Source organism: Chanodichthys erythropterus, chromosome 21, assembly GCF_024489055.1.
Source record: "Chanodichthys erythropterus isolate Z2021 chromosome 21, ASM2448905v1, whole genome shotgun sequence".
Classification (NCBI taxonomy): Eukaryota; Metazoa; Chordata; class Actinopteri; order Cypriniformes; family Xenocyprididae; genus Chanodichthys; species Chanodichthys erythropterus.
Window position 1 is genome coordinate 20,604,978 of NC_090241.1, and position 72,089 is coordinate 20,677,066.

The following is a 72,089-nucleotide window of genomic DNA, read 5'->3' on the forward strand; positions in this document are numbered from 1 at the left end:
AGAGGAAGAATTCATCCTTACCTAGCTGAAGGGGACAAACCAGCTTCATGTATTATTCAGTGAACATGATTCACTGTTTTCATGCTCTTTTAAAATATTAAAGTGACAAGATTAATACAAAACCGCATATCAAGCTATCACACACATAGGGGTATATGCACCAGTGACTGGATAACTGAAGAGGTTATGGGAACACAACGGTACGCAAACCATTCTCAAAAACTCTCATCATCATCAACTCTGATCATCACTATTAAAGGTAACCATAGGCATCATTCACTATATCAACAAACTTGAATTTCCATTGCTTTCATTATGGCCGATGGAGACAGTGATCGCTTTTGGTCTTTTACTTAAACAAAGTAATCATTTAGCTTTGGAAGTCTTGGAAAATGTGTTGTTTTGAATAAATTATAACACATCCTGTGTTTTTTATTGTTTTATATTGACAAATGGTTAGGGTTAGGTGCTCAAAAAAAGTCTAAATGTTGTAATATATATAATTTTTTTTTTTTTTTTTTGTGGCTGTTTAAATTGAAAAACATTTAATTCTAAAAAAATATATATATACACCCATTGTATAATTTCATGACAATAAAATTCCCATGCTTTTCGCGTTTGTGTATTGATGACAAAGGTTTCTCATTAAAAGCAATGGAGTAGTGATGCTATAGGTGCTTAACCATGTTTTTGACACCTTGGAAGAAAGAACAGATAACGGTATCATGGGAAACATTTGTGAGTTTTTGCTTTTATATGGCATTTATTTTTCATGTCCTATGTAAACGTGAATGCTCTATAAGTGACTGTCTTTCTGCCCTTCAATTACTGTAAGCTGAGGACTAACATATTTCTATATGTCAAGTTATGTAACATGTTTTCCAGCCCCCAGAAAAATAACCTTGACTGATCAGTCAACCTTCTGTTTTTGCCTTGCTTTTTCTTCCTTCTGTTTCTATTTCACTACTTTCAAATCATCCATCTGTTCCTTGAACACTTCCCTGTACAGAAAGCAGCTCTTATATAGATACACACAAACAAAAATCAACATTATGTTTTTTTTTTTCTCTTTCCTATCACACTCTCCCGTATCTATTAGGATACAGTGTTTATATTTCAGAAGATAATGGTTTCTTCTGCCTACAATACTGATGATGACCTTAGAATCACTGCGTTGCATCAGAGGCTCTCAATATGAAAGCATTAAAGTTCCTCTGCAGTCTAAGTGAGGTCCATCAAATGTAACCTAATGGAATATCTCATATGAAATGCTGATTCCTGCAGAAGTCAAATTTTTGGACTGTTCACTGGATGAAAGAGCCACTTAGTGCCACTTACTGGTACCTGTACAAGAACAGCACAATCTGACTCCATTTCAACCCATTTAGTCCTCTCTACTCGGCAAAGATTTTCCACTGAGCTGTTTAGTGTCTCATATTTGATCTAGCTTTGTGAAAGCTTTAGAGTAAATGCCCATATAGATTGAGCTGAGGATTATTCCCAAGTCACAGAGGAACATTAAGGCCTACCGGTAATGAGAAAAGGTGATCACAGGGTTATCAACAGAGGTAACTTTTTGCCTTATTTTTTGTTGTTGTTGTTGTTTCTGCTGTCTTCCAACTATCAGGGAGGACTGAAATAGATATGACATAAATCTCTAAGATTATTACGCCATTTTCTGGTTGTACATTGCCTCGAGGAACACAATCATCTTATGTAATAAAATCTTCCCAATAGTTTAATTGGGCAGTAAGAAGCATGTATTCCTACCAAATCTTGAGACATAAGGTTGTTTTTAGGGTCCAAGGACCATATTTGTTAGTTTTCTTTTTATTATATGTGTTCTGACTGGAATCTGTGGCAGCTGTGAAAATGCTTTGGCAGAGTAGTGTGGATTGCAATATCCCTGGTCACGGTGCCAATTCCACAAATCCATCTAGCGTCTTTAGACAAAATATATTTTATCTAATTGCTTCTGAACAAAAGGCCTATATAGAAACTAAATGTAATATCTCCTCTCAGATGATGTGACCATACAACTGCAGCTTTTCCTTCACATATTAAGATTAAACTTGCTATGTACTAGTTACAGACACTGGTTAATGTTTTGTAAAACACTTTACAGATTAGAACACTAACAGTTTAATCACAGATTAAGGTCAACATTAACTGTTATTTAATTAATCAGTCAATGAATGTTGGTTCTTTTTCTCAGTTCAAATTATTTTTTACCACAAAAATTAAAAAATGATAATAATCATAATAATTAGTTTGTTAAAGAGTTTTGTTGCCTGGCCATCACCAGCCCCCTCGACGACGAGGCCCTGAAGACCTTGTTCCGGATCGGGGCTACCTTCAACCACCCTATCTAACTCCCAGACACCACAGGACTGGACTGTAGGGAAATCATCATTAGGTATCTGGAGAGTGTCGCATCCTGATTTGGAGCACAGCCAGACCCAGAGCCCGTTTCATCCTGTACGACCACGGAGAAGTCACATGAGCCCCCCACAGATTGAGTAGCACCACCCACCACGACGAATGAGCCACAGCCCATGGACAAGAGGACAGAGCTTGCCATCTCCCCGGAAGTGGAGCCCCAGTGTGGATCTGACCAGGGGAGTGAGCCTGCGACACCAGCGCCCGAGGGAACGAAGACTAAGGACTGACTGAAGGACTGTAATGAGAACTTGTCGACTCGCACCCTATCCCACCTGGTATCTGAATGTTTATTGCACAATGAGAACTGTTTGGACTATGATCTATCAGTTTGTTCAGAATTACTGCTGTTTATGGACTGGGATTTATTCTTTTCATTGACCTGCATTGACTGTGTCATTCTGACTGTGATCTTGTCAAGCTTCGTGTCATCATCACCACAGAGCTCAGCCAGTTCTCCAGCCCCATCGCTACTGGATGCTTGCAGCCCTGCGCCATCTCAGAGGAAGCCCTGCTATGACGTCGGGCCGGGTCCTGCTACCACCAACAGCGCCTATGCAAGCAGATCCTGCTGAGATGGAGTGAAGGGATCAGAGGCCGGAGACAGAGCCGTCTCCGGCCTCTGATCCCTTCACTCCATCTCAGCCTGTCGGCTCCGTTTTGGCTCCTCCAACCTTCAGCTTCGCCAGAGACCCTTGGCCTTGCGGCTCCACTAGGTTCCCTCGTCCCACCGGCTCCCCCTTGGTCAGTCGTCACATCACTTCCACCACAGACTTACGGGCCATCCGCTGCACTCAGACCCTCCACCCCTTTGGCTCCAGTGGGTTCCTTCTTCCCTTCGGCTTCGCCTCTGTCATACCAGCATCCTCTGGCACTCTGGCTGCGCCTTCAATGCTCGTCACCACAGCATTGCCTGGGTCTCCTGCACCGGCGATGTCGCTCAGCTCCATCTAATCCTCAGTCTGCGCCATTGGATCCACAGGCTCTGTCTCTATCGGTCATCACCCAGATATCGGCAGCCAAGCAACATCTTGGCTCCTCCATCCTTCGACTCCGCCGTGGGCTTTTGGCACTGGAAAGCTCTGGGTCTGTGCCATCAGACACTTTACATCTTCACAGGCGGGGTTTCGGCATTGTTTCTGCTGACCACCATCCCTTAGCTGTCCCTGTTACTATCCCTGCGCCACTCCTTTACCCACCTCCTAAACCCCCTCCATCCCTTCTCTATTTTTTCTCAGTTACGGCACAATGTCGCACCTTGCCGAAGGGAGGCGTTCTGTCACCATTATGTTTAGTTTAGTTCATGGACATTTAGTTTGTGTTTCTTCAGTTCCTGTGTTCCTTTGTTTGATTTTTCTGCCACTCATCTGTTACTATGGACACTATGGACACTAACTCAATCATCATAGCTGTTTGTCTTTTAGTTCATCACTATTCATCACTATTCATCACTATTGTGTATTAAAGTTCCTCTTCCTCTTGTTCACTTAGTGTTTGTCCGGTCATGTTCATGTTAAGTGTGTTTCTCTGCCCTGTTTTGGATTAAACTTCACATTGGAATTTTATCATTCTAAGTCTTCGTCTGTCTGTCTGCCCGCAACGCACACCTGGCATTGTGATATGTGTGTGTGTGTGTATTTTATATATATATATATATATATATATATATATATATATATATATATATATACACACACACTATTATTCATCAAGGATGCAATAACTTGTACAAAGACTTTTATATTGTTACAAAAAAGAAAATTCTAAAATTCTCCTTTTCTTTTTTAACTTTCTATTCATCAGAGAATCCTGATAAACGTAACATGGTTTCAACAAAAATATTAATAAGAGGAAGAAATTATTCTTGAGCACCAAATCAGAATGATTTCTGAAGGATCATGAGGCAATAAAGACTTAAGAGGCAATAAAGCATTTTAAAAATATACATTAAAACAAAAAACAGTTATTTTAAATTGTAAAAGTCTTGCACAATACTATTGTTTTTACTCTCTTTTTGATCAAATAAATGCAGCCTTGGCAAGCATAAGACACTTCTTTCAAAGGATCGGATTTAATGCTGAACTGCCGAGGGATTCTTTAAAGCACAGATGTGTCCATTAGTTGAGCAGGATGAGCAGGATATAAGAATGAGTGAGCGCATGACCAATTGACCTGTCTCTAATGAGATCGTTAAAGCCGTCTTAAGTAGATTACGGAGCGGTGTCGAAGTATCAGAGATGAGGAGTGCACTCAGACCTGTTGATTAAACCATTATTGGATTGCATCAGGTTTCGGTCTCAAATATATAATTGGGAAATGGGCCCTCTTAATTTTTGCTTTTTTTTTTTTTCATTTTCATTTTAGCTTTGGAAGCTAAAAACATTACAATTAATTATATGAATTGTTGCATAAATGTATGGTGAAGCATACGTAAGCACCTTTGTGGTCCAGAAATTTCTTTAAAACTAAATAAATAAATAAACCTATTCAACATGTTTTGAAATAGCTAATGCAATGTATACTGTTTATATTTTTTTCACCCTGTAATATTGTACCATCTTAGGTGGGGGTCCCTTGGTCAGAATAGGTTGCTGCTCTAATGTAGTTAGAATATAGTTCAAATACCTAAAACATATTGCATTGTGTATGTATGTATGTATGTATATTTATATACACACACACACACACACACACACACACACACACACACACACACACACACACACACACACACACACACACACACACACAATGCAATACATATAATACAATACAAGAATTACTCATTTGCATAAGTATACTGCGCTGGAAAGGTGTGTGTTGGCATTTAACAGTGTTACAGTGCCATCTGTTGGTCACCTAGAAGCAGTGAAATTTCTCTCTATTCATAGGAGAACCAACACAGCCAAATCACGTGCTTACAGCTGTGCAATGTGGTTTGTCCTGCATCCTGCAGATACAAGCCTATGAAAGTTTTGCTTCGGTTTTTGGGAAGTACTCTCTCTATCATGACCAATCTTTAATTGATTTTAAAAAGATAATTTTTTTAACCTAGAAAAAAATATTTTAAGTGATTAAATAAATTACACATGGACAACAAAACACGAATTAACACTTAAAAGTTACAATTAAAACACACAAATTTCTGCAGCGACTTACAGCATGTTTCCTATAACAACATCTGATGTTTCTGTTTTGCATGGCATGAAAAATTCACATAAACCATGCAAAAAAAGAACAGAGTGACTAACAGATTTCCTGAAATGTGATTTGAATAGGATTTCAAACCACATATGAATTTATTTATTTTTTTTTTGCTGTTCACACTTGCTAAGTCTGATTGGATTTCATTCAGATATGCAGAAAAATTGGATTTGGACTGAACTTAGCATAAATGAATCTGCAGTGGTCAGGTAATACAGTGAACAGATCAACATTAAAACTAAATAAAAACTTAAAACAGAACTAAGTAACCTTTTTTACCTTCATAAATAGTTTTCTAAGTCCTTACGATGGTTAATTGACTTGTAGTGGTGTGTTTGAGGCGAGCACTAACCCCCTCTGGCATGTCTATGCCAGAAAACAGCACTTGCAAGTTGAGCTTCGCTGACCCAACACAATCTCGCCTCATGTTCACGTTCACGCGAGAGTGACAAAATGCTTTACGGTAATTCAAAAACATTGTATATATTATGACTTTATAAAACATTTTCGAAAATTACCCACCTCCATCAAGATTTCTTGCACTTTATTTGCAAAACTACTGTGCTTGGAGTATTTACGACAGTGTGATTCACTGAAGGAACCTGTAGGGGGAGCTTCTTACTGAGTTCCGCTTTAAGTGAAAAAAAAAAAAATCTAATTATTATGCGATGCGATAAAATAGCTATTCCCTGCAAAAGATACCATTAAAACGTTAAGAATGTTCCACTAAAAGGCAGAAACAAAACAAAAGGTAAGCAAGTAGAGGGTGATCCTGTCTGTATGGCGGATAAACAAAGAAGTTACCCAGAACTCAATGCGGTGTGATGTCAGAAACGGTAGGCCTAATGGTGGGTTCAAGTGATGTCGGAAAGATCGTATTTACGAGCAGAACCGACATGAACGCCACCACAATGTCGTAAATACCAGTGGGAAGCTCGTAATTTTCTTTAAGCTCCGATCTGTACGAGTTGGCGGCGTGTCAGTCAGAAACATAGCGAAATACCACAATACTTACAGGGATTTAGCAGTGACATTGTCAGGCTTTCTATTACAACTAAGTAAGCTGATTACCAGCAAAAAATACGATAGCATCACAATATAAAAATGTAATATGTAACAATAAAGTTTACAATGGCTTCATAAATTAATTAAAAAACATAAAAAAGCAACATACAACTAATGCACATTCTTTGCTCTACATTTACTAGAAGCAGAAGTGTTATTTTGTGTAATTAAATTAGAGAAGGCACACCGCCATCATACTCCGATGAAAGTGACTTGAACTCACCTACCGTCGTACACACGACTTCCCACCTCGTAAATATGAACTTCCCAGGAGGACTTGAACGCACCATAACTTAATAGAGGATGGGATGACGCGGTTTTGTAGGCAAAACCCGGAAGCGAGTTAGCATTTTAGGACTTCCGGTTCCAACGCCGTAAAGTCTATGGGTTTTTTTAATGGGTTTTTGCGCCTGAAATAAGGTCTGTGGTTAACAAAGCCTCTAAATATTTGACATAAAACACACCAGTTATAACCCACTTGTGATTTTTTGAACTTTTATTGTGTCTTAAAATCGGCAGTTGCTAACAAGTTGCTAAAAGGGACTACTTCCTTTGGCGGGGACTTTAGACGTCATCATTAAAAACGGGACATTTGGACAGCATTTCTCATGAAGAAGTGGAAAAGTATTCATAACAGCACAGATCATAATCAGCGAGCATGTTTTTAAATAAAGATGTTTTTTAAATACAGTTTGAGGAAGCTTGGTAGTGACGACGTTGATCCGCGACCATGGTGTGCTGTAGTCCGTTTATAGCCTACTGTTAGCTTTTTATATCTGACGACTTTATTTAGGCTTCAAAATGGATAAATGTTGTGTTAACTTGTAAAGATTATCTTGATAGGGTTATAACACTTACACGTTTTGTCTTTGTTAAACACAGAGCTTATTTTCTGCGATTTTCCAAAAGTCTATGGAAAAACTGCATAGGCTTTCAACCGAGGGAACCCGTGTGCCGCTAACTTCCGGGTTGGCCTACAAAAGCGTGTCATCCCTGAGGCACTCTATTATGTATGACATGGCGTGAATGCAGCAAAAGATGTTAGCTGTGTTCGAAATCTCCCCCTAATATCCTCATTCACTATTCCCTACATTACTATTCACTAATATAGTAAACTTGGAGGAGTGAATGAAAACAAGAGTGAATTCGGTCAGAGAGTGTGTCGGAAAGGCTGCCGCTTTGCATAGTTCGTGCTTGCTGTTTAATAGAAAACTAGCAGCTCCTGCATTAATGAAAAGGTTTATCTTGAAATCTATCGTAGAAATGTATAAACCTTAATTGGACAATTTAATAATCAATTACAAATGAGTTCCTAACTGTATACTGTAGTAGCCTACTCCACAGTCCACACTGGACCAGCGGTTTGGAAGATGGATGGATGATTGAGGTGCGGGCGCCATCTTCTGGCGAGACCCTGACAGTGCTTTGTGGATAGTGGATAGCCTGTCCAAATACGCACACTTGCGGTCTTGGTCACTTGAGAGCACGTGCACACGACAGGAGGAAGTAAGTGCGCAGTAAATTACGTATTTAGACAAGTGGTCAAGTGCAAAGACCACAAGTGTGGCTATGGTCAGGCCCACGCCCCATTCTATGGGATGTCCTATGGTTTCAACTTTCAGACACAAACGGCTGTCCCTTCATATTTAAGGGTATAGGGGGCGATTTTAGACACAGCCGTTAAACGATTTTGATTAAAGATTAGGAGGCCACCTTTAAAAAATACAATGATGTGCACGTATTAATTATTTATAGGCTAATACTGCAGTATTTCATAAGAAAAACACCAAGAACGGTCAATTTGATTCTTGGTTCCTTTAAGTGAATTAAAGTAATTTAGTTAAAATCTCGCCACATTTATGAGCGTAACTCGGAACTTGCATAGAAATACAATAATCCTCTTTTTATTTATTTTCTTAAATATTTATTTCTCAGTCATCTAATCTAATGGTATTCTCAAGGCAAACACATATTCACTATTATATGCGCCAGGCATAGTTATTGTAAACGGATAGATGGATAAAAGCTTTATTTCTTAACACAATATGTAGCAATGTTGTAACTAATGAAACAGAAGTAAACAAATAACATGTGACCATAGCTGCAATAAATAGTTTATTCTGACCAGAAAAATAGACAAGAAATACGTGTATACTGTACACACATTCTTACTGATTGACATATATTTAACCAGTTTTATTGAGTTACATTCAACCCTCATTTCATCAAAAACGACCATACACTTTAATTAGATGACATTTTGTAGACTCAAAATATTTGAGTTTCCAAAGAACACAGACCTCACTAACAAAATATACATTCATATTGAATGAATAAGCCCAATGTAAATGCAGACATGAGAAGCTAATTCTTCACAAAGCTGATATTTAGATGGACGGCTCTTAAAAAGTCTCTTCACTTATAAGCTGGACTTAATGAAGCACCTGAAATGCACAAACAGCCACTAAAGCGTGACTGTGACCACCACACTGAGAGAGTAAATTAAGTCCCTTCTTCGGTCTCTTCCTTCTAAAGCACTTCATTCCAGTTAATGTGGTCTTTATATGATTTTACTTCAGCCTTCAAACACTTAACGAAATGTTTGGTGTGATGAAGGTGGAAAGCAGCGAGTTCCTGCAATGACAGGCCGATCATCAACCCATCAGAGACATTCAGAGAATAAACTGTGCTTGGATGCCCTTATCAACTGAGCTTGGGAAATCTGGCTGTAATCCGTAAAATGTATATTAGAGGTGAATCATCTGAAACACTCAGCTGGTAGGAGGTGAAAACTGATAATGTTTTGGTTGTTTTACTCAAGATAGATGAAAATAGGGCATATTGGTGGAAAGTAGGGCTGCACGATTAATGGGAAAAAAAACAAAATCGCAATACGCCTTAGTACGATTATCAAATCTGAGAGGCTGTGATTTAATGAAATAAATATATGCACTGCATGTTTCAGAGTGAAGCGCCAGACTGTGTTCTTTTACACACAAGCAGCTCATGATTTGATGGTTTCATTGTGTTTCAGTAAATGCTGCGCCATACAATCTCTGCATTTGCTCTGTGTTTGGTTTTCTTCTTAACATGTGTTGTGTAAAAACGCAGCATGCCAACCATCTTCCCAAACTTGTAATGAAAAGCCAACTGTTGTCAACAAAAGAGAAGCTTCAAGGGCTCTGTGCAGTTTTCCCAGTAGCTGATGATTTCATTTTTGAAAATGAAGAAATTAAGACAGCCATTAATAATATTAGAAATGTAATTTGACAGTTGTACTGTAAAATATTACTATTATATTTATTCTTTCTTTATTTTACAGTGAAATATTACAATAATTCTTATTTTTTCTTTAATATTTTTCATTTATAATAATCTTAATAAAAATGTTAATAAGAAGTATAATTTTATAGTAATATTGTATTTTTTAGTCATACTGTATAATCACATTTTTAGCCAAAAAAACTTCAAGCTTTAATTTTATCAGAAAAATCGCAAATAGATTCCCCCCCACCTCCAAATCGTGCAGCCTGGAGCTTTTAAAAAAATAATAATAATTTTTCCCCCGGTTTCACAGACAAGGCTGAAGTCTAGTCCTAGACTAAAATGCATGTTTGAGCTGTTTTAACTGAAAGCAACTTGCAATGACACATCTTAAAATACGTCAGTGTCATTGTTTTCTCTCAAGATGTGCACCAGTCACGTTTTTAAAAGCTACTTAAATGTCCTAATTGAACTAAGCCCTACTCCTGTGTTAATCTAAGCCCTGTCTGTGAAACCAGACCTTTTAATAGCAGTCAAAATTTTGATTTTTTTTTTTTTTTTATCAGGAAATTTTTTCCTCAAATCCTGCAGCTCAAGTCACTGAGGCATTTTATGGACTTTCATCCAGTGAAGAATAACATTATCGCACATTACCACCAGGTGGTGCTATTCTCATTATTTCAGGGAGGATTAATGCATTCAGTTTGAAACTGAGGCAGATAAAGCGGAATGCTGCGAGATACATTATTGGAATCGACGGCTGTGGAATTTTTGCCTTCCAGAAGAGGCCTGGCATCCACCCTCATTACTATTTCATTCTTATCTTGTGCTTCCTCAACATCCTCTTCTTCTTCCTGCTTCTCCTCTTCATTCATCTCAAGGTAGTAGAGGTCTTTGGCTACACCAGTGCTTTCTGATGCTTCGTAATCTTGTTCTGATGTTTCCGAGAACTCTTCCACGGAGTTATAGGAGCTGGAATGGCGAGGATTGGTGCTGTCAGAGCAAATGTGGTTCTCCAGGTCCCAGAGTCCTCCAGGGAAGGAGCCAGAAATGTCTGAGTTGTTGGCAGAGAAGTTGCCTTCATCACTGGAGCTGCTCAGACTCTCCTGCTGCTTTCGAAGGAGAGCCGGCTGATCGGAGAGGAGAATGGTCGAGTATGTCACTGAGGACTGGCCTGATGTTTCTGGGGTAGCAGCGGCAGTGGAAGCCTCCAGTGATAAAGGTTCAGAGGAGTCTCCCAGACAGGCAGAGTCGGTGTTTGCCTTGTTTCCAGAGTTATAAAGGAGTACTTCATTGTCTTTTTCATGTTCAAGCATGAGAGGATGACATTTCTCGATGATTTCCACTTCACAGATGCTCTCAGAGACCAGCAGCAGAGGACAGGCAGTGAGACCCTCTGAGTGAGGGAACAGGTTCTCTATGGTGTCAATCTGCAAGGAGCAAGAAACAGAAGTGTTGTGGAAATGTGTCAACTGATATTTTGAATGTGAAGCTGTACCTGCAGCATAATTTTTTACACAAATTTCAGGGATAAGTGTTTATATTATATATATATAATTATATATATCTGTTTTTTCTGGCCTTGATTACATGTCTGAAATATGTATGTAAGCATTCAAATGTCAATAAAATAAAAAGATAAATTGCTTATATTTTCATTTATTAATTAAACAATGGTCCAATACAAACAATGGTCTTCTATTTTTACTCTGATTGATTAAGCCGTTCAAATACATGGATGCAATTTTTTCTGTGAAAGTTGGTCACACTGACCTGCCTGAAGTCCATTCCTTTGGCCCAGGAGCATTTGTTGGGATTTGGAACATCCTTCCACATGAGTTTTCTCATCCTGTAAGATAATGGATTATAGAACAGTTAATTTGAGCAGGACGTCATTGTACTAAATAGTCTTTTTTTATCAAAAGTTTTTTTGTTTGTTTTTTTTGAAAAAGGCTTTTATTTAGCAGGGATGCATTAAATTGATCAAAAGTGACAGTAAATACATCTATAATGTTACAAAAATGTTTCCAATATTGGTAATAAAAAGAAACATTTCTTGAGCATCAAATCAGCATATTTGAATGATTTCTGAAGAATCATGTGATACTGAAGACTATAATGTCAGTTTACATTTTAAAATAAAAAATTAAAACAATTATATTTTAAACAGTATTTTACAATATTACTGTATTTTTGATCAAACAAATGTAGCCTTGGTGAAAAAACTTTCAAAAGACATTCAAAAACATTCAATAATTTTACTGACTGAAAAAACAGTTTAATGTGATGCACTTCTGCCACTCCTTAAACAGGCTAAATAGGAATGTTCCTTTTGTGGTACACATAGTCACAACATTATCATGGAATCAAGTCTAAGCAGATGAGCAATAATATGATTTTTTTAGTTACCTTGGTAATTATCTCTGGCAGAACTTGTGAAATATTTACCCTCAAACAAACTATACCATTGCTAAGAATGATCACTACAGCAATTTAAGGAAATTACAGTCCTTATTTACACTGTAAATCCATTTATGTATTTTATGTCTGACATTCAATACAACCAAAACAAAATCCCATACAAATCAGCTTACAATGCCTCACTTTAATTCAAACTTGTCTTACAAAAACAATATACACTGTAGCTTCCAAAAACATCTTAAATTTTTTATTATGTTCTTCTGCTAGAGTAAAGGTAACCTACATCTATAAACAAACGACCTATGATTTTGTAATTGATTTGACTGTTTTTCAAGGATTTTTCTTTCAGGACAGTTTTTTAGCCTTATTTAACCATTATCCATTGGTGAATAGAGCAGCAGAGCAAAAAACTGAGTGTTGCATTAAAGTCGGGGCTATAATAACATGATATGTGTATTTGTGCATTTACAGTACATACTTTGTTGCACTGCAAAGCAATTAAATGCTTATTATTGTGTCATATACTTGCACATAATAAATTATCCTTTAATTCATTTTAATGTGAACAAAACATTTATCTAACCTTTAAGCTTTTTAACTTCAGCTTTGGTATTAAGTTAATACATTTTGGTTTAACAAATATTTTAGGGCTGTCAATTGTTTAACATTTTTGATCTAATTACTTACATGATGTGCCGATTAATTTATTGAATTAATTGCAAATTAATCACACATCATATTTGTCAGAGAAATTACCCCCAAAAGATCATTTAAAGTCATTATTGTGTTAAATGAGAAAAAAGCAAAAAGTAGCTTTAGAAAGAAATCTTTTATTTGGTTCAACATAGAATTTATTACACAAACTTTTAGGCTATAAAGACCTCTTTTTTTTTCAGAAGCTGCATCTGAATTGGTATTTAGATATATTTACAGACTAAAACAGTTTGGTTAACAACATATATCTTATTTACATACAGGTCATACAGGTTTGAACATGAGTTGTTTAAATGTAAATTTAAACTGAATTTAAACATTTTTGGGCAAACTAATCCCAAAATATGAAATTATCTTTTTTTTTTTATTAAACAATCTAAATAAGAAACTAAAACTGCCAGTTGGTGGCGGTAAATGTCTAAATGAGCAAGTCATTGAGTTATTCATTCATTTGATTAATTCAGGAATGAAGTAAATTGCTCTCTATGAATGGGCCATTCAATCATTAGTACACCCGAATGAAACGCTGATTCATTCAGAAACGTAACACTGCTGTGTGTTGCTCAGAGACGCACAACAGTTTTGCTCTGGCATTACAGGTAATATTTTCATTGGAAAAATTGAGCACAATAACTTATTTTTGATTGAACTGTTGTATAAAATCAATATAACATCTGCACTTATTTGGGACAAAACCAGCACTTATGATATTGATTAACTATATCAGGTGATATAAAATGAGAGAAAAAAATCATACAGTTTTTAGGGGCATTCTCACTGCATTCTATAGGCTACATCACACAGTGATTTGTTTCCCTGCTTCATATGTTCCTCACCAATCAACTGTATAAAATATAAGATGACCTACTTAGGTCTGTGGCAGGGTGGGTGCATTAAATCATTTTATTTTTATTATTTTTCCATAACGAGTTAAACGCTAATTAAATTAAAGCGTCAAATCGACAGCCCTAGATTATTTTAATCGTTATTATTTTAATGAGTTTGAGATGTTTGGCAGACCCCTGCAGTTCCTCACTGGGCACTCTAGTCGCAGACAAAACCTATGATACTGTAAATATCTTTATCTTGACCATGAGAAGATAGTTGTAGGTCTTACTGGTTTTGTGACATCATAAGTGTGACAAACAGCACCACTGACAGGAACGCAATGATCAGTAGCAGTATGTACGCTGCAGGATCGCTCCTAGTAGCTGGATGATAAAACAAAAGACAAATATTTGATTTAAACATCTTTTGCTCAAATCAATATGATTTTCAAATATTTTCTGTAGATTAACTTTTTTTAAGACAGCAATTTATATAATGTGAACACAACTATCAGTCAATAAATTAAAGGTGCCATCGAATTAAAATTTTTATTTATCTTGGCATAGTTAAATAACAAGAGTTCAGTACATGGAAATGACATACAGTGAGTCTCAAACTCCATTGTTTCCTCCTTCTTATATAAATCTCATTTGTTTAAAAGACCTCCGAAGAACAGGCGAATCTCAACATAACACCGACTGTTATGTAACAGTCGGGATCATTAATATGTAATATTTGCATATGCCAGCCCATGATCGAGGCATTACACAAGGGCAGCCAGTATTAATGTCTGGATCTGTGCACAGCTGAATCATCAGACTAGGTAACCAAGCAAGAACAATAGCGAAAAATGGCAGATGGAGCAATAATAACTGACATGATCCATGATATCATGGTATTTTTAGTGATATTTGTAAATTGTCTTTCTAAATGTTTCGTTAGCATGTTGCTAATGTACTGTTAAATGCAGTTAAAGTTACCATCGTTTATTACTGTATTCACGGAGAAAAGAGAGCCGTCGCTATTTTCATTTTTAAACACTTGCAGTCTGTATAATGCATAAACACATCTTCATTCTTTATAAATCTCTCCAACAGTGTGTAATGTTAGCTTTAGCCACGCAGCATAGCCTCAAACTCATTCAGAATCAAATGTAAACATCCAAATAAATGCAATACTCACATAATCCGACGCATGCATGCAGTACGCATGACGAACACTTTGTAAAGATCCATTTTGAGGGTTATATTAGCTGTGTAAACTTTGTTTATGCACTGTTTAAGGCAAGCACGAGCTCCGGGGGCGGAGAGCGAGAGCATTTAAAGGGGCCGCAGCCTGAATCGGAGCATTTCTAATTATGCCCCAAAATAGGCAGTTAAAAAAAATAATAAAAAACATCTATGGGGTATTTTGAGCTGAAACTTCACAGACACATTCAGGGGACACCTTAGACTTATATTACATCTTTTGAAAAAAACGTTCGATGGCACCTTTAATATTTTAGATGATACTGCAATGTATCATCAACCAGGGTCCACTTACCAAACACCAAAAATGTGTGTACAAAATGGCTTCGGTTAGTTAATTAATTACATGATGACGTCAATGCATTAGTTAATGTCACTGCTGTAAAACCCACCTGTGTATCGAACCGGCTCCCCCTCACCATCCGCAAACACTGGATACAATGTGAACTCCTCTGAGCCATAAAAACGACCTGTACAAAACAAAAGATTATTTATACTGCTAAGGATAAACTCTTTTTCATATTCTTATATGAAAATCAGTAGAAATAATGAGAATGTTTTGTTATAATATCAACAAAAATAACATACGGCAAAGAGAGAGATCCCTCGATGCGGACTGAACTCTGACCCACTGTAGCCTCTCAGTTAGAGACACGTCTTGTTCAGGGTCTTTGTTCAGGTCTAACCATTCAATGACAAATGACTGAGGTACCAGTTGATCAGATAACAGGCTCCAGGAGAGATGCACACAGCTGGCATTTGCAACTCCGCTGAATGAATGTACACATTGTCCTAAAGAAGAAGGACAGTAATTCAAAAAAAGGGGAATCTTCATTATTTTTATGTGCAGGAACAGATAAGAAGCAGGAACAAAATATCAGAGTACCCTATTATCTTTCATTGTATATATGTAATAACTAATCCAAATCTTCTCCCCCCAACAACCCTTTCACCGACAAAACAACATCAAGCTTTTATCAAAACAATTACCCATAAAATTTAGGGCCGGATGAATTAAAACCCCAACCTTAGGCACATAAATAGACACATATTTCATTTGAAGGCTTACAAAACTGCTTGGCTATCAAATGAAAGAAACATTGTAAATTAATTAGACTGAATGTGAAAGAATTTTGTGTGATGTTACAGGAAAGGTATGAAGCATGTCAGCTCACGTTTCGGTTGATGTAACAGCGTCATGTTGCTATTCCGTGTAGAGATGCCCAAAGTGTTGCGAGACATTACGGTGACTAGGTGTGCTTCCTTTCTCCACTGGAATGAGTGAAACTGAGCCAAGGTTGTTTCATTTGACCACACGGCTCCCCCTGAGGCCTGGTGTTTAATCACGAGACCCTCCACACAACTATATGGATCTCCTGCTAGGACAGGCTGCTAAAATTGACATAAAAAAAACAAAAAACATTCAAGCTCAAACACAGCAGGCCTTTTATATCACAATCCTTTTTCTGCTAAAGCAAGTCATTGAAGTCAATCTTTACCAACCTTAAAGATCAGTGTGACATTTGTCACACTCCTAACAGGATCCTCTTGTATAATGCGCCAGAAGTCTGGTCCCATCTCTGGCGCTGAAATGACAAGGCAATACAGTCATGATTATTTCCAGGACACTATATCTCATGTTCAAAAAGGTAAATTAAAGCTGAAATAGAGTGTGGTCTTTTTAAAAGACCAAGTCTCATTGTGTCTCATTTTATTTTTGGTGTTTTGCTCTTTTTACTACGGAGAAAAGTAAAAGGGGATGGGGAGACTATTGAAGAATTAGAGGGTAATGGTAAAGGTTGGGGTTTAAAAGTTTTTGTTTAAAAGAAGTCTCCTATGCTCAGCAGGGCTGCATTTACTTGACCAAATTTACAGGAAACAGGAATATTGTGATATACAAAAATGTTAAATAACATTTTTATTTTAATATAGTTTAAAATAAAATGTATTCCTGTGGTGGCAAAGGTGAATTATCAGCATCACTACTCCAGTCTTCAGTGTCACATGATCCTTCAGAAAACATTCTAATATGCTGATTTGGTGCTCAACAAATATTATTATTAATGTTGAAAACAGCTGTGCTGCTTAATATTCAGGTGGAAATGGTGACTTTTTTTTAGCATTTATTTGAAATAGAAATCTTTTGTAACATTATAAAAAAACATTTACAAACATTAAAAATATATATATTTACTTATCTCAAGCTTTTGTACTGTAGCGTACATAGGCTTGACTCAAAAAATACATTTCAAATTATTTGAAAATTAATATTTAAATTACAAACCAGTGGAAAAAAAATACTTGAGAAATGGTCAAAAAAAACAAACATACAAACAAAAACTATTATTTAACCACCTTCAAAAATCCCAAAACATTCCAAACCTAAACAGAACTTCCTAGTCCCTAAGTTATATATGTTATTATATGCTATACATTATAAAATAAATAATAGAAGCATAATAAACTTAAATTAAACTTCATAAAAAGGATGAAACAACTTTTCTGGAAAAAAATATTTTATATCATAATTAGACATTAAATTATTTTAATGACAAGCATTTTCCATTTAGTAAGCAAGTTATTTTTGGACTTTTTGCCTTTACTTGGATAGGACAATCCCAGAAAGACAGGAAACAATTGGAGAGGAGAGAGGGAAATGGGATTGGGAAAGGATCAGCCGAATCGCTGTCACCATACTATACAGGTGCTGGTCTTATAATTAGAATATCATCAAAACGTTGATTTATTTCACTAATTCCATTCAAAAAGTGAAACTTGTATATTATATTCATTCATTACACACAGACTGATATATTTCAAATGTTTATTTCTTTTAATTTTGATGATTATAACTGACAACTAAGGAAAATCAAAACAATTCAGTATCTCAGAAACTATGAATATTACTTAAGACCAATACAAAGAAAGGATTTTTAGAAATCTTGAGAGACTGAGAGATCATTTAAAGGCCTTTGCATGTGTTTTCACCAGGTGTCTTCAATATTGAACCTTTTCACAATATTCACATTTTCTGAGATACTGCATTTGGGATTTTCCTTAGTTGTCAGTTATAATCATCAAAATTAAAAGAAATAAACATTTGAAATATATCAGTCTGTGTGTAATGAATGAATATAATATACAAGTTTCACTTTTTGAATGGAATTAGTGAAATAAATCAACTTTTTGATGATATTCTAATTATATGCAGGCACCTGTATGTCGGAGGTATTCGCTGTCTATGGCTAAGACTGCCAATTTTCTTTTTTCTTTTTGCTAGAAAACTTATCTTATTACAAAATATTTCTGTATTATCTGTCACTAGCATACCTTCTGACTACAAACTTCCAGTTAAGTCTTCTCTTAACTAAGAAAGAATGTATGTCAAATTCCTACAATCCCACACTTACTATAAAAGACAAGAATGACTGTGATTATATCTGAAATGCTGACGGCAATCTGCTATCAATAGTTACTTCTGAAAAATGTCTCAGCATAAGTTCTGGCACCAGGACACACCTCTGCACCAAGATTTTAGACAGGTTCTGTGAAGAGCTGACAAATGGTGTTGCAAGCACATATTGAGCTTCACCTCAGCAGTTGCATTCCAGTTTAGGAATTCACGGTGGGTGATGTGTGGTGCAATTTCCATTAATCCTAATGGATTTTTTATCGTAATTCTGTTCAGTTCAAAACATTTTTAATATGAAGACAAAGCCAATTAATATATGCAGAGCCATTTAAATGATAACCATAACACTGACAAATTAAAGTACTGAGTAAGTTTCATATAATGAAATTTAAGACAATAAAAGACTTTTAAAATAATTTGTTTAATATTTTTGTTGTTATTCTTAAGTGTCGTGAGGGAACGGCGCGAGGCCGGTGATGCAAGTGATAATGGTCTCGCGCCGTTCCCTCGCGGCTCTCGCCTGCCCTGCTCGTCACTTCTTTCCTATGAAGTTCTCAAAAATTACAAAAGTACTCATCATGACTCATATACATACAGATGGCTATTACGAAGCAGGTGTGTGTTCAGAATCACATGGGCTATCAAGGCCAAAATGAAAGAATTGTTTCTTCTGTTTTATCTTTTTAATTGTTTTTAATCTATTTAAATCTTGCCTAACAGTTAGCAGGCTTCAGCTGCACATTCTTTTCAACAGTTCCAGTTTGGTCTTTTTTTAGTTTTTGTTTTATGCTGTTGTAATATATATTGACAAACTACTGTGGGTTTCAACACAAATACTTCATGGCAATATCTAACTTCATAGCATTTTGTCTAAATTCCTTATCTTTAAATGTCAATGATATATGATGAATTTCCCATGTATTTTCCCACTGGAAGATGTCATAACTCAGAATCTTATAGATATCCCAAAGCTATTTAAAATTAAATCTTTCAAAATGTTTTCCTGGACAGGATGATTTCAACAAAAAAAGAATCAAAGCCTTTCATTCCATATATTGTATGTTATACAATAGTGGCCAAAACTGATGTCCGAGGGGATATTTGTTTTTATTGACCCTACAAGTTCGATTAATTATTTTATTATTTTAAATATGAGGGAAGAACAAAACACTAAACTTGGTTATCTGACAAAATTATATAGCAAAAAGGCAAACTATTGCTAAAGGTATTATTTCACCATGCAAAAAAAAAAAAAAAAAAAATATTGCACAGAAAAACAAAACGCTCACAGGAAAAAAACAAACATACATTGACTACAACAAACAAAAGTTGTTTTCTGTTGACTTAATTTTATTGTGATCTCCAAATAACAAAAGTTGTGTTGTCGAGATCCTGACTTAATTTTCTTGTGATCTTCACATAAAAGTTATTTTCTCAAGATCTTGACTTAATTTCCTTCTGATTTCCACACAACAAAATTTGTTTTCTTGGAATCTCAACTTAATTTCTTTGTGATCTCTACATAACAATATTTTTTTCTCGCTTTCAATTCAAAGGTTGTTTTTTCTTGTTTTTCTTGATCTGGAAGTAACAAAAGTAATTTCTTTGACCAGAGACTCAGGCTGAAATAGTTCAGACATTAGAGAAGGAGTACGATAATATCATCGACATTATAGTTGCTCTGAACATATGGTCAATTTCACTGTCAGCCAGCTCGAGGAATGTCTGCATGGTTATAAATGATTTGTGAATGTCCAGTGAAATGGTGAGCAATGTTTTTGTAAGGAAATTGAATTTAACATTAATGGAAAAAAACTATTGTTATGTTGAGATTAGGAGAAAATTAATTTTATGTATGACATAAAATAATAATAGTAACACAACTATTTTGATAACTTTACCTTTCCTGTTATAAACAATCGAAGTGTGACTCCTGCTCCAGTCACTCCAGTATCCAGAGCCATTCAGTCTTCTACAGCGAACTTCTACTTTAAACTGAACACAGGAATCTTCAAGCGGAATCTCTGCCTGTGGTTCCAGAAGAGAACCGATGACCTGTAGAGAAATAACACTCATCTGTAAATGCCACAGAAAATTGCAGACATCATCCCTGAGTACAGAGTGTAACCATCTTCCTTCTGAAATCTATAAAGGATAAATTGAAAATTAATTTCTAAGAAGTTTAGTGGATATAATAAGAGGAACATTTAACTTTGATTTTTTTAATTTAGGATCAGTTTAGCTTATCATTTTAATCAGTTATAGAGATAAACAGATCAGACCACAGTAATTCATTGCCTGCCTTCTGTGATTAAGCACTATGCATGAAGCATTTGCTCAAATATATTTTATTCATCTTTCTGGTTTCATTGTCCACCTGAGACCCCAGCTTTCAGAAACTCTTCCTACCTTCCATTGCGTATTTGCCATCCCACGCAAAGGCACAAAGCGCAGCTCGTACTGCATGTCGTATACAGGTAAATGGGGACGCCTCCACTTTACGCTCAAGGTTTTGTTTGGCAAAGTGATCGCTTCAAGGACTGAGGGAGGAGATGGTTTCACTGGAAAAAACAAAGGAAAATTGTTATAAGTCAGTTTATTGAAAATAAGTCAGTTTACAATGTGAATAGAGTAGCAAGAATGACAGTAAGGACATATACTTTTTTACAAAACAAAAAATACATGTTTTAAATAAATGCTGTTGTTTCTATTCATCAAATAATCCTGAAAAAAATATAATGGTTTCCACAAAAACCCTAAGCAGCACAACCATTTTCAACTGTGTAATAAGAAATGTTACAGAAACACCAAATCAGCATTTTAGAATGATTTCTGAAGAATCATGTGACACTGAAGACTGGAGTATTGGCTGCTGATAATTTAGCTTTGCCATCACAGGAATAAATTGCAGTGTAAAAATAATTAAAAACAGAAAACTTTGGAACTCACCATAATCGATGGGTGCAACATAGACAGGAAACGATCTCACTTTGCCACGCCCTCCTTCCACTTCCAACCAGATTTTGTAGCAAGAGAACAGGCTAAGGTTGCTTAAAGTGCATTCTCTGTGGTCTCCTGGTCCAGATGGGCACTCCTTCACCAAAGACATGTTTTCTTCAACTTCTTCAGTGCCCTCCATCTCTGATATGGTCTCACAATACATTGATGTATATTGTCTATAACAAAAAGTAAGATCATCAGCATCTGTGCAACAAACAATCTGACTGGAATAGAAAACGTATGAGCTATGACTGTGGTCATACCTGTAAAGGAGTCTGACCTGTGCCCAAGCACTTTTATTCCACTCACAGGTCATGGTGTCCACCTCTGAATTCTTGCTCTGGCAGGTAATATTTGCATTGAACATCCCTGTAGAAAAGAGCCCATTTTAAATGTTCTAGCTTTTCAAACAAGCAACTGTCTGGTTAAAGATGTCCTCCATAATTCATAGCGCACCTTCTGTGTATATTTTGGCATAGGCGATGATGCATTTGAACCTCTCTCCCCACAGGTGGCAGCACATCAGAGTATCAAACCCTGGTTCGTCTACTTTCATAGTGACGGCGCTAACCTGATCGTTGATTACACTGTACTGGCTTTCCGGAATCTTCTGCCCGTTCAGCATCCACACAGCTTTACTCGCACTCCAGCTGCGGTTGTGGAATACGGCATAAACCGTTACTTCTGACCCGGGTGTCGTGAAGACTTCAGCAGGGATGTAACTGACTTTGAGGAGCAGAGAAAGATAGAGAAAAATAAAAATTAAAGCAGGCATTTTGAGCAGTACACATACAAATAAATAAACCAAACTTTAGAAAAGTCTACATGTGAGATATAAGTAAAACCAAAAAAACAAAACAAAAAAGAAAAAAATCAACCCATTTTTGTAACATTAATATTTATTCCATTGTGACATTATTTTCATAACAATTAAGCATTTCTTTCAAAATTATGAATATCTTAATGTATCTGAACATCTTACTTAATTTACATTTGTCATTCATTATTATACTTGATTATGATTTTCTTTGGATTCTCAACAGTGTAATACAGTAATGTTTATTGTATTATACAAAAATTACTGTAGTAAAATTTTTGCAGCATAAATTACAGGCAAAACAAATTTAAAACTTTACAACTGAACTATAATACAATCATCATCATCATATAAATATACATTTTGCATTACAGTAACAATATTTATGCTTAATTTCCAAGAAATTAAAGGGTTAGTTCACCCAAAAATTCTGTCATTAATTACTCACCCTCATGTCGTTCCAAACCCGCAAGACCTTCATGTTCAGAACACAAATTAAGATATTTTTGATGAAATCCGAGAGGTATATGACTCGTCCGTAGACAGCAATATAACAACCACTTTCAAGGTCAAGAAAAGTACTAAAGACATCATTAAAATAGTCCATGTGACTGCAGTGCTTCAACCTTAATTTTATGCAGCGACGAGAGAATAATTTTTGTGCGCTTCCAGGTTCTACACCAGAATGCCAACTTAGTACTGACTGACGCTGTTCACATGAGCAGCACAATGCATGCGTGTGATGCTGACGCAGGAGCCGGCCAACATGCATAATACCTAATAATAATATAATTAACATAATATAATATAATATAATATAATATAATATAATATAATATAATATAATATAATATAATATAATATAATATAATATAATATAATATAATATAATATAATTAATATAATATAATATAATATAATATAATATAATATAATATAATTTAGTTTTTGGGTGAACTAACCTTTTAATATCATGAGGCAAAAACATTTCTTTTGATTTTAGGATGGACAACAACCTGGACATGTTGCTGACAGGTATTAAGAGATTAAGAATGGCATTCTGGTGTAGAACCTGGAAGCGCACAAAAATTATTCTCGTCACTGCATAAAATTAAGGTTGAACCACTGCAGTCACATGGACTATTTTAACGATGTCTTTAGACATGAGTCAACATTCTGACGTAGAACCTGGAAGCACTTAACGTAAACAGTGTAAGAGAATGACACAGAACAGAAGATATTGTTGAATAAAGTTGTTATTTTTGTTTTGTTTTTGAGCACAAAAAGTGTTCTTGTCGCTTCAAAAAATTAAGGTTGAACATGTGGTCTATTTTAACAATGTCTTTAGTACCTTTCTGGACATTTGGTAAGTGGTAGTTAAACTGCTGTCTATAGAGAAGTCAGATACCTCTCGGATTTCATCAAAAATATCTTAATTTGTGCAAAAAAAAAAAAGGTCTTACGGGTGTGGAACGACATGAAGGTGAGTACTTAATGACAGCAATTTAGTTTTTGGGTGAACTAACCTTTTAATGTCATGATGCAAAAATGTTTCTTTTGATTTTAGGATGGACAACAACCTGGACATGTTCCTGACCGGTATTAAGAGATTCACTCTTGTATTGATTTTTTATTTCCCCCCCTTCCCATCTTGGTTCCTTGCAGCAATGAGAAAGCAGTTTTATTGTAATAATAGTGAACAACCTGAAGCTTAGTTGCCATGGTGACTTGCACAGCATGGATTTTGAAAATGTATAACCCAAATGGCATATCAGAAAAACAAAGTGTGAACTGCCTTGAAAAGCTTTCAAACACATGCAAAATAGCGGGTGCCATGTGGGTAATGTATCCAAGAAGGAAAACAGAGACAGAATTGAGTCTTTCGTGGCTGTATCAAGCTGAAACAGTTGAAACATTAACTAATACGCAGACAGCTCAAAGCGGAGCTAAGTGCAGCATTAGTTGGCAGCAGTATCTCAGACTGGATACTGCACTCAATTGTTATAAGTAATCTAATATTATTCATGGGCACCGCTGTGGTGTGGGACGGGTATTCAGAAGCAAGATAAGACAGAAAAACACCCAACTGATTAGTGTTAGAATTTGGCTAAGCAGAAAAATTAAACTCTATTCTACTATGGGGGAGTGTCAATATGTTAACAGTTTTCCTCAAGTGAGAAGTTTCCCTCAAGTTGCTTTATTCAGGTTACAAAAAAAATGCATATTTCACAATACTGAGTCACTCTAAGGTGAGGTGTACGTGTGTGTACAGGTGTGTGTGTGCGCACATTTAATAAGCCATGTTCCGACCTTTTACAAAAACTCACTTCAGTTGAGATGCATCTAAACTTAATTTTATGTTCCCTAAAACTTGAGTATGTATCCTTTTAGCCATTTGTCCCTTGTATGGCCTCTAAAGATACATACAGTGCTCACATTCATCTTCAATGAATTTAAGGATCTTTTATCGACCTGAGACTGAACATGATACCAAACATAAGACTTTTAATATGCAAACTGGTGTTCCGTTTGAATTATGAAGGCTTTTAGCAACAAACTATTTACAAGGAGGAATCTAAAAATTATTATAATAAACCTAATGATGACAAAGTTAAAAGAACTCAAGGACAGTACATACACTCATTTACAATTCATGACTTTAATCTCATCTAAGAATGAATATAACAATTTAAAAAAAAAAAACTCAATGTATAATTTTAAAAATATTAAGACTATTATAACATTATTTTAAACTGGGGATTTTGGACACACACTCATCCAACATTGTTAACACTATTTTGACATTAAATTCGGTTTATATATCTAGTTCAGTCATGAAACTCTAGAGAGTGCAAGCTGAAGCAATCTGCAAACAATCACATTATTACCACATTGCACAAGCTGATTGGACTCTGCTGATCCTGCAGCCAATGAGATTGTTTGCTTAACATTTAAATAGTCTGGTTCAGTGTTTGCTCTAGGCTAGTCCAACAGGAGTTCCACTGAAACCCTCCACCACCCCTAGCTCTACCTGTCTAGATCTGTGATTTATGCAAGTCAATTTATGCAGCAGCAGCATATCTTACATGCTCACAGCAGTGTGTCTGTGTATCTATTAACAGTAGCAAGTCTATACTTGCTCTGAACGCTAAAACTATTCAGAGAGTTGTCATGATTGAAATATGTACATTTCAGTAGTGCACAAACCCTAGTGTACATTTGCTTTAAGAGCAATAAGCATGCAAATACCCTATACTTTGGCAAATGCAATGCCTGACCTTGGTTTGCTAAGAAAATGGCATATTAATGCGTTTGTAAAACACTGAACATTGTTTACCTTCGTGATTAATTCAGAAAATGGAGAGTGAAATGAATGAATCTTTTAGAGAACAAATCAAAGATGTTTTGTGAAAGCAGAGAGTAGATATGAATGTAATTATCAAACGTCAAACTTAAAGTGGAGGCTTAGAGAAGACAATGGATCTCTCTGAAAGATACATATAACTGGAACAGAAAAGCACTCATTTGCATGAAGTCTGACGTACACTAAAAGCCGCTTTTAGACTCTGAATGATGTTAGGGTAAATGTCTCAACCTGAGCACTCTGTTGTTGAGAACAGGAGACCATAAGCCGTGGGAGCATGAGCATATCAGGCAGCAATGTATTAAGTACCCTTTGACAAATGTCAGTATTTGCATACATTTACTCTTTGCCTATACCTGATGAGTCATTAAATGGGATGGGGTCTTTGATTACGGACCTAAATAAATTAATTTCTCAAATGTATACACATAAAGCATGAAGTGAAGTAGTATGTAAAGCTCTTCTGTAATACAGATCCTTACCATCTAATGTGAAATAGAAAGGTTGGCTCCATTCACTCCAGTAGTTGAAGTTGTTTTGGCAGCGCACTTGGACTGTGTATCTGATCCCAGAACCGAGCTCATTCAAAGGCACCCATGAACGACCTCTGACCTTCACCACCTAAAAGAGCCACAGTTAACAGAGATTCAGTCACATTATGAAGGTTAAATTGCTTTAAATCACTTTAAATAAGTTAAAATTGAGTGATCTTATCCATATTTACAGTTCACTTTTGGAAAGATGAAAAGTATAATGTATCAACAATACCTTACTGCATCTAAAAAATAAACCCTTTTAGTTAAGTACAACTTTAGAGAACAAATGAGTCCAATTACCTCCCACTGCTGAAGCGAGGAATTGGAAGAGTATCGGATCTCATACTTTACGGAATTACTGTCAGGTTGTGTGCCACTCCATCTGAAAATTACTTCGCCTTTTGTCGTCACGTTGTAATGCAGATTGACAGGTGGGTCTGGTCTTCCTATGAAAGGCAGAAATTCACAATATATTAAATTGTTTAGCAAACTGGTAATGATGCATAGAAAATAAATTATTTTATATATAAATATATATTTATCTTTTTGTTTATAAAGTATTCATAAGTAATGAAGTAATACTGATGAATAATTTACTTCATGTACTTCGCAAAGCACAGAAAAGTTCTTGAAAAAAAATGTGTAAAGCCATTCTATGTCTAGACATCCTAAAGGTAGAACACAGTCTCATGGTGTATCACAATTCATATTTTTATGATACTCCTGAGAGTGTCTTCAACAGTTGTCTGAGGGTGGGGAATCTGCACAATGCATGTGAAATGAGCAATGTGAAAAAGTGGTGGAGGGTGTGAATTAGGAAATAAAATGGCAGTTTAACATTTTGACACCCCACAGTTTCATAGAGGAACATCTTCAGCAAATGGAAACCAATTCCATATGCAATTACAATTAATTAATTCTAAGGCCTGGCCGAATGTTAAAAAGGTATGCGATCAATATCAGTAGTTTACCCAAAAATGAAAATTTGACATTGTCATTTTTGGGTGAACTATTTCTTTAAGAGAGTATGAGGGCAAAACTACATTTCCAGGATAAATCCATGGTTTTCCTTTTGCTAGTATTGTTTAGTTAAAAACATAAATTTATTTATTTGTCCACATTCAAGTATAAAGTAGTATTATTTTGTTCTGCAGACAGTATTTAAGTCGGTCTAGAACAAGATGGCCTCAGCAGCTACTGCTTAGTTAAAAAAAAAAAAAAAAAAAAGGTAAAGCAATTTGCTTTATTTCAATAAAAGCATTACCATTAATGCCAATCAGCTGAGGCAGTCTTTATTAACAGGCATTATCTTTTAAAACCACTACCTCACTGACACTAACATATTATAAAGTAAATGGCTTCTGCTGTTGCAATTAATACAAATAGGCTTACATTGATTGGACTTTTTATTCATTTAATGATTCACTCATTTACTTCTTTCCAGTATAGATTCAATGTACTTCAAAGAAAGAAAGGAAGTGAAAATCTCAGGACAACTTGTTCTCTTGAAATTAAACCTAAAGGAATCGTTCACCCACACATTTAAACTTTGGACATCATTTATTCTTATTGTACAAGTACAACAAGATTGTTTACCAAAGCCACATTATGCAACATTTCAATTATGTACTTTTTAAAGGGATATTCAGCAAAAAACAAAACAAAAAGTCGATTCTGTCATCATTTACTCGCCTTCATGTTGTTCCAAGCCTGAACTTTCTTTTCTCCATGGAACACAGGAGTTATTTTACAGAATGTCTAACATTAGCATTAGCAAACCCAGCTCACTAGTTACCACCAATGGAAGACGAAAGAATTATACCAGCTCCCGCTGTGGTGTACAGAGCAGAAGTGTGGACTCATTTTGGCTTCCACTATAATGAAGGCACTAAGGCGATCAACAAGAGTCATGTTGTTTGCTAAATAAGTCATGCCAAAAACCAATAATCACGAAACGCACTGAATCAGAGCTCAAATAACATCCGCACTGCTGAGAGCGGTGTTTAGATGAATATGTAAATATGTGCTGCGCCCTTTCCTCTCAATAACAAAATAAACATGCAACAAAAATGACAGTGGTGACAAAACAGTCATTAAGAAAGCATCTGATCATAGCAATGTTGATATGTTTGCACCAGCTATGCAATTCGACACTCCACTCAAGTTACGTTATATTTATTTATATAGCACTTTATACAATAGATTGCTTTAAAGCAAGCAGCTGTGCTAAATATGACACAGGTACTGAGCGCATTAGCGAATAGCAAACATGTAGCTCCTCATCAACAGCTATAATAATGGAGAACTATTAAATATGAAGCAAAAGACTTTGGACTTCAGACACATATCAGATTAGCTCAGAAGATAATAACAGACGTATTGTCCTCTTGCAATCTGCAATTGGTGAGTAGCTCTACTTTGGTGGCTTAAAACCTGATTACTGTCGAAAGCCCCTGATCTTTCACTCACGTTATAAACATCAAATGAATCTAGATTTGAATATTACTTCTTGCCCTTTGTTCACCCTAGCCTAGTGGTGATGAAAAAGAGAATGAAAATATCACCCTCTTGTCATTCTACACCCGTCAGACCTTCACTCATCTTCGGAACACAAATTAAGATAATTTTGATGAAATCCAATGGCTCAGTGAGGCCTCTATTGCCAGCAATGTCACTGAAGGGGGGTTGTTGTTACGCATGCGCTCATTTAAAAAACTCAGTAACAGTCTTTGGTTTCTCAGTCGACGAAAAGATCCTCTTTATCACCTTTAAGGTTCAGTGATGGTCATTTAACCATGCCATAGTGAAATTCCATTTCAATCCACTTCCTGGAAAACCACTTAAGAGAGATGTGTATTCTGCAGCCCCCAGTCCCAAAGAACAAACACACCCTAAAACACCTGTTGCCCTGGCATCGGTGAAACAACTAAAATAACATGCTACTAGCGGTATGATCAGTCATTCTGTCACTTTCTGTGCAAGATTACCATACCATTTTACCTTGGTTAGTTAATAATCATTTACAATAATCATAAACCGTAATTGAAATGCTTGCCCATTTCTACTTCAGTTATCAAATAAAATAAAAGGCAGTTTAAATAATGAACAAAACTAAATTATCAGTTTTCCCCAATAAAGGTTTGTGATATGAGACCATGTTTAAGACCTACATGTAGAAATATGAAATACCTGAACCTGCAGTACATTTTGCCATAGGGAAACTCAGCAGTACTAGTAACTTTACAGCTACCAAAGTAAACATGCACAGGAACGAATGAAATGAAATAGCTGGTCTTGCTTTGATATCAGAAGAATAATGACATTGGCATTATTCCCATAACTGTTCTGGAAATCACCTCCAAGCAACAGGATTCCAGTTTTGATCGATCAGAATGATTTGATCGATCGATAGATCAATAGATAGTTCCATAGATAATACTAACTGTAAATCAAAATGCAATTCTTACTTAGATGATATGAACTGATTTGCATCTTCGGTAACAGTGCGGTAGTCCCATTCGCAGATATACTGATGGTCAACAAGACAGTTGCATCATTGCCATGAAGAGAAACGGAGCACATGGCAGTATCTTCCCCGGCACACTGAGCAGTATGGTTTTTGTCTGAAAGTATATCCATCTGTAGACTAAAATGAAAAACAAAAAAGGTAAACAATTAATAAGGCTTATTTAATACCCATATATAACATTAAGAATTCAAGGCACTCATAGACAACAGAAATAAGTCAATTCATCATAGGTGTCCTATGTTGGGGATCAAAACAGGCTAATATTTATCACAGGGGAAATAATCTCTAAGTCAGATTATCTATATACAGTGGAGAAAAATTAAATAATATGAATTAAACGATAACGAACATTAAAAAGCTGATCATTTATACTATAGTCTAGATGTACTATACATCATCTGCATGATCCCCCCACACATACACACTTAATTTGTCCTGAATCCTATTCAAGCACAAATGGGAGCAGTAATACACCAGCAGCCATTCAGCCAATCAGTAGTATGAAAACAAAGGACTTACACTATTTGTTGAGGACTAACAGTGAACAGACTAGCAGTGGATGCTGCTCTGTGGCTCTTTGCATTGCAAATCAAATTTGTCCCATCACCTTCAAGCCAGCACAGGATGTCCAAACAGTTTCCTGAAAGAGATTGCATTCTCGTTAGCTTCTTTCATCAGAGCCTCTAGAAATAACATCAGCAAATTATTCCTGTCAGAACACAAGCTCAATAAATGGTGCGCAAATAACATGAAAGATACAAACACTGTGCACTGAATAAATATCAAATGAATAAATATCAATTATTCATAGTCTAGTTCAGATTCTGGCAGGATCGTTTTTAAGTTTTATACTTGCACTATAGCAGGAGTCCAATAAAAGTATCTGGGGAATATTTTTTCTCTTTAAACTTTGAGTTTTATGAATGCTTTATATAATGTTATGGGGAAAAAAAATGTTACAGAAAAACAAGCATCTACGTCTGAGTATTTGCATTGATTCCTTTTCTGTTTTTGAAAAGCCACTTTACACTTTAATAGGATTGCAAACCCTAACTTATTTTACATTTAAATGCTTTAAATTTATTTGTAGACTATCCTGAGGCCTACCGCAGAGAAGAGATAGTAATGAGAATTGATTAGCATGTGTAATGGCACTCATCTACTTGTCTGGAGAGGTCAGTCCTCTCAGTCTCTCTGGTTTATCGCTGTAGCTAAGACATCTTCACTTAATGGACAAGGTCATCACATGAAAATATAAACTAAACAGCTTTTTTAAGAACTTAAAATGTTAAGACTAGCTCACAAATTGCCTTTTCTTTATTTTGAATACTACTGTTTAAAAGTTTGGGGTTGTAAGTTTTTTTTAATGTTTTTGAAAGAAGTCACATGCTCACCCAGACTACATTTATTTGATGAAAAATACAGTGAAAACAGTAAATCGTTCTAATATGCTGATTTGGTGATCAAGAAACATTTCCTATTACTATGAATGAAAAATTATACTTCTTTTCAGGATTCTTTAAAGGGATAGTTCACCCAAAAATGAAAATTTGATGTTTATCTGCTTACCCCCAGGGCATCCAAGATGTAGGTGACTTTGTTCCTTCAGTAGAACACAAATGATGATTTTTAACTCCAACCGTTGCTGTCTGTCAGTCTTATAATGCGAGTGAATGGTAACACAATTTGTAAGAGTCAAAAAAATATGCATAAACAAATCCATATTAAACCCTGCGGCTCGTGACGACACATTGATGTCCTAAGACACAAAACGATCAGTTTGTGCGATCAGACCTCACTAAGCGAGTGCTGAACGCAGTTGGACATAGTGGTGTATTAAAGGTAAAAAATTATATAAATAATGTTCGGTTTCTCGCACAAACCGATCGTTTCGTGTCTTAGGACATCAATGTGCCACCATGAGCCGCAGGGTTTAATATGGATTTGTCTTTGCATGTTTTTTGACTCTTATAAATCATGTTACCAAAATCATCATTTGTGTTCTACTGAAGAAACAAAGTCACCTACTTCTTGGACGCCCTGGGGGTAAGCAGATAAACATCAAATTTTCATTTTTGGGTGAACTATCCCTTTAAAGAATAGAAAGAATAGAATTTAATTTAAAAAAATGGTAGCAATGTACTGCAAAAGTCACTTTTGATCAATTTAATACATCCTTGCTGAATATAAATAATCTTTTGAATGTCAGTGTATGTAGAACAAAATGCTGACAACTATCAAAAATCAGCTCATTAGAAAATGTTTTTATCTTTCCTGACAGAGCAAAAAAAAAAAAAAAAATTTCATTTAAATGAAATTCAATGTATTGATCATTTCTCTGGTCTTGACGTCAAAATGTATAAAGCTGACAGAACACCGATTGTGAAGCAAACATCAATTGCATTTTATAGCCCTTCTCTGATAAAAGTGTGCTTACTATCTGCTAAATCAGAAGATTGACAATACAGTGACTATCAACAAATATTGCTACTCGACCATTTTTACAGACAGTACAGCAAAAAACAGTAATTTTGTGTAAACTTTCTAAAATGTCAGCTTTGAAGTTATAGCTATAAATTAATAAAAAAGCAATGACTGTAATATCAGATAGGATGAATTTACCAGAAAGGGCAAGTGATTTACTAGAGGATTCCACTTTCGAAGCATTTAGCAGCTGACATTGTTCTACGGTTTGGCGTTCTGAAAGACCACTGTCAACTGTCTGAGCAAAGGGCAGCTCACAACATAGCAGAGACTTCCACTTCAGGTCTTCATAAACACCATCCCTGCCATCAGAAGGACTCAGAGCAGCAAGACCTGAAACACAAGGAGTGACACTGATTTGCTATACAATTCAAATCGAACTATCAAACAGTGGGAAAACACATATGGCAGACCAATGCCATTTATAAGAAAAAAACATCTATTGACAGATTCAATTCTCAGAAGTGCTCAGAACTGTACATTCATCGGAAAGCTGCTCAAGGACGACACAACTTGTGCAGAACTGCAACATAAGTGATCCATCACATATTTCTAGGAGTGTGACGAGACAGGGAGTGTGACGAGACAGGGAGTGTGACGAGACAGGTAGCTCACGAGACGAGACAAGACTCGAGATTGAGTTCACGAGAACGAGACGAGACAAGATTTTTACACACTATTTTTATGAAATCCTCAATTGCGAAATACATGACTAAACAAAAAATATTCTGCAGGTGTATTTGAAATGTTTTAACTAATCATCTTGTAATGAATGTCATTTCAGTTCTACTTTCTGAGTATGAATAATCATATGCAGTAAAAGACAACAATATTCAAGCACTGTAAAAGGTTTTGCCACTAACTCAACTGACTGACTTCTCTTCTGTATGATTTCAGTCTCTTCAGACCTTACTGTACATGATTTATGAGCTTCTACAACTTTTGACCTCCTAACTGAACTCCTTTCCACAAACTGATCATAGAAATAAAAACAGTATAAATAAAAATGGTAACACTTTACAATAAGGTCTAATTTTTTAACATTAATGTATTAACCAACATCAACTAAAAATGAGCAATATCTTTGCTACAGTATTTATTAATCTTTGTTTATGTTAGTTAATAAAAATAGTCATTCATTGTTAGTTCATGTTAGTTCACAGTGCAATAACTAATGTTAACAAATGAAACCTTACCGTTTGTGCTTAATAAGATTAAGAGACTGTTATTCATTTTTATGGTAACACTTTACAATAAGTGCAACCATAATCGCACTCTCTCAATATTCAAAGCATCGACAAGAAATCTCGTCACATTTTACTCTCGCGAGATCTCGTGACACAAGATCTCGTCACACCCCTACATATTTCCAAACAAAGTTTTTTTTTAATTTTGAGTTTGTGTGTGTGTGTGTGTGTGTGTGTGTGTGTGTGTGTGTGTGTGTGTGTGTGTGTGTGTGTGTGTACTTACTATTTTAAGAAAATCGTAACAATTTCAAGTTATTTTTTTAAAATAAAGACTTTTATTTTATTTATTATTTTACAATTATTTATTAAATGTAGTGTGTTAACTTAATGTACCACTAGTGTTACAACATGGATGGAACACTAAAAAAATAATGACTATTTTCAAACAAGTTTCACTCCCCCCATCTGCCATTGGAGTTACATAAGAGTTACTGTGATTTTCATAGTTTCCAGTCACATGACTGGCACAGAGACCTGGAGGGCAAAACATCCAAAGAACTGGAGCACATGCCTGTTCATTTTCCATATGTTTTGAGCCACAAATATTGAGATCACCTCTCAAATTAAGGAAATTGTGACAGGCTGGTCAGGATAGTCAAACTCAGTTGTCTCTGTATATTAAACTGTGAAAAATATTTTGACATTAAACTTTAGGGATGCGCCAATATTACATTTCTGGTTGACTCCGATAAGAGTTAAAGGATTAGTTCACTTTAAAATAAAATATTACCCCAAGCTTTACTCAGCCTCAAGCCATCCTAGGTGTGTATGACTTTCTTCTTTATCATGAACGCAATCAGAGTTATATTAATAAATATCTTGACGCATCCAAGCTTTATAATGGCAGTGAACAGGACTAATAAGTATGAAGCTCAAGAAAGTGCATTCATCCATCATAAACATACTCTACACAGCTCCAGGCCTTCTAAAGTAAAACGATGCATTTGTTTAAGAAAAATATCCATATTTAACAAGTTATAAAATATCTAGCTTCCGCCAGACCGTCTTCCATATTCAACTTAAAAAGAAACTGATGTTGCGTTTATAATGGATCGATGCACTTTCTTCAGCTTTATATTCCTTGGTCCCATTCACTGCCATTATAAAGCTTGTATGCGTCAGGATATTTATTAATATAACTCCATTTGTGTTCATTAGAAAGAAGAAAGTCATATACACCTAGAATGGCTTGAGGGTGAGAAAAGCTTGGGTTAATTTTCATTTTTAAGTGTAAATAAAGACCAAATTTTTCTTCAAGCATGATACAGAGCTAAGAGATGGTTACAAATACACAGTCCTTAGATAGCTTTCATATTGGGAGTTATTTGCATGCATCAGGGAGCCGCTTTCAAAATGCGGGGTATTGAAATTGCGTTTGAATGCATGCTCGCGTTTTACTTTTGCTTTCGATTTCACGATCACTCACACTCTGTGAATAAGGAGCGGCGGTGTTGAGCGTGCATTCTGCAAGATCAGACATTTTATCATACGCTAGACTCTGTTGTGCAATGAATCCTCCGCCATGGACTTTCAGTCATCTCGTCAATTACTCTCGTCACGTGATCAGTGAACTCTGATTCCTTCTGCACTACATACGACTCTGCAATTCGCTAAATGGTTCTTATTTCTATAAGAATCCAAACGACAGTGGAGGCATAACGTAAACATAGCGGTGGCGTATTCAATCCTAATTTCACCCTCACACTCCCATCATGGCAATATCACGAGACAGCTTTTCCCCTCCACGAGAAATCTCGTCACACCCCTACTAAAAACTAAAATCAATCATTTTAATTGCTAAAAGTAAATTAGGCATCACAACAATATAACGTATAGTTCAGTATGAATCATCTGATAATCAATATGACATCAACATTATCCAACATTATCCAAAATGGCAAAACACTTCAGCCTCAGTTACCAGTTGCACTACTGTTACCCTGAAGGCCTGTGGCCCTTTCTCATCTGTACATCTGTATATACGTGAGGCCCCTGAGTGGCTCTTATAAGTTTATAGTCTGATTCATGATGTGGGTGTAATCACCACCCCTTATTTTCAATCTCTCTCTCTCTCACTACATCTCTGTCTTTTCCTATCTCTCTGTCCATTCATCAGCCTCCTGCACTCTGTGCGCTGAAGCATAACCCACATTAATGCATCTCTGGGGTGGGCAGAGGCACTGTTGACAGCTGGTGGGTGTCCAGCATGTTTTGTAGGTCTTTGCCTCGACAGCAAATAGGAAATGGAAAACAATGAGAAGACGCTAGACAGCGGGTCAGGATAACAGAGATTTTGAATGAAAACAGGAAGCATAATTTTAGCAAAGTAGGAACAATAAATGCATCAACGACTCACCTTGTGAAACGGCAATGAAATTCACAAGAAGCATAAGCATGATAAACAAATACCTGCGGGAAAGAGAGGACATCTGTAAAATGGTTCAGTATGGATATGACTCACTAACTTCTTTTACACAAGAATGATCAAATCTTTTAGCTCAAACAGTGTGACGGTGTTCAGTTTACTCATTATACATCAGAGTCCCTTTCTAATGCTGCCTAATTCAAAAGACTTATGTTGTTGTTTTGTTAAAAAGCTTCAAACAAAATTACCTACATTTGAAATTTTTTTTAATTTAACACATGACTCGTGCCTGTTGAAATGTATCACAATGCTAGGTTATTGCTATGCAGTGTTATTTTGGTTTTATATATATACTATTATAGTTTTTTATTCATATTTTTATGAATTATTTTTTTCTTCTTTTTTTTAAGATTTATTTTTGGCGTTTTTGCCTTTATTATGATAGGACAGTGAATTGACAGGAAAGGTCCACGAGCCGGGACTCAAACTGGGGTTATCTGAAGCGCATTAGCGCTACATGTCGGTGCACTGCCCATGAGGCCATCGGCGCAGACTTATTTTCTGTTTTAATTTTAGTTTAAGTAATTTTGTTAGTTGCTTTTGTCATTTCTTAATTTTATTATATATATATATATATATATATATATTATATATATATATATATATTATATATATATATATATATATTTCTGTTTACCGTAGCTTTCATTTATATTAATTTAGGTTTAGTAATTTTACTTCAACTTATTTTATTACAATCAGCTGCCTAAGCAACATTTCTAATTTTCTTGTTTTTCGAATTTAAGTTCCTCAAAGAATATTTATTTTTTTATTTTATTCCATCTTTATCTCACTTAACGAATATGATTTTTAACAGTGAAAATACTAAAAATATTAGTTAACTATAACCGCACTGCTGGAGTGTTGAGTAGTTGCTATTGGCGAATTTGAAAAGATATATGACTCGAGTCCCACCTTCAATGTAAGTCTATAAGGGATGGACCATTAACAGTTCTCACTGATACCGGTAAATGCGATAATTATTGTCATGTTATGGCCGATATTAAAATGTGATATTTTTTTTGTATAAAATAAAACACTCATCTTAAATGCGTCAAGTAAATTTAGCCATCACAACATTATAATGTACAATATGAAAGATTAGCTAAAGATTACATTAAACAGTATCATTAAATTATCTTTTTTTTTTTTTTTTTAGTTTAACTGTGGTTGAGGAAAAAGATAAATTAACATACACAATTAAACACACACTATGAGATATCCAATATCGACTGATACCGATACATTTAAAAATCATAATTATCAGCTGATAAGCAATTTGGTATCGATATACAGTACAGTGCAGCTCTAAAGTCTATGAAATTCTATTTTCTATTTTCAGTAGAAAGTCAGTAAGTCAGATTGCTTAAAACCAATTAGCACGACTCTCCCCATCAAGCTACATGATTTGGAAAATGTTAAGAAAGACAATAAAAAAAGAATGTGTCATCCAACTCCATCTCATAAAAAAACATTTGCATGAAATGAGTGCAATATCATATGGCTAGTTTTATGTAGTCCTCAACAAAACAACTCAACCAAATTACAGAAATGAAAATTCCCTCTCATTAACAATTCATTAACCATTAGGAAATGAGTAATCAATGACAAGTAATAGTCAGCACGGCTATAATAATCCAAGTCCTCACAGAATCTAATTAGAGATACTTACATCATTTCACTTGATCGTGAGCATCATTTCTCTTCTTGTTGGAGTGATGGAGTCTGTGACGAGAGAGAATAAAAGAAGAATGGTGACAAGAACCTCTGTGTGGGAAAACTCTTAGACAGACAAATTAGATTTACACAAAAACACTGAAGAAGAAAAACGAAGGCATAGTTTTACTCTCTTAAGGGACACAGACTTCATTCCTGAGTCACTTAATGGAAAGTAAAGCAGGCAAAACGTTTTTGGAACGCATTTCACGTGTCAGGCAGTAATATGACACCGGTTTCAGACTGAATTACTCTGCTCTGACCATATTTGTTTTTGATTTACTGGCGTACACTCTCTGACGAGGCAAGTCACTTTTTTGTTTAAATCAATGATGAGCATGACTGCTTCCCGATTTCTGTTTTCTCAGTACGTGGATGTATTTAAATTCTAAGGTACATTTAACGAAGTGTAACACTGTTTTGATTGTGTGCCTGCGCAAACATGTTAATGACAACAACGCCCATGTTTAAGCATTTCCTGGCGCTTTATTCTAAGCAATATTGTGAAATCAAAAACCTGTTTTGCCAAAATGACGCAATGATGTTCCAGCCAGTACACAAGTGACAAAGTAAATGGATAAAAAAATGTCAATACCGGTGTTTCATTACCTTCCTTGCATTCAGCAAATATAACACTACAGACCCCATAATGCAATGTTTTTAACACCATCTGTTAGAGCCACCTGGAGTTGCTGTTGAACCAAACATGATATAATCTGACATAAAAACAGATCAGACATGAATATGGAGGGAGATGAAGCAAGTGGCCATTCATGTAAAGCCTTTTTTCCAGGAAGCCTCTTGTGATAACATCCTTGTATATTCATGTAAAATCCCCTATCAAATATCAAAACAACTTTGATGATGTTCAATTTTGTGTCAACAACATAAATCAAATGCTAACCAAAACGAATATTAACTCGGGTCAAATGCTGGAACATCTCAAAGCTGATACACTCAGTGAGTTGAGTGATTTGATTATTGCAATGAGAGAAAACAGTGATATAGTGAAGCCACTCAAAACAGAGTTCCACATGTTCTGGAAGTTGCACCAACATGTGATTATCAAATTAAATGCAGCAGAACTGGGCAAAAAATATCAAACCAATAGATGTTAACCCCCAAATGACCAATTTCAAGTGACACAATAGTGATAATTAAAGCTGTTAAGGGGTTTGAACCTACATCCTTTCAGTTACTAGACCAAACAGATCTTTAACCATTTTTAATTACAATTTTTCAATAGAGTTTTCAATAGAGCATTTTGAATTGATCAACCCATCAAAGTTAATATAAAATTGGAATCCTACACTCCTCTTCTGATTTTCTACACTGCCACATATGCAACGTGAAGACCAAGACATATTTGCTAATTGATTATTTCAAATGGTTCCTTTCAAAGGACTGGTTAAAAAAAGTACAATAGTTTTCTTTTTCTTAAGCGGCCTTGGTTCTAGAAGTATTTTTTCAATAGAGATTTTTAAATAAAATCTTCATGAAGAGTTATAAGACATGAAGCACACAAACCACCTTCAGAGTGGTTACAAACTTTGACTTGAAGCAAAAAAGTAGTTACAATATTGTGTTACTCCCTAAAAAAAGTAACTAATTGTGTTAGTTACTTTTTATGGAAAGCAATTTGTTTTATTACTTTCGCATTACTTTTTCTCACCTGGGCTGGGCTTGTTTGTTTGCTTTTTACTAACAAAAAAAGTTTTATTTTTGGCAAATGTAAAGGCTTTTCCAGGAGGCACAGTGGTTCAGTGCGTAGCACTATCACCTCACAGTAACAAAGTCCCCGGTTCAAGTCCCGGCTGAGCCAGGAGGCCTTTCTGCATGGGTTTCCAAAAACACGCAGTATTAGAGAGGCAAAATTGTCACGTGTGTGAGTCCCAAGCCATGTAATGGGGAGGGTTGGGGAAAGACCTGGCAACCTACCTTGGAAAAATCATCGTCAGGAAAATTTATGGACTGTCTCTTGCATATGGTGAAGATGATTAATGAATGAATGCAAGGTTCTTTAACTCTAAAAGTGAAATGAATAAAGCCCTGTTAAAACCAAGAATGATAACTATAAAGATATTATCTCCTACTATACTGTTTATGTTGTAAACACAGTGCAGCACTTCCAGGTTTTACGTCAGAACGTCGGTTTAGTATTGGCTGACGCCATACATGTGAGCAGCACGAAGAATGCGTGTGATGCTGACGCAGGAGCCGGCCAATAATGAGCCGGCATTCTGATGTAGAACCCAGGACCGCTGCACTGTGTTCACTACTTCAACAGCGTAGGAGACTGACAGGGAAGAGAAGAAATTGTTGAATGAAGTCGTTTTTTTGTTTAGTTTTTGTGCACAAAAAGTATTCTCAGCACTTCATAAGATTAAGGTTGAAGCACTGTAGTCACATGGACTATTTTAACGATGTCTTTACTACCTTTCTGGGCTTTGAAATTTGGAATGAGATCAGAAAGCTTTCAGATTTCATCAAAGATATCTTAATTTGTGTTCCTAAGATGAACGAAGGTCTTGCAGGATTGGAACGACATAAGGGTGAGTAACCAATGATAGAAATTTCATTTTGGGGTGAACTAACCCTTTAATTGTCCACACATTGCAAAGTTGCAATGTCCGTTTTGGTGGACATTTCATAACAGACTCTTGGGTTATGTTATTTTTCACCAGGTATTCAACTGTTAAACATGACTATTTAAAAAAAATAAGTTGAAAAAACTTGATGGCTCCAACAAAAGTAGGCCTATGACTAACAACCTTGTAGCTCACAGTAGGTCTGTCTCTAAATGTTTATATGTTATTGTTAAAAATCAGTTCTCCTTGGGAGAAAATGCATGGGATTTTTACTTCTGTTGAACTCAATACAGAAAAATTGCACATATTACTGCTTATTATTGATTGTCAATTATGTTTACAGTAATTTATTGTACCATTTCAAATTGTAGTAGCCAATAGCCATTATATATTAAAACAAAAAAAGAATCTAAATATGCATAATTCGCATATAATAATGCATTACACATTAAATTGTCATACAAATATAACCTGCGCCCCATCAGTCAAATCCTCAGTTATGTCCACATGCTCTAACTATCATTCAGCCCTTCGGCTCATTATGAATCGGACATGTCCGCAAAAGATGATTCTCAGTTCAATTAATCCGTTTAGTGAGTTGTCTTGACTCACGAACTGCTCGGACCGATTTGTAAACCGGTTCAATCGACTCACTAAATGTTGCTTCCAACTCAAACTATTCGTCCACGAATTGGACGTCGTTATTGACATCATGAAACACTGTCATTGCTCCGGACACATAATGGAGGAAACCCCAAGAAAATGATACTGCCTCTGATATTCAAAACCACAACATGAACCGTGTCTGTGTAGATAAAAAACATTAGACTGGAGGAATATTATCTAAGAATGTTTGGATAAGCGCGCACAAAACATGTTACTAAACTAGAAAAGGTGATTAAACAAATGTCATCGTGGTTTTATGATTAAAACATGGCAAGCGAGATGAAGTAACATAAAAAAACAAAAACAAAAAAGAAAAAAAACAGTTTTTCCATTAGCTATAACTGCTGCCTGAGATCATCCGCTTGAACTCACAGTGTGAAATATGTGCAGAATGTCTCACCTGAGGTAACGTAATCGCACTTCTGACTGTCCTCAGATTTGATCCAACTCTTGTCAAAGTCTCACGTGTCTTACTCCGCTTAAAAATGAGGACAAAGCTCCAAATCCAGAGTTAAGCTCTTCCTCCTGTAATGAGGAATGTCTGTAGTCGGTTATGCAGACTAGGAGAGGCGTGTGACTTTCTGAATGTTTCCAGTGCTCGGCATCCTGACCTGAACTCAAGCGCTGCTGCTGCTGCTGCTGTGAGTTTCCCGGCGGAGGGAGGGGCAACATCTACGGAGCGTATTGCGTCACACCAAAACCATCTTCATTGTTTCATTTTTGGCAAGGAAAAGAAAGTCTGCTACATTTTGTGTACACACCTTCCTTGAGGAAGTATCTGAATAGCCTACTTCTTTGTTCTATTCTGTTCCAGTGAAATTCATATTCGCCGAATGTGCGTTTAACTGGAATGTGATAAATGAATAGGCTCGTGCTTAATGTTAATTTCTTTATTTTCAATCGCAAACGCGTCCTACATTAGAACAGACAATATAGATTTTAAGTTGAAATGTATTACACTTCAATCGATTAATAATGTGGTATTTTTTTATTAATAATATATACCATCGTTATTGTTTCAACAGAGACAGTTAAACAATGAATAATAATTTGTAACTGAATAAAATGAACGTCTATGACCGACCGAATCACTTGCACTGTTGCAGTTTGGCGGCATTACGTCATCCGCATGATCTCAGCATGCTGTCATCTAAAATGAGCGCGAGGAGCCTCTCGCGTGACGTGCTTCTCTCAACTGTGGTAAAATTGAATTTACTTCACATTACTTGTTTTTCACTGTAGAACACATTTAATACTTAATCAATATCTCACAAAAATGTATTTATTAGTTTTTAGACCGATCACTTATAGCCTTTCATGAGTGGTGTAGCCTATATAGATTCATATTCAAATGTAATTTCTTATTATTCTTTATACATTATTATTCTTTTACATGATATTGATTTCTTCAATCATTTATATATTTTCTACTCTGATATGTCTGTTTATTTCCAAATGTAAGCTCTTTGGTGTCTCTTCTGTGCTGTAAGATTGAGTGGGTGTATTTTCCTTCAGAGTTCATTAAGTGATGTACCTATATAAAAATATGTCTGTTTCCATCTCTGCAGATGAGATAATGCAAAGGTGTCAAATCAACACATTGTATAGGCTATCTATTTTCATCTATCTTTGACATTTGACCACTTATCTTTGACATTTGACCACCAGTCACGCAAACTTAGCCGTTACACCAACTATGACATTATTTATACATTTGTTTGACCTTTTCTTAGACCAAAACATAAGTTTAAGAGGATGTAATTTTCCTGCATGTATATTCGTTGCTCTTATTTGGCTTTTTCTGCTTCTGCTCCTCCATCTGCTTAACTCTCCTTTCATTCTGCAAATATCTTATTTTTGGGGTCCTTCTTGCTCTATACACTGATTGTGATCTCACAATCTTCATCCGTTGGATAGATACTCTGGATTTTAATATAAAATATTTACTTGATTATTGTCTCTATAATTTTAAATTATAACTTAATAAATTTGTTATTCCTTATTCAAATGTGATCTCTGACATTTGTCTGCCTGAATCTCATGCGTCAATAAGAAAATATATTTCATCAATATTTATCATTAAACCTAAATATTATAACAATATTAAGGCATTTATTCACCTCTGCTGTGACATCTATTAGACCTTGGATGATGTTAAACCCACAAGCGATTTTCGGTAAGGGAATACACGCAAACATTTGCGTCACAAATGTGAATATCAACCCCCAAAACAGCTCAGAAGTTAACAATGATGCTCAGAGGCTTGAATGTTTATCGACTTTTATCAAGCTTTTCCAGGCCCATATACGCACAATACACCAAGCTCAGTGCTCACAATAACCATTTAAATGCATGACATGTACTATGTGGCCCCTCTCATGCAGTGATCTGTACCAAGAACATCTCTTTTGCAGTTCACAGCAGGTTGGAGACAGTCAGCAGGAGACAATCTGGATGGTGACCATGTTTATCAAAACTTTATAAAAATCAAAAGCTTAAAATCAATTACCATACATATCCATAACAAACATATGAATTGGATTTAAAGCTGTGGAAAATAAAAATGTATATTTATACAACAGGTCTTTCCAGCCATGAGTTATTCTACCAGTATCACCATGGGAACCGCTTCACCGTTTGAATCACTCCACTTTCAGCATTCTCACCAGCGAGTGTCATGGAGGACGAGCAAACCTTTGTATAGATACTACTGTTATTTTGTAACAGAATGTAGTTTTAAGAGTTTTTTAGGCAAGAATGTAGTTGTTTAGACCTGAAATATGTGACTCATATCCTATTTTACAATTTGTTTAGACATTTTTGGAGATGTGAGCTCCAGGCCGTCAGCAGCCGTTCAGTGCTTGTGTACCCGCCGAGAACAGCTTCATCTCGGCCACTGTCTCTTATAGTGGTTAAACATGAGGTATGATTTCATTTTGGGTACATAAAAGGGCAATCTTTGTTCTTATTAATCTATTACTTGTTCCTGAGCAAATCGAATTTGGCTTTGTTAAATTTAATAATATTAAGGCTATATTTAACTTACCGTTACATCCTGTAAAGCACTGCTTTTGTACATTTGACTGAATTGTACAATTGTGTTTATTTCCTATTTTCATTTATAATGGCTATTGTTGTTAATTTAAATATTGTTGTTCGATAATTATTATTTTATATATGATATATATGATAAATTTGGTATTGAGAAAGGGTCCATTAGTGCGTAATAGATTGAGTGAAAGTTACATTAATATGCCTTTTATGCAATACAAATTCATACATTTGTTAGCCTAAATATAAACATAATGAGCATAATTTGCATATAGTAATGCATTCACATTAAACAAGTATTGAAATTATTATGAATTTGTATCTCTCATGTTTCATATTGGTTGAAAAAAACTGTCAAAAAATGAAATCATAAGCTTATATAATTACATTTATTTGTAACATTTCTATTGTTCCGCTTATAATTTTCACCCCATCAGTCAAATCCTCAGTTCACATGCTCTAACTATCAGCTTAAGCTCATTCAGCCCTCAGTTCATTATGAATATGACATGTCAAAAAGAGTTGGTTCTCAGTTCATTCAGTGAGTACAATGATTAGACGCAATTAGATACTTGTTAGTTTAAAACATTCAAAGGATTCATTTTGTTCTCCCCTCAGGCTCTCCAAGGTTACAGGTGTTGCCGCAGTAAACAGTGACAGTAGAACAGATGCATTTGTGTGGGTATATATTTGCATGTGGGCTGCCAATGGTTTGTATGAATCCCAGCTTAGTGTAGGTGTTCTTTGACAGCAGGGGGGCTGACGCTCTCCTTCTGCCCAGGTCTGACCCTGAAGAATGAGACTAGTCATGCATAGCATGAGCTGTGGTTAAATCACTAGCGCCTGGGAAGCCCTGCAGAGTCTGAATGGCGAGGGCAGAGGAGCATCCCCAAGGGAGATATTTCAAATGACTCACCGAATGGCCTATAATACTGCATTATGGCTGCACAGCAACTGTTGCACTGATATGCAATGATTGTTATGAGGTGAAAGCATCAAAAACACAAACCAATTAAAGAAACACGATATCCACAAAAGATAAATTTTTCCTAGAAATTACAAGCTTTTCAGTCTTTGAAATGCCAAGAGTCTCTAGGCGTGTTTACGTTCATTGTAGCTCAAATATATTTTCATCTGTCAAATCAAAGCACTGAAAATGTGGCAAAAGCAATTACAAATCAAAAGGTAACTGAAATAAATAAATAATACTTTTGTCTATTTTTTTAACCATTTTCATGATTATTTTTAAACCATTTCAAGTCTTAAATATTGTCTGAATATGCATACTTTCCTACTGTGAAAAGTAGTACATAAAATGAGTAGTAGCATCCGAATTAGCGATATTTATAAAACAGTATAGGCAAAAGTATGAATTACCTACTATTGTAATTGCATTGAGATTCTGAATTGTGTATTCAATGGGCAATCTGCAAAATGTGTTTTTTTCTCCCCTAGAAATTAAAAATTTGTATGTCTTTGAAATTCCAAGTAAGAAAGTATCTTGTGATTATGTCCATTTTAGCTCATATATATTGAATCTGTCATATCAAAGCACTGAGTGTGTGGCAAACCAAGTGGTAACTTCAAAAATAAATAAATTAAAAAAAAAAAAAAAAAAAAATCAGAACCACTTTTCTGAGCCATTTTTTGTGATTATTTTTAACCAACTGAAGCCCTTCTTCTGAATATACTTCACTACTGTATAGAAGGTGAAAAGTAGTATGTTAAAAGAAGTGTTGGGGGTAACGCATTACAAGTAACGTGAGTTAAGTAATCAGTGTGCTTGGTTACACTTTATTTTAAGGTGTCTTTATTACACTCTAATTATACATTTAAGTACTGAGTAATATTAAGTAACTAAATGTACTTACTATTGGGTTAGGATTAGAGTTTGGTTTGGTTTAGGGTTAGTTGTATGTAATTATGCATAATTTATAGTTATTACTATAGTAACTACATGTAAGTGTGTAACAATGACATTGTAAAATAAAGTGTTACCCTCTACTTTTGTCAAGCAACTAGTAAAGTAATGCATTACTTTTAAATATAAAACAAAATATCTGAGTTACTTTTTCAAATAAGTAATGCAAGTTACTTTGTTTACCCATTTATCGACTGGTGCATCCAAAATGGTCAATATTCATATTCATGCATTTTATTAATTATGGCTTATGATGCCTGCCAAGTACTGCAGAAGCGATGGTGTTTTCAGAATTAGTTGCTCATTTGAACTTGATGTACCTTTATATCAAAATATGTCTGTTTCCATTTCTTCAGACATGTGATAAGATCATTCAACACCTTTTGTATCTATTTTCATCTATTTTTGACATTTGACTAGTCACTCTGACCTAGCCAGTACACCAACTATGACAAAATGGATAAATCTGTTTGACCTTTTCTCATTAGACCAACACATAAGTTTGAGTGGGATATAAGTTTTCCTATGCTTATGGTATAAAACGGACTGGGTCTTTGATAGTTTAGCTTTTCTTTACTTTTTCTTTGCTCTTTTGTCTTAATTTTGTTCATTCTTTCTCTATATTCTGATCTTCATTATTAGATATACTATTAATTACTTAATTTGTTTGTCTCTATAATTTTTAATTTAGAAATTTGTTATTCCTTATTCAAATTTGATCGCTGACATAATCATTGATCGACTGTCTGGATCTCATTTTCTCAAGTTTTTGCATCATTGACTGACGCATCTCCTTGTCCCTATGTTGAGACAAATCGGGAGTAAGTGCAGAGGTGATGTTTGTGCTGTGTAAACATGATATTTATTCTAGACTAAATGTGAGCATACATTTACTCATTTACTTATTGTCCTGTGTCTAATACTGTATTCCAGAATGGCAGCACAGCTGAAAGGCTTGTTTGTTTGATCTTCGCCCTCTACTGTACAGGCATGAATTTGCATTTCATTCAGCCTGAGGCTTATTCTTTTAGTTTTTGTTGTAAAAGAAATAGTGAAAAATATATATTTTTTATAAAAATATATATTTTTGTTGTTATAAAAACAAACAATCAAACAGCCCAGCCCAGATGAGAAAAAGTAATGCAAAAAGTAACATCGCATTACTTTCCTTAAAAAGTAACTAACACAATTAGTTACTGTTTTAGGGAATAACGCAATATTGTAATGCATTACTTTTAAAAGTAACTTTCCCCAACACTGGTTAATTGAGCAGCATGTCTGAATTTGCAATAGGTGAAATTAATTCTGCTGAGATTCTGAAGCGTGCATTCAATTGAGAATGCAAAATATATTTTTCCTAAAACTTTTAAGTCTTTGAAAAGCCAAGCGTCTGGGGAAATAAGATGCTATTATGTCTGTTATATAGCTCATATATATTAAATCTGTCCTATCAAAGCACTAAATGTGTGGCTGAAGAAGTTATTTAGATAAAAGACTGAGGATGCAAAGCTCAAATTCCTTTAGTTAAGATGTGGATGACGTCAAATTCCTTTAGATAAGATATGGATCTCTCTCCAAAAGGAGGGTTAACCTCATGCGCACACTATGTCATGTTCTCAGGAGATCTTGCACGCCAACCTCATGCGCTCTCTATGTCATCTTCTCAAGAGATCTTGTATGTGTGGCACTAATAAAATATTCAGAGGTTTGCTCACACACTAGTTTTGGAAATAAAGGAGGTCAAATGCTCCCTTATTCCAAAGCACCACCTACATGTGCATGTGTAGCTCTGATATATGGTTGGACGTTAAAACCAAACCATTTTAAAGATAACAGGCTCTGACAGAGATTTGTTCCTTCTGGGGAAGAAATGAAGAAATGGGTAATGGCATGAAGACAAAAGGAGATTTACAGTCAGAAAATCTTTCCTTTGGCACCCAATGACCAGGAACCATTCACAAGTGCTCTTTTTTCACAGGGTTGAGATATTTATTATCAGGAGGACTGTGAGATTTATGGGCTAACTAATGAAAAGCATAGCTACTGTAATGAGGTTGCAAACATCAACTACATGCCATGGTGGTGAACAAAATGTCATCGATATTACATTGGCTCAGTCTTCTGATGGAAGCAGTAAAATTGTGATGTTATTGAGTATTATTGTAGATTACAATATCAAAACTGTAAAGCAAGGAAGACAACTTGATAGCAGGAGGATAATGGGAGGAAGATAATGATGATAATTATAAAAATTTTATTTTTCAGTGTCGGCTAGATATCAATCTTCTCAATAACAGGAAACGTTATCTGAAAACCAATTTAAACCCTTTGAACTTCACCTCTCTTTCTTGTCAGTGCAGTGCGTGATCTGCAAGCCTTGAAAAGGTCAGTAACAGATTTAGATGTTTAATTCTGAGTATGAAGCTGTTGGTTCCAGACAAACTGACACATATTTGAGCTCTAAGTCACCATTTCAATTAACCCCCTCTAATGAGCTGACTCATAGCAGCATCTGCTTGATCACCACAAATCAACACACACACAAACTAGGAAAATTATTCTGAAGTGTTTTAAGTTTCAGTGTAAGTTTGGAAAAAATTTAAATTATCCCATGATTTCCTCATGATTACCTCAAGCCATCCTAGGTGTGTATGATTATCTTCTTTCAGAGAAACACAATTGGAGCTATATTTAAAAATATCTAAAAATTCTAAAAAAAATTAATCCATCCATCATAAATATAATCCATATGGCTCCAGGGGGTTAATAAAGGCCTGCTGAAGCAAAGCGATGGGTTTTTGTAAGAAAAATATACATATTTAAAACCTTATAAACTAAAATAACTAGCTTCCACCGGACGACCGTATGCATACTGTGAAAGTCGACTTGCCCCACAAGAGTAATCTCTGAAGCGATAAATGACGCAGGATTAAGGAGTAGCATAAGCTTAGACGACTTCTCGCGGTTTAAACAAATAGGGCTGAAGCTCCGCTTCTCTTATATTGAAATCCTCCGACATTTCTCTTTAAAATTTCTCATTTTAGACTTCTAATTCGTGACCAGTGTTTTGTTTTGCTCTATCCTCTGCGCTTCCATGTTCGTCATTGCTTCATCCGTCAGGTCAGGGGTTACACTTCAGCCGCAAATCGATGCGTATGGTCGTCTGCTGGAAGCTAGTTATTTTACTTTAGAAAGTTTTAAATATGGATATTTTTCATACAAAAACCCATCGCTTCAGTTCAGAAGGCCTTTATTAATTCCCTTCAGCCATATGGATTATATTTATAATGGATGGATACATTTTTGTGGGCTTCAAAATGCCCCCCGTTCACTCCCATTATAAAGCTTGGAAGAGCCAGGATATTAATACAAAATATAACTCTGATTGTTTTCGTCTGAAAGAAGATAGTCATATACACCAAGGATGGCTTGAGGTAATCATGAGTAAATCATGGGATAATTTTCATTTTTGTGTGAACCATCCCTTTAAGCCATACTTAAAAATGAAGGAATTTTGTTGAATTAGATAATAAAATATCAAGTGATAACTGCAAAAATGAATGGTTCCTTTTCAAAAATCCCACTATATCTTTTCACTGAACGATTTTTTTAGATTATTTTTAACCAGCCATCTATGCCCATTTCCCTACTATATGGTAAATGAAAAGTAGTATTAAATTTGCAGTATTTATAAAACAGCATAGCCGAAAAGTACAGATGACATACTTCTGCCGAGATTCTGAAGAGTGCATCCAATGATCATCCCATCAGGCCATGGGAAGAAGAGATGTGAATGGCAAGGAAGTGACGCGTGTGACGATGTAGTTCACGTGACAATGCCAGCATGGCAGGAGTAGTATGTCTGGATTGCTACTTGACAACTAAAACGTGTTCAAATACTTTTTGCCTTAATTTTGGTCTTAATGGTTGTCTTCTCATTTAAAATGCCTTTTTACTTACCTTTTGTTAAAATAAATATTTCTTGGTTTGATATTTTGTTACGTAATGCAATGGCAACTGTACATTTTAAGTGTGGCTTAAGGGTGTAAATACTAAGGGACATTTTTGGAAAATGACTGATGAATTGGATATTTGGCATGAACTGATAATCCAATACTGAAGGCAAACTCCTTACGGAATAAACACAACATAGGCACAAGATAAGGCTACATTCCAATTATGTAAATTACAGAGAAGTGGTGCTACTAGGATAAGTTTTAATGATCCAGACTGCTAATGCAAAGCCTGTTTGTAGCTATGTTATTATGTCCTTGAGCAAGGCACTTAACTCTGGGTTGCTGTAGGGGGTCTACCATTGCAGTTTGTGTACCATAGGCCACATTGGAAAAACAACTTCTGCCAAATAATGGGTAACTACATGATAAGTGATAATTCCTTCCCTTTATATCTGCAAAGGTGCTAATCATGAACAGTCATTTCTTTCCCCTGAAATCATAGAGGCCCTTTTTCTGTCTGTGAAAGGTCTATATGTTTCCACCTTATTGTTGTTGAGCCCATGCCATATTGCCTGAAGGGTTTAGTATGAATGAAGATCTGTGTGAGGACTCTGACTAGTCGCATTGAAGTGCTAAAATACTGTGGGGAGATTTCATTAAAGAGTTGTGCCACTTTATATTTCACAAACTCTGTGTCTACAACAACTACGCAGTCCAATTTAATCATCAGCAAAATATACTGGAATAGCACTGTGACGTCATGACTTTTAGTGCAAACACACCTTTTTTCTATAAAGACTGCACCTTTTCCTATAAAAGTTCAGAACAATTTTGGGCGCATTTACACCTTGTCTGATTTGCATAATCACTTTAGTGAATTGAAAAAATGACGCTATCTGCAGCCTCGATTTTCTTGTTGGTTTAAGCCTCCATCATGGCTGTTCTGTAAAATTATGCAAACCAGACTTTTCCTGCCTGCAGATATAGGAAAACGAAATGCATGTCAACAGATCAATAACTGGATTTGGTTTAAGCACCACAGGAGACAGAATAAATAATGCTGTCTTCTCAACAGAAGGAAATTACCTCTAGCCTAAAGGTTAATCACACGGATTACGTCATAATAGGTTAAGAGCTGTGCACTTTGTTAAAAAGTGCTGTTGTCAGTCTAGAGTTCCACTCTGCACATGTGTTTGATGAAACATGAGCTCTTTTCTCTCTAAAGTTTGTGTTATGATTTTGTGCTGATCTGCAAGTTCAATGACTTCCAATTAAACTTTCATATGTTACGCATTTAATATGTGTGAGCAGAAAATCAGCACAGGGTTAGCTGTAGTCCGACTCATAAAGTCATGTCACATGGTTGACCAGTGTGCGCCAGCTGGCTAACTTCAGTCAAAGATGTTCATTTCCCAGAAGTGAGCAAATTTAACAGTGTTTTATATGCCAAAAAGTAAGGAAAACAATTCAAAGAAAGTGAAAGTTAAAACTTAAAACTGCTGAGGAGGTGATTCTGACACATGTTTTTATATTAGGGCACACAGCAAATTACATTTCCAGTCACTACCTTCCTCTGTCTTACAAAAACAAATGAAACCATCTCACATGGTATAGCTGATTTACTAGTATTTACAGTCCGTATTTACATGTTTTAGTATATGTTCATGGTTATATAACAGATTCTGTATAAGCCTTTAGGGTAGATTTATTTTTTAAAATACATTTCTCAATAGGCTCATACCTTAAAGATTTGGCAAGTTGTCAGTTTTCTGTGAAATAATTATGTAACATTTCATATAGAAGAATATATAAATGAATAAATTGTACATCAGAACATCTTGCCCTGTGAGAACTTTGTGTGTGAGTGAGCTTCAAACATGCCAAATCAGCTGCTTCTCCAGCAAGAGCGATGACCCCTTTTGACCTTAGCATGAACCCACTGGCCTTCCAAATTTCCCTCTCCACCTCTGTTCCCCCAGCTAGCATCTATACACATAACACCACACATACTGCGTCAGTCTGCCTTATTGTGTTGTCTCTGAGACATTCAGATGTACTGAAGTAATAAAGACTGAGGACAAGGACTCAGGAACAAACAGGTTTGATTTACCAAAGCTTCTTTCGCCCACAGCCAAAGAACATCAGGACACAATGGTAAGAAAGTAATAATCAAAAATGGGTGCAAAAATTAGCGTTTATCAGTGAGCGAATGGCAGCACACAAACAGGTAACTTTATCAAACAGGTATTCTATAGGGTGTGACTTAAGGTATGTTTAGGTTACACAACAATGATGTACCAAGAATGAACGAAAACGTTGTCAAAATGATCCCCATTCACACGGATCATTGGCTAGATGCAATTTAAAACATATTGGGATGACAATTTTGTAAATTCAGATGTCAAACAATGAGATCAAATAAATTTAGAAGTTAAATAAAAACTATACCTGTATAGTATACTATATAGTATACTTGCCTAAAAATTATATTCCATTTAAAGTTTGCCATATTATTTTAAACCAACGTAAAAAGAGAGCCATTTCAAAGGAAAATCATAGAAAATTCTGTATATTTAGAAGTCAGAAAGTATGTTAAATAAATGTAGATGTTCCAATAATTCTGTAAATGTAATTGTGAAGTTGCCTAGAAATTACATTGCATTTATAATTTGCCAGAATTTTTAACCAAAATTAAAAAGTCAAGATAAATCACGTGATTTCTCCATTGTTTCTCAATTCAAGATCTCAACAACATCTGACACTGTGCTCATTTTGTCCACATAACAAATTTAAAAAACTGTTTTTCCCTTCCCAATTTTTATTTTATTTTTGTGGTATGAAACACAAAGTTCAGTTCACATTTTAAGAAGCAAAGACAAACAATGACCTTCACACAGGGTTACATGATGCAAAAAACTAATGGTTTCCTGTCTTGTGAATTATCTGTTGCAACAGCAGAGATATCCGGGTGGCCTGATCATACAAAAAATAAGTGGTTTTCATAACTGACATATTGCTGGCAGAAAACTGTAGCTGTAATGTATTACATCACGTCCTTCATACAAACTTTCCCAGAAAACAGAAGCCAAACCTTTTTAATACTGACATCTAGTTATAAAAATAAATAAATCATTATAAATCAAAAACAAGGTTTAGGCAATCTGTCTTTATCATTTACTACTACATCTTATAACTGTCAAAACAGCACTTTTCTCTTGTTTCTCTTGGCACAAATTAACTGAATTTAACACTCAGAGCTATAAATTAGGCATACATTCGGTTTAAATGTATCCAAACCAGTGAGCTGAATAAAATTAATGACTTGCTGCAGTGTTTCTCCTACCTTTAAAGGTGCCCTAGAACTTTTTTTTAAAAAATATGTAATATAAGTCTAAGTTGTCCCCTGAATGTGTCTGTGAAGTTTCAGCTCAAAATACCCCATAGATTTTTTTAAATTCACTTTTAACTGCCTATTTTGGGGCATCATTATAAATGAGCCGATTCAGGGTGTGTGGCCCTTTAAATCTGGTGCTCCACGCCCCAAGAGCTCGCGCTTGCCTTAAATAACATAAAAAATTTCAAACAGCTAATATAACCCTCAAAATGGATCTTTACAAAGTGTTCGTAATGCAGCATGTCTAATCGCGTAAGTACAGTGTTTATTTTGATGTTTACATTGATTCTGAATGAATTTAAGGCTTTGCTCCGTGGCTAACGGCTAATGTTACACTGTTGGAGAGATTTATAAAGATTGAAGTTGTGTTTATGCATTATACAGACTGCAAGTGTTTAATAATGAAAATAGCGGCGGCTCTTGTCGAAACGATGGTAACTTTAACCACATTTAACAGTACATTAGCAACATGCTAATGAAACATTTATAAAAGACAGTTTACAAATATCACTAAAAATATCATGTAATCATGGATCATGTCAGTTATTATTGCTCCATCTGCCATTTTTTGCTATTGTTCTTTCTTGCTTACCTAGTCTGTTGATTCGGCTGTGCACAGATCCAAATGTTAACTGGATGCCCTTGTCTAATGCCTTTCATAATGTTGGGAACATGGGCTGGCTTATGCAAATATTGGGGGCGTACACCCCGACTGTTACGTAACAGTCGGTGTTATGTTGAGATTCGCCTGTTCTTCGGAGGTCTTTTAAACAAATGAGATTTATATAAGAAGGAGGAAACAATGGAGTTTGAGACTCACTGTATGTCATTTTCATGTACTGAACTCTTTGAACTCTTGTTATTCAACTATGCTGAGAAAAATTCAATTTTTGAAATTAGGGCACCTTTAATTCCATATGAAAAGTAGGTTTGCAGTGCTTCCAAACTACTGGGGTAGGTTAATAAGTGTATATTCAGATGGAGCTTCCGCTACTCAAGGAAAGCTGTCACAGCTGAGTGCATGAAGTGTCCAACATTCCATATAATGTTTTTGCAGTTAATTAAAGGCACAATATATACGTTTTTTGCAGTAAAATACCCTGTTTTAAAATTAATGGCATGCCATTTATCAACACAAGCCCCCCAGCATTTATTATTATGATATTCTAAAATCGATCTATCTTACTGCAGAGTGCAACAGTGTCTCACAGCAGCCGCCGAGCGTACGCACAGAGTAATGTTATAACATCATTTTCAACACAGTCAAATGTATCTAATATGATAAACAGCACTGTGTTACCTCATACGGAAGCGGAAGCGGTGACTGCGGCATAATAAAAGTTCCATTGCTCTCGATACACGTGTCACGCTCGTCTCTCGTTAGCAATTGCTCCAGCTCTGCTTCATACTACAGTAACGTTAATAATCTCATCCATGAACATGATTTCTGCCCGAGTCCCATCCCAATTCTTTTCCACCGGCTGTGAGGTGAAGACAGCATCTCCCAATATTTCGTGCTCAAACTTGGCATCATCAAGCTACGCCTTTGTTTTGAATAGGCAACCTCTAGTGGCGAAATATCTACATATTGTAGCTTTAAGTGCATCATCCAGGTATTTGAAGTCCACTTTTTCTTTTTGAGTGCGAACACACTACTTCTTTTTGAGTGCAAACACACTACTTCCACTATTTATACTACTAAAAATGGCGTAGAATAGTGCATACTAGGCACAAATTGCAGTGTAGGCTACTAATTAGATAAGTAACAAACTAGTATACTCTTCTGAACTCAGCCTACATTTTGATTACTATTTATGCAGCATTGCACCACATAGCTCCGCCCCCACTAACATCTTATCGGTCCTTAGTACCTCCTCTCATGTATATTAAACATCCAACATGGACAATTAGAGACTGTGTGGAAATGGATGGTGTAAGCCAATATTCTGTATATAACAAATCCCTCTGTTTGCACAATAAAGAATGATTGATTCTGTCATGTCACTTAATGTGTAAATATCACAAACTTATAGTGTCCTTACATAGCACATGAAAAAGAAAACATACTGCAAGTTATGAATACATGCATAGATCATAAAAGCTACATTACGCTGTTAGACTCACCCACATAATTCTACATTATGTGCGAAGAGGGAATGTGGCCACTGTACAATGTCATCTTCATTCAGTAGTCTTATATGAGCATCATTCATCCAGCAGGTTGGGGATTGTGGGTCCTATTAGACTCATTCATGTGCAGCACAGCTCCATTTTTCTGAATGAACCCGCTCAGGTTATAGAGCCAAACTAAATAACTGATGGCGTGTGTGCAATAACTCGCAGAATGAGTTTACAGGATCTCCTACAGCACCTTGATTATACCGTGCGTAAGCAAGGAGCCTTCCACTCTGTGGAAAACTTTATTTGAGCATATTTCCTTAAAGAGATGCACACCAGCGCTAGTATTTATGTAACTGACAACAGAACAACAAAACAATTCTTTGAAAGTAATGTATCAGCATTTCAATAATCAGAGGACCGAAGGGGCACAAGCTCCTGCCACCCACCTAACCTGACAGCTTGGCCCTAATGGCAGATAAATAGCCACATACTGGATTATACTGTCACATGAATGGAACGAGAGCACACTGCACTGATTCACTAACGCTAATTGATCATTAGAATAAGACAGCATGCATGTTCCTGGAACTGCTGAACAATTGTTGGATGACCCATCAACAAAACAACCCTGAATCCCACATAACAGCCGTTCACCCTGTCCGCTGCTTTTGTGCTGAAGTCATTAGTGTTAATGCAGTGAAGATAATCATATGAGCCATTCTCTTGCTTCATACTGAAAAGGCTAATCAAAGTTTGCATCCCGAAAACTCTCTCTCCTTAAGGATGAACCTTGTGTTGTTCAAGCTGGTTCCGTATAGCATTAAACTTGATTTCATGCCAAAACATGACTATTTTACACTGTTGCATTTTCGTATTCATATTCATTTGTGCAGTGTGATTCATGTGGAAGCTTACAAATTTTATTAAAAAAAAAGTAAGCATGAAGCTTAAACCCTAAACCTAAACGTCAGTGGGGTCGAAACAGATTGTACAAAATACTATGAATGGGGTCAAACTAATTTATACAATTAAGACACCAATTTGCCAAAACATGCGTTAGAGATTTTTACACATAGTTATGGTAACTTTTAGTTATTATGTCAGTTTGTAAGAGAACCTGGAAGGACAATTCACCATCAAATTCCAAATGTTTTTTTTTTTTTTTACATAAAAGATGCAATAGGTGATTCTCACCTATGATACAGAAACATTTTTGGTTTTACTGGTTGAGAGTCTTCTCATATCCTGATAGCAATCACTATGTTAAACGGTCTAAATTTATTTTTATAAATATATATTGTCTGTGGAAAATGTAGAATCATAAAATGTTCTTCCAATTATTACATTCGGTCCGAATGAAATAAGATGTCCTACCTGCCTGTCAATATATGTTTTTACATATCCTCACACACCCTGTTCGCCCAAACATCATACATCATCAGCATGTTTCATGCAATGCAGAGTTTATACAGACAGACGTCAGTCACAGAGCAGTGCAAACAAACAAAAGCCACATTTTACAGTTCCTACCAAATCAAAACAACAAGCTTATGTTTCGTTCACACTATTCTAAACTACTGTAATTAAGAGATGGCGCTCTAACCGGAGCTGGTCAGTCAGTAGCTTTGGACGTCGATTTGCAGGGAGGGTGGGATTGTATGCGTTCAATGCTAGCAGGCTAACGTTAGCAATTCCCAGATCACCTGCACCTTTAACTGAAGATATGTGACGTTTTTGGGTTGCTGTTGTGACCCCACCTGACTGCTTAATCAGCAAGACTTCCTCGGTCCAATAGTATCACTAGAAAAACCATTCTGCTCAACAAACTAAGTTTTTTTCTGGCTAGACCAGCACTAGCCAACCTGGAAACAGAAACTAAACAAAAGTCCTAGGTGCCATTTACACAGAATTCGTTTTTGCTTTTAAAAATGTGAGACACTGCACACAATCGATTATGGTCAATGATGTCCATGTAGCGCATATTTACAAGCAGTGAACATAAGAACATTAAGTATGATTAGATTTAGGATTAGATGTGTGGTTGGGTTTAAAATTCAGCACAAAACCACCCCCTTCACAATTGAGTGATACACCAGGCCATCATCAGCATAAAGAACAGCACTTGTCCTCATGCAAGTGACGACAACACTGTGCTTTTATCGGCTTCTAAATTGGCTTGAATTCTGAAAAGTCTGCTCAGAACACTTCAAGGACTAGATCAGGAGCTGATAAGGTGCACTCAGTGGCTCCCTTTCTGTCCTTAAAGGACAACAAAACAATCCTCAGCTCTCATTGTGCAAGAACTGAGTAAACATATGACATAACCTGAACCTAGTCTTCAGTTCAATTCAATTTGGCTTATTTTTTATTGGTGAACTGAGACCACCAGGGACCAAGGAACAGATAGATAGAGCAGTCATGTCCACATCTGTTAGCTATAACTAAATCAAATGTAATCCTTAAATTAATTTTCCATCTGGTATCACATCTATGCTATATAATATAACTCAAAGTATAATCGTTTCTTTATGAATCCTACTTTTATAAGCTTCAACAATATATTTACCAAATGCAGCAGTTATACAGCTACAAATATACACTTGCCAACTCAAGAACAAACAAGAGTCAAGAACAAAATGCTATTGATTTGCTAAAAGTTGAGAAACTCACCTGTGTAGTTTGTATGCAGCCTGTGTTCTTGAAAAGTGAGAAAACATCAGTGAATGTCTGTGAAAAGTAAGAGAGCTAAGTTTTCTTCCAGTGAATTTGTAGATCCCATCTCTTCTTTCCCATGGGTCTCCAGGCAAACATGGAGCTATTCTGAGATGGAGTGCCAGAAATACACACCAATCAACTATTAGTATGTGTGTGTGTGTGTGTGTGTGTGTGTGTGCGTGCGTGCGTGCGTGCGTGCGTGCGTGTTCGATTTAGCAAAAGACTCATTCTGAATTTGCCAGGCAACAAATATAAGGTTTTAAAAAGTAATGGATTGTTCACTAAAAATACATGCGTATGTGTTTGCATATTCAGAATGTTTGCAGAATATACTGTGCCAGCATGTTTCCTTTACCTTAGGAAACAGTGGATCCAATAAGCAAAGCTCCTGTCGGAAAATGTTTTTTATATTATTTTATTTGGCCGTTGCATGGTCTGCATTAATGTTAATTTTGAAGTAAATAAACATCTTATTAAAATAAAATACTATTTGTTTGCATATTGAGGTCCTAATCACCATGTAATTGCTTTATATGTGCTTTATAAGTTGCATTGCATTACCTAAATAAAACATTTCAACAATCTATTTTGCAATATCTAACAGCATTTCAGTTCACAGCTGTTCACAGCTATCTGGTCATCTTCAATTTTAAAGCTTTCTATTCTTGACAGATCAAAGCCCCATCAAAGCTACTGTGTGAAATCCCTTCACCTGTTATTCTGGCTCAGATGAAACATTTCCGATAAACTTCCTCCAAACTATTTATTATTTTGACTATTATAGCTGTAGTTTCCACAGCAGCAGCTGCAGTATGTATGTATCCTGATTAACAGTAAAAAAGAATGGAGAACTGCCTATTTTTAGGTTTCCTGGAACACATTCAAAAGAGCATTCAATATCAGCTTCAGTCATATAAACAGTGAAAATAATGTGCAGGCTTGGGTAGTTGACATGAAATGGCAAGCAGTAGGAACAGTATACTACACTGTGCACTGTAAAAAATGATCTTAATTTTAACAGTAAAAGACTATAAAAATTCTACAGTAAAAACCTGTTAAATGTAGGCTAGGTGTTTTATAAACACTTTTTGTTATACTGGTTGAAACTCTCTTCACATCCTGATGGCAATCAATAATAGAAGTGGTCTAAAATGTGTACATATACCTTCTGTGGAAGTCTCTGGACCAAAAAATTGTCCAATCACTGCATTCTGACCGAACAATGCCAACACTATGTCAACACTATCAATGCCGCAATGAATCTGCAGCAGTCAGGTGGTACAATTAAGAGCTTTGTAAGTTGTTAACATTCATTATTATTGTAATGTAATGTCTATTGAGACATGAGGTAATTTAATGCCATCTCACTTTGCAAACTTTTGTGTCTTTTGAAAGCACTCTGAAGGGAGGGTGGGATCTCATGCTTTCAAAGCTAGCTTGCTATTGCTAGCCACTCCAAAATTGCCTACCCTTACCTTTAATTGTGAGGTTTTTTGTTATCAGTTGAGTAGGGTTACATCTTATGTTGTTAAATTAATGTTTATTGCATTATTTTAGTGTTACCATGTTAGGAAAAGCTACTAGTGATGAACTTTTTATTTTTTTTAATTTTTTTTTTTTTACTGTAAATCCATACCTAAAATATTGCTACCAAATTCAGAAACATCAGCTGCTGGGTTTTTTTGTTGTTGTTTTTTTTTTTTTTTTTTTTTGGTAAATTACAGAGTTTTTTTTCACAGTGTGCAATTATTAAGCATTTTTATGATCTATTAACTACAAAGACTTTTTTTTACATTGTTTTAAATATGAATTGGTCACACAGCAGTTCTATTTAAGTGAATTACAAAAAAGCTTAAAGATTATTAAAAATGATGACCAACTTCAGCATCAAAAATTATATTATATACTATATTATATATTTACTTCTATATTCACAGGTTAAATATCCAAATATTTAAAAGTTAATATTATGTAAACATTCACAGAAGCATTTAGCCACAAAATAAAACCTAAACCTAAGTATCATTATCTGGTCTCTCAATTACCCCTTTTCCACCAAGGCAGTTTGAGTGCTGGTTCGGAGCCAGAGCCTAGTTTCAAATCAGTTCTTTGTCTTTCGACACACAAAGCACCAGCTCCGAACCAGACAAAGTGGTTCGTAAGTAGCAGCACCAAAACATTGCTGGGCTAGAAGTAAGAACCGCTTGCGTCAGGGGCAGGGGGCGGGGTTACCGTGACCAACAAGAATCTTGTGACCGCCATTTTTGAAATAGCAGCTAATTGAGCAAATAGCAGCTCGATTATAATCGCCGTCTATATACAAATTACGGCGAGCCGTGTTTGGATGCCGATGTAGGTTCGCAAAGCCATGAGCATCAACAGTAGTGAAACATCCGCGATTGTTGATAGAAGGCTTGTTCGAGATGCATCGGAGCAGCGCGGACCGATTCGGCAGGTGCCACGGGAGCGTTTGTAGAGCATACGACTCCTTGTACTTTTGGATCGTTCTCGCGGAGCTTTGATGCCATGCGCCGATCGCTATGTGTGAAGCCGATGCATCTCAAACGAGCCTGGTGTATTTGTGTTTGACGCTGCGGCGCTAGCTTTGCTGTGAAATATGAGACTTATACAGTGACGCAAGACCTGGCTCTGTGGTGGCTCTCTAGCCTATGGAAAGGCAAACTGGTTCTTAGAAGGCTCGTCAGTTGAACCAACTCCAAACTGGCACTAGCACTAGCTCTGAACTAACACCTGGTTTGTGCTGGTGGAAAGGGGATGGACAAGTTTAGAAGATAAACTATTACTACTTATTATCTTCTTAGTTATGTGCAATTTTCAGACTGGTATAGTTCTAGTGCTTGACTTTATTCTTTGCCACATGTACAATAATCCTGGGCTGATGTGCCCTTATAAGACTGTCCTTAGGTTTCCAGTAGAGAATTTGAGATTCTGTCCTCTGGTAAGCTTGGAGGAATATTTCCTAATTTTGAACATGTGAGATGAATAAAAACAGTGCCATTAAAATGAGTTAGATACAACAAAGCTTCAGGAAATGTCACAGTGGCAATGCTAACTTTTAAAAGAGGTGCAGTGATCACCAATGAAATCACACTTCAAGGTACTGATAAATTCCATATGTGAAGACCATGCCTGCCTGACTCAGTGTGTTTGGGTAAATGTCGTCATGTAATTTCACATAATGAACCAATAGTTCTGTGTGGATGGGTATGATTCAAAACCAAAACTCTGGCTCATAAATAATTCACTCACTGATTAATCATGTCTGTTCTCAAGACTTTGAAAATATCATTTGCTGTATGCATGCATTAAAGGTCCTGCCTTTATGATAACCCAGAGTGCATCTAAGATCTTTTCATCTTTTATTTCATTAGCTCTTCCGTTTTGAGTAGTTATTACTTAAATTTAAAGAAAGTCACTCTTTCTGCCATTCATAATGTTCCCGAATATCAGATTCAGCAGTATGGCAGTCAGCAGATAATCACAGCCGTGATGTTACAAGAAGTTAATATTTAGTAACTTACATTTAGACCCAATATTTACAGTTCCTTTATCTGTTTTGCGCCATCAATGCAAATACTTCCAAACAAAGCCACAAGAGAAGACAACACACAGTTGTGGTGTTTTTTTACTGAATGAATCTGTTTTTGAACAAATCGAGTAAATGAGTCAGATTCATTCAAAAAGACCGAAGCTGTGTTCGAAATCGCCCCTATACCCTCATTCACTATTTCTTAGTACATTGCTCCTCTAATATAGTTCACTCGAAGGAGTGAATGAAAACGAGTGAGTGAATTCGGACACTGAGTGGACCGGAAGGACTGCAGCTTTTGCATAGTCTGTTTGCCGTTTAATAATCATTTAAATCTTAGCAAACCGGCAGCTCCAGTAGTAATGAAAAGATTTGCCTTGATCTCTGTCATGGAAATCATCGTATATAAAACTTAATTAAACAAAGTAATCTCACGACACGCATCTGTCAAAGTATACCAAAGACTAGAATAACACAAGACGTGTCACATATATTGGCTGCGTCCGAAAACCTAGGTAGCTGTCTTGCTGTCTCGCTATCTTATAAGAGAATGACTTGTACGGCAGCGTTTGTGCATGAAGGTACCTCACGAAATTGATTTCAGACAGACTTCTGAGGCAGCGTAACAGTTTAATGATCTACAGCAATATAGCGCGAGCTTTGGTGAGAACTAAACAAATATTTAATTATTACAGTAGTAATTTCTCGATAGAAATTATATCAAAATTGAAATGTTGATCAAAATCGTACATTTATACACAAACTGAGCAGCAAACGCAACCTTCGGACGCCATCTTTATTTTTCTAGCTCAACTGTCACAGAATGGAAAGCACAGGATTGTGGGATATCAAAGGCAGCTAAGGATACATCTATGCTTCCTTCAAAAATCGATCTGAGGAAGGTATCTCATGAGAGAGGAAGTGAAGCTAACATTGGATTCGGACGTGCCTTGATGCCTTACTACCTTGAAATGTGTCCTCGGAAGGCAGCGTTTTCCAGTTTTCGGACGCAGCCAGTGTAACGCGCAATATGGCGGAATAAGTCCCGCCTTCTAAATAAGAGCCAATCGCTGACTGGTAAAGTCAGCAGCAGCCGTTAGAAGCACCGGTTTCTATAGAAACAGTCAGACGCGCGCCTCTGAAACATGGCAGAAGAGACGCGCATTTAGGTCTGCGCGCGCATTAGCTTGATCCAGCCTAAAAAATAGTTTTTTGTCATGATTCGAGTGTTTGGATAAAACATTTATCTGTTGTCAGATTTCATTGGTGATTTCAAATATGAAATGTAATCGTAAGGTTTGGCGAACAGTTTTGGAGAATTTGATGTTTCCCCATTCAAAGAGATAGGGCATGATGCCCAGGATGCCCGAGAGGCATTTCAAAGATGGCCGCCGAGTGAAATGACTTGTCTTAAAGGGACTTTGAGTATACTCAACCGCGGATGACTGAGTTTGACACATGCGCAGTACAGTTTTTTTCTCTACCAGACATCGTGTCATCAACGTGATATTCGCTGGTCCAGATCGTAGAAGAAAAATAGAGCATCTACCATTGCAACATAGTTCAGAAGATACACCAAGAGAACAAGAATCAAAAACGATGGTTTGAATCACTCTTTCCACACTCTTCTTCGACGACTGCACACTGTTCTCAGTAAGTTACTGTGTGCAGTGTTGCCAATTGGGCTACTTTTACACTGTTGCCGCAGGTTGTTTTTCATGTCCGCGGGTTGAATTGACCCAAAATAACGCAATATTTAGTCCCTGGAATGCGAATTTTACCAGGGGAGCCCCACCAAAAAAAGCTAAATTTACCCCCCGGAACGCGATTTTTTGAAATGCGATTGGGCTAGTTTTGAGGAGCAAGTGGGTGGCTTTTGTTGTGAAAACTTGGCAACCCTGACTGTGCGTGTTGCCACCTAGTGGACTCTTCTGTCCTGCTTGCGCATGCGCTGTGTCGCGGAGCCATCCGGATGACGAAAATTCGCGGACGATGCATGAACGCCGAAGTATACTTTGGGCTTGTTCTATTTTCATTTAAAAAAAAAAAAAAAAAGTAAACTTTGGGCTTTAGACACAATGGAAATCGGTTTGAAAAATGGATGGATGGATTTGCTTTATTTCTAGCTGTTGAGCATACATCGGTTGTACACATTGCGGTGCATTGTGGGATTGAATGAGAGCACTCGATAACGTCCACTATGGTTTCGGAAACCACTACAAATGGCTGTTCCCTGAAGTAGTGCCCTATTTAAGGGTATAGGGGGGTGATTGAGGACACAGCCCAATATCTGTTTGCGTTCAAATGAATCTATTATGGTTTAGAGTGAATGATTCAAAGACTCATTCCTAAACTGTATATTGTTTCATTCCTGAATGAATCAGAATTTTTGAATGAATTGGGTTCATTGGTTAAACGATTCAGTGATTTAATTAAAGAAAGCATACTTCTTTTAATATAGCCTAGAGCTTTTTCACTTTCTTCTATCAAGCAGAGTGGGGTTTCTTTCAGCAAGAAATAAATCTGAACAGGATCAATATAATGACAAACATAATAAACTATTAAGAATAATACTACAAAATACTATATTCAAATTATGAATGTGCACACAGGCTCAAATTCTCAAGCAGTTAAAATTTAACTCAACTATAATTCATTAATTAGACCAAACCATTGATGTGATTTACAGTCAAGCATGTGGAAATTGACTCTTGGCCTCCATATCTAGAGATTTCCATCCACCAGCTGTGCTTTAATGTGACTGTTACTCTGCTATAATTGAACTTGGCTTGGCTCAGAATTAGGACATTATTTTCACTTATTCCTGGAGGGCAGCAGCAGGAGTGAGAGAAAGAGACACAAAAGAGTGTGAATCTGCAAAAGATGGCGAAACTTTCACTATATTTATTTAAGCTTCTGTCAAAACAAAGGTCCCTATTTGCCATCCTGACAGCTGACAGCTTTTGTGCTGTATTCACGTTTCTCTTGGACCACAAAATCATTTTCCATTTTGTGTTAATCACATTTTATTTTATTGTCTCTCATAAAGTTTTCTGGCCTGACTCATCTCTAGCCTTGTTAAAACTTATCCTCACAGCCCACTGACGTAAATGGACCTGCAATGCCAACTGAACAAAAGCATGTGAAAGAGAACACAGGCAACTAAACATTTAACTGTCTATGCCCATCTCCATACCATTATTTGAATATCCTTACATGTCAAGCACATTTCAGTTTGATAGCGCAGGTGAGTTACAGTGCAGGTGCATGATGATGAAACTGCCATTATAAAACGGATAGTTCCAGACCTTGATTTTGATTGTTTGAGCCGCGCTGTAAATTTCACGAAAACATACAGCTGACCGCATTATAAGTATCGCTGCCTCACTGAATGTGTATGTTGCTCTGTCTGTCTTAGCAACGTAAACATATGTGTGTTCTCTATTGATTTTGTTTATTCGGCTATTACTGCATTATGTAAAAGAGTATTGTGAGAGAAATATCAAGTGACTTGTATTACCTGCATTCAGATTTAGCATTTTCCTTCAGGTCAGTCCTATGTTCATAATAAAAAAAGTCCGTTTGAATGTCCGCTGCTATCTTGTCCTTTTAACATTTAATGGGTTTTCCCCTGCTGACACTGACAGTGCTAATCAACACATTTGCGTCTTGTTCCGTGTTTCAACAAATTTCAATATAAAAGTCTTTGCGACTGAGTGACTCGCTCATAAAGACAATCTTTGTCGCCATCTAATGGCGTAATAATGTAACTTCTGTTGCTGTTCACGGTCAGGGACTATTTTTTCCAGCGGAAGGAAGCCTTATAAAGATTTTACTTTATAATTTACTACTTTATTTTTTGGCTTTAATATTTGTATTGTGTGGTAACCGTTTTATAAAAGCAATAAGCCGTGAAGCCGTGGTTTACAGTAAATTTATGACAGCTAAGAGGTGTTGTTAGGCACGATGCGGAGCGGCTTCTTGGGCCTTATTTTTTTTATTTTATTTTTTTTTACTTGTGAACTGTACAAACTCCATCATGCTGTGCTTCTGAATTGTGTTCACAGTAACGACCAGTAGGGAATCAAATGCCTTGATGCACCCCATGACACAATTGCATAGAACTGGAAAAGCAGGAATTAAAATGTCAGCAAATCATCTGCCATTATTTGCACCATTTATTTTAGTAGGAGACATAGAATTAGAGTTTGATGAGTTCATACTGATCACAGAATGAATTAAATAGACTCTGGAGTCTAACAAAGCTGTCTGAAATGTCATAAGAAAGAAATGCATACACGTTTGGAATGATAAGTTAAAGCAAAATTTTCTTTGGCATCTGAAAATTCTGAAAAAAGCCTGAGAATATATTTTACTTTACATTTGGTGGATGAGGCGGTGTTGACAGGCCTGGCAGCTTGTCTGTGCCACCCCTCTGGTCTAGTGCCCTGGGCATGTGCACGGTAGGCCTTTGTGTTAATCTGTCCCTGGATTGTTAATATCTTACCAAAAACATATAGTAGATTACATCACTATACCTCAAGTACCGAGAAGACCAGTGGACATGTTCTATAAAGATTAACATGTTAGTGAGAAGATTAAGTGTTCTTGAGCTGCAGAACCTGACTAGAGCAGAATTTCACCCCATTACAGTCACTTACATGGGGATGACTCAGAGTTCCCTTGTTTTAAGGACCAGTGCTCACACAAGAGCTTCTTTGTTATGGACTCTCAGTAGAGGAATGAGTCCACTTCTTAACATAATGACCCGGTCCATTCACTGTTATTATCCATGATATCGGTGTAATAAGGAGTCCCGCGCATGATATGCAGGAAAAAAATAGTAGGCTTAATCTTGCGCATGATTTACTTTTTTTTTCTTGCATGTCTTGTGCGGGGCTCCGTAGTATGAAAGAAAGAAAGAATATTGTTATACTCCATCTGGAGTTAAAAGACTGTAACAGCTGACAGTGAAAACTCTATTAATGTGCTTCATTATGCTACACTGTTAAATCCATAACACCCTGGAGTTCATAAAGTGCTTTTATGTCACACACAACTTTGAAGTGAATGCCTTGTAGTAACAATTGTGAAATCAAAACTGTAATTTATATACTGTATATAGTATATACAGTTGTGAATTCACGATTAGTTCTATAAACTTGGCAGTTAAATATAAGTAAGATTAAAATAATTAAAAAAAAAAAAAAAATTTCTGCACCTGACCTTTTACCTTTTTTTAGGGCACCGTCATTATAACTGACTTCAACTGGACTAATTTTTGGCAAATTGGTTAAAACTTCCCACATTGAAATGCATTTTACTTTCTGGAAAGTTGTAAAAAAATGTCTAAGTGTTTCAAAAACATTAAAAACTCTTTTTAATCTTGCAATCACAGGAAATGTGTATCCCAAAGATTTTTATATATTTTTTTTTTTTATGCATGATGCAAAGATTATTTGGTCTTTGAGTTTTGTTTTTATAAAATATATACATTAAATATGACAGGAAAACTCTAAATAGTACATTTGGTCAAAATTAAATTTTATTGGCTGAATATAAGTTAAGTAACAGTTGGGATCATTAATATGTATGACCCCAATATTTGCATATATGCCAGCCCATGTTCAAGGCATTAGACAAGGAATGGCAGTATTCACGTGTGGATCTGTGCACAGACAAGGTAAGCCAGCAAGAACAACAGCGAAAAATGGCAGATGGAGCAATAATAACTGACATGATCCATGATAACATGATATTTTTAGTGATATTTGTAAATTGTCTTTCTAAATGTTTCATTAGCATGTTGCTAATGTATTGTTAAATGTGGTTAAAGTTACCATCGTTTCTTACTGTATTCACGGAAACAAGAGAGCCTTCGCTATTTTCATTTTTAAACACTTGCAGTCTGTATAATTCATAAACACATCTTCATTCTTTATAAATCTCTTCAACAGTGTAGCATTAGCCGTTAGCCACGGAGCATAGCCTCAGACTCATTCAGAATCAAATGTAAACATCAAAATAAACACTTTACTCGCATAATTCGAAGCATGCATACAGCATGCATGACGAACATCTTGTAAAGATCCATTTGAGTGTTATATTAGCTGTGTGAACTTTGTAAATGCACTGTATTATAGTCGAGAGCTTGTGTGGCAGGGAGCACACCATTTAAAGGGGCGCCGCTGAATCAGTGTATAGTTAATGATGCCCCAAAATAGGCAGTTAAAAAAAATTATTAAAAAAAATCTATGGGGTATTTTGAGCTGAAACTTCACAGACACATTCAGGGGACACCTTAGACTTATATTACATCTTGTGAAAAAGCATTCTTGGGCACCTTTAAATGTGTTAAGTACGTTAAGAACATCTGAAGGAATATGTGTTGTCTTATTTAGTTTCATTTCTAAATGACAATGTTGCATAGAGGAATAAACAACGATTATGGGAAACTACCCTGCATCCCAATGTGCATGCTATCCACCCTAGTAGTATTGAATATTACCATTGCCACATACTATTTAGAATGGATAGTATGCATACTGAAACACAGGCTTAGTGTTGTATGTAGTCAGTGGAAAGAAATTATCGTAGTATTGCTGCCATCTTGTGGGCACTATATCTAATCACAGCTGAGGGGATTCCCAAGGGTCGAAGGTCAGGCTACCAAAGGTTAAGAAGGCACAGCGCGCTCATTAGGGCAATCTGTGTTAAAGAACAAAGTCAGATAGGGTCAAGCAAAGATTTAATCATAACTCCATTTCTCTTTGTAAAATCCAGCGTTTTGCTTTAGAGCAGATCCCTCAGCAATGTTCCACATCAAACTTCATCTGTTTCCATTTTCTGTTTCATCCTTACCTTCACCCCAACAGATTTTGGTAATTTAAAAACCCACACAAAGATGGGGGTGGGACAACCAGAATGAATCAGCCAACCAAAGGGGATCTGATGACTCAGCAGGATTAGTCATTCCTTTCATTACATTCTTTACTGCTAATGTGTTGCACTATAAACTTTTACGTATTTAGTAATATGCATAATTTCTCACGGGCTTTTAAGAGTGATGACATACCACTTTTTATTTGTATAACTTTTGAAAGTCAGTCATTGTATTTGCATGAAAAGCATAATAGGATCCCATTAGAATTATTATCCTTATGCAATCTTGAAGGGATAGTTCACCCAAAAATAAAAATTCTCACCCTCATGTTGTTTCTTCACAACACAAAATAAGATATTTAGAAGAAACTCGGTAACCAAACAACAAAGAAGCCCATTGACTTTCATTGTAAAAAACGCTGAGGCATTTCTTAGATTTAAAGTGTTAATTCAACCCAAATATGAAAATTCTGCCATAAATTACTCACCTCCATGTAGTTCCACACCCATAAGACCTTCGTTCATCTTCGTAACACAAATTAAGATATTTTTGATAAAATCCGATGGCTCAGTGAGGCCGCCATTGCCAGCAAGACAATTAACACTATTAGATGTCCAGAAAGCTACTAAAGACCATGTGACTACAGTGGTTCAACCTCAACAAGAATACTTTTTGTGCACCAAAACAACTAAATAACAACTTTATTCAACAATATCTAGTGATGGGCGATTTCAAAACACTGATTCATGAAGCTTCGAAGCTTTACGAATCTTTTGTTTCGAATCAGTGGTTCGGAGCCGTATCAAACTGCCAAAGTCACATGAATCATTGAAATTTCGAACCACTTATGACATAACGAAGCCTTGCTTACTGAAATCACGTGACTTTGCCGCTCCAAACCACTAATTCGTAACAAAAGATTCGTAAAGCTTCGAAGCTTCATGAAAGAAAGTCAAACATTTTTGGAACCACATGAGGGGGAGTAAATAATGACAGAATTTTCATATTTGGATGAACTATCCCTTTAATTCCTCTTTTCTTTCAACACAAAGCTTTTACCTTTCAAACAAAAAAAATCACACTAATCCCATTTTTTTTCCATTTATTTGTGCAATGCACATATGTACAGCTCCATGTGGAGAACAGAAACAGAAAAAAAGACAGAAAACAAATTAATGTCACAATAATACTGATACAGCAAACATACACAGAGCTGTATCCAAACCATACCACTTCCTTACAGAGAACAGCATTATTGAACACCACACATTCACTACTGTATACAGAGGTTAGCTTTCAAACATTATATCCTAAGATTGAAGATAAACGGCTCAGTCCACGAGAGGGTGGTGGAAAAGTTCCATCTTTATTCAATTCCTGCTAATCTGTTGTCTTTGTCCATTGTGTGCATTCAAGTCTTTCTTTAGTGCCAGATTGTGTCAAGGGGGAAGGTAACTGATGGCAAAATGTAAGAGAAGACTGCTTTGATAACAGGTAAAGCTTCGGTATATCACCGCATGATCGCGAAAAGAGGAAGGCAAAGCATGATTGAGATGTACAGCAAGTACTGCAAGTTACGACACAAGTGTGTTCTGGATTTACCTAATGCCATTCAAGTGCAAATATACTGAGAAGAGAAAGGGCAGATTAGTGGCTGTACACTCTAGAAACGTTCCTCTGGATCACGTGCCACTTACAGTCAAACATGCAGTACATTATGAGGATACTGAGATATGCTAAAAGATTTATTCACTCATGTTGTTTAATGGACTTAATGATTTCATATGTCAAAATATTAATGGTCCACATGATATGTTCAGTTGGTTTAAAAGACACCTATGGTAATAAAAGAATGTGATTTGAACGCTTTCCATCAATCACATTCCTCAGTCAAAAGGCTTTGTTTATGATTTTTAGTAGTCCTGACCGTTTAGTACTTCAAAAAAGTACTAAGAAGTATGACTTGTTCTTTAGGGCACTATTAACCACTTAAATATATCAGGTTAACATAAATTATGTATGTAAAGACAACCTTAACTTTCAATGTTAATCAAGCCATGTACTTAGAGGTACCTACTATTTTTTTTCTATGGAATAACTACATGAATAACCAATTTCCTTGGACTTTTTATGTTGTAAACAGTATGTTATTATAGTGCAACATATACAGACAGATCAATATTCAGTAGAAAACAACATAAGAATAAACCACTAGTTAAATCTACTGCATTTCACAGATCGAGTTTGGGAAAACCTCCCATTTCCTGTAACGTCTCTCGTATTTATTGTGCTTTTTCCCCACCAGCACTTCGTCTCTTAGCTTCTGAAAGAAGTTACGTTACATTATGCGAGATTTTTCAATGGTTACAGGTTTTTGTGCATACCTCTAGCCCCTGACTGTCTGGGAAACCACAGAGTCTTAGTTCAGTTTACCAAGACTCGCTTTTATTTTCACACATTTCATAGTTGTCTTGCAAAGCCAACAAATAAATAAACACCCCTCAAGCAGGTGTGTACAGTAGGACACAGTCAATACAATGGATAAAAATAGAAATTGTCCTGCATACTGTGCTGTAGCATGCAAAACTTTATTAAATAACTCTCTATGAAGGATTTGGACTAAACTTTGTGTTGTTTAACAAAGTTTTGCAAGCCGTGACAGCGTGTGGCTTGTCTTGCAGAATTGTGGAGTGTCTAGACATATTTTTTCATTTGTTTCCTTCAGCACTAAACCTCTTTAATAAATCAAATTTTACCCAACATTATATGATGACCTGGTTGACTGATAATGTTCATATTTCACAGCTGTGTAAGGACAAAGTCTGAACTTTGTTATGTAGGCGAGTCCTGGGAAAGACACAAATAAGAGTTTTTAAAACAATGCTGAATGCTACTTTTTCCACCAGCAGTCTTCTCATACAGCAGTTATGTTGGCCTAGTGCATGATCGAGAGAGAGATACACACAACTATACTGTAGATGTAAGCTCTGATGTCTCTATGAAGCAGGGTCCTGGAGGTGGGAGAGATAACAAAGGAGCATTTCAAGGACTTTTGGGTTGCAGGGCGTCTAATCTGGGCAGGAACTGCTGACTGGTTTTGATCATATAGAGTAAGTCTTAGTACAGTGCTTTCTGTCCTTGGCTATCAAATTCTGACCAGGCATCATTTAGTTCCATAAAAATCATCTTGGCATATTGTTCGTAGGGTTGTCCAGTAGCCTGCAGATGGGAAGAGAGAAGAAAAAGACACATTTTGTCTTTTAAAATGCCTTAACTAGATATTTTAAGGGGGTCATATCATTTTTTTCCCCCCCTGAGATCCATGTATAGATCCACTTGATAATTAAACAGGCAGATCCACTGCCATTTAAAAGTTTGGGGTCAGTAAATTTTTTTGAAAATACATTTATTCAGCAAGGATGCAATAAATTGATCAAAAGTGATACGTAAAGACATGTTACGAAGATTTCTATTTCAAATAAATGCTGTTCTTTTGAACTCTCTTGGCAAAGATCATGGTTTCCATAAAAAT

At 36.0% G+C, this 72,089-nt stretch overlaps 2 protein-coding genes and 1 long non-coding RNA gene across 9 annotated transcripts in view; 1 reads left to right on the plus strand and 2 right to left on the minus strand.

Annotated features, from left to right (window-relative positions):
- Positions 1-8,814: 8,814 nt before the first annotated feature.
- On the minus strand, positions 8,815-58,197 carry lepr (leptin receptor). 5 transcript variants are annotated; one of them, XM_067373048.1, is made up of 20 exons: positions 58,080-58,197; positions 37,669-37,721; positions 35,928-35,980; positions 32,463-32,657; positions 30,360-30,480; positions 29,779-29,957; positions 26,612-26,757; positions 26,258-26,396; positions 22,051-22,320; positions 21,858-21,963; positions 21,544-21,770; positions 21,004-21,155; positions 20,496-20,649; positions 16,686-16,768; positions 16,358-16,574; positions 15,771-15,974; positions 15,575-15,652; positions 14,225-14,318; positions 11,746-11,821; positions 8,815-11,402 (listed from the first exon to the last, which is right to left on the minus strand). In XM_067373048.1, exons 2-20 carry the CDS (start codon positions 37,671-37,673, stop codon positions 10,653-10,655), a joined length of 3,249 nt encoding a protein of 1,082 aa, XP_067229149.1. In that variant the 5' UTR covers positions 37,674-37,721; positions 58,080-58,197; the 3' UTR covers positions 8,815-10,652. The 5 variants fall into 5 exon arrangements, with proteins under 5 accessions (XP_067229149.1, XP_067229150.1, XP_067229151.1 ...); XM_067373049.1 differs by lacking the exon at positions 58,080-58,197 and adding an exon at positions 53,881-53,898; XM_067373050.1 differs by lacking the exon at positions 58,080-58,197 and adding an exon at positions 41,367-41,581 and having other exon boundaries at positions 16,358-16,571.
- Positions 42,033-43,650, plus strand: LOC137011061 (uncharacterized). The gene is made up of 3 exons (XR_010893436.1): positions 42,033-42,166; positions 43,381-43,423; positions 43,549-43,650. It is a non-coding gene; the product is annotated as an uncharacterized lncRNA (long non-coding RNA).
- Positions 58,198-69,663: 11,466 nt separating the features above from the next.
- Positions 69,664-72,089, minus strand: part of dnajc6 (DnaJ (Hsp40) homolog, subfamily C, member 6) — a 40,575-nt gene continuing 38,149 nt past the window's right edge. For 2 of the 3 annotated variants that reach the window (XM_067373552.1, XM_067373551.1), the window contains one exon: positions 69,664-71,776. In XM_067373552.1, the coding sequence (XP_067229653.1) occupies positions 71,675-71,776 (102 nt within the window). In that variant the 3' untranslated portion in view covers positions 69,664-71,674. The remainder of the gene's footprint in view (positions 71,777-72,089) is intronic. The other variant, XR_010893431.1, reaches the window with a different exon arrangement.

Coding starts and splice junctions, on each gene's coding strand:
- lepr (XM_067373048.1), bottom strand. Junction 32,658..35,927: donor TTTCATTGCCGTTTCACAAG/GTGAGTCGTTGA, acceptor CTTGTGTTTCAG/GTCTTGCTGCTCTGAGTCCT. Junction 29,958..30,359: donor GTTAGTCCTCAACAAATAGT/GTAAGTCCTTTG, acceptor TTTTCATTTTAG/TCTACAGATGGATATACTTT.